Source organism: Prunus avium, chromosome 8, assembly GCF_965620075.1.
Source record: "Prunus avium chromosome 8, drPruAviu1.hap1.1, whole genome shotgun sequence".
Classification (NCBI taxonomy): Eukaryota; Viridiplantae; Streptophyta; class Magnoliopsida; order Rosales; family Rosaceae; genus Prunus; species Prunus avium.
In genome coordinates this window covers 26,684,249-26,756,337 of record NC_142291.1, presented here as the reverse complement: position 1 = coordinate 26,756,337, position 72,089 = coordinate 26,684,249, and the positions used below count along the sequence as shown (strand labels likewise).

At 39.3% G+C, this 72,089-nt stretch overlaps 3 protein-coding genes and 1 pseudogene across 3 annotated transcripts; 2 read left to right on the top strand and 2 right to left on the bottom strand.

Moving 5' to 3' along the window:
- Window positions 1–22,388: 22,388 nt before the first annotated feature.
- On the top strand, window positions 22,389–23,269 carry LOC148292425 (uncharacterized). The gene is made up of 2 exons (XM_088245814.1): window positions 22,389–22,468; window positions 22,786–23,269. The coding sequence occupies exons 1-2, from the start codon at window positions 22,389–22,391 to the stop codon at window positions 23,267–23,269; spliced, it is 564 nt and encodes a 187-aa protein (XP_088101940.1).
- Window positions 23,270–31,567: 8,298 nt separating this feature from the next.
- LOC110750320 (anthocyanidin 3-O-glucosyltransferase 5-like) lies at window positions 31,568–33,503 on the top strand. The gene is made up of 2 exons (XM_021950623.2): window positions 31,568–32,604; window positions 32,693–33,503. Exons 1-2 carry the CDS (start codon window positions 31,638–31,640, stop codon window positions 33,148–33,150), a joined length of 1,425 nt encoding a protein of 474 aa, XP_021806315.1. The 5' UTR covers window positions 31,568–31,637; the 3' UTR covers window positions 33,151–33,503.
- Window positions 33,504–38,674: 5,171 nt separating this feature from the next.
- LOC110750343 (aminopeptidase P1-like) lies at window positions 38,675–40,459 on the bottom strand. Its single transcript, XM_021950652.2, has 5 exons — window positions 40,311–40,459; window positions 40,094–40,198; window positions 39,917–39,988; window positions 39,356–39,480; window positions 38,675–39,023 (listed from the first exon to the last, which is right to left on the bottom strand). The coding sequence occupies exons 1-5, from the start codon at window positions 40,396–40,398 to the stop codon at window positions 38,862–38,864; spliced, it is 552 nt and encodes a 183-aa protein (XP_021806344.2). The 5' UTR covers window positions 40,399–40,459; the 3' UTR covers window positions 38,675–38,861.
- A 2,622-nt stretch (window positions 40,460–43,081) lies between these two features.
- On the bottom strand, window positions 43,082–43,826 carry LOC148292424 (uncharacterized; annotated as a pseudogene).
- Window positions 43,827–72,089: the final 28,263 nt, after the last annotated feature.

The window sequence follows — 72,089 nt, the reverse complement described above, 5'->3', positions numbered from 1 at the left end:
TGCAACCACAATAGCCCCAATTTCTTCCATGCCAGCAAACTGTGTAATATCTTCATGCAAGACGAAGGTAGTACGATCTTCACCAAACACCTCCTTCTCAATTGTAAAGGTCATAGTCTTCTCCTGAGGCTTTAGTGTCGTTTCCGCATAATGACAAAGGGATTGTAAAGAAGATGGCAACTCCAGCTTTGAATAATCTGGTACTTCAGTATTCTGTTTTAAGAAATAAAGCAACATAAAGTGACGTGGTAAATCAATAAAAACGACGGTTTAAATAAAAAACGTCGTTTGAAAATAAGTTACATGACGGGAAAAAAATATCGTCGTTGTTTGTACCGTATCTGACCCTCCACTCGTACAACGACACGTGGATCTTAGAAACTCGCCCAAGTACCCAAAGCCTCGGACACTCGGCATCGGCCACCGATGGCATTGTCTCAAAGCTGCGAACAGCCATTACAGGCCCAGCTCGTCTACAATCAGCATCCCTTATCGATTGTAGAGAATCAACCTCGAAGTATCCGCCCAAAATATCTAAAGACTCGTGTCGACCTCAGAGGGCCCTCCCACGAGTCCCACATCGAAAATGAGTACTAAGAGCATACAAAATGCCCTCTATAAATAGGCCCCTCCACTACAATACAGGGGTAAGACTTTTCAGCTTGACTTTTATACTTTTATATGGTCAACAGCAAGAGCTCTTAGAAACAAACTTACTTTGGCATCGGAGGGTCTTAGGCTGGTTCCACACCGGTTCCATAGACCTCACGAGTCTCAACTCTCTTCTATTCAGGATCTGCATCCAAGGACAAGAAGAATCTGCATCTACCATTCAATCGATCTGCTAGATCGTCCTCACCACTTGTAAGTTGCACTCATCTCTATCTGTTCAGTTTTAGTGCCAACAGTCGTAATGAAGAATTTATTACGTCGTATAAAAAAAACCGACGTCTAATTCAAATGCAAAATTCATAGATAATGAATTTACCTTTTCAATTTGCTTTTCTCCAACACTGGATTGCTGTTTTGATAAATAAAGAGATATATATATATAAGAAAGCTTGTACAACAATTTAAACATTCAATTAAAAACAAAACTGCCGTGGAAATTTAAAACAAACGACAGTTTAAAGAAAATATCGACGTTTGAAAATTGAAAAACAAATGAAAAAGGCAACGTTATGAGAATTTACCTTTTCATCTTGCTTTTCTACATCCCCGGATTTCTGTTTTAAGAAATAAAGAAATATATATAAGACATTGTACAAAAAGTAAAAAAAATTAAAAAGTAAAAAAAATAAATTAAACCGTCATGGTAATAAATAACATAAGACGGTATGTAAGAATTACAGACGTCTAAAATGAATTAAACGACAGTAAATAATAAATGTCGTGGTGATTTATCTATTACGATGGTAAGAAAGCTTGTACAACAATTTAAACATTCAATTAAAACCAAAACAGCCGTGGAAATCCACGTCTGAAAATTGAAAAACAAATGAAAAAGGCAAAGTTATGAGAATTTACCTGTTCATCTATCTTTTCTACTATCTTTTCTACATCCACGGATTTCTGTTTTAAGAAATAAAGAAATATATATATATGACATTGTACAAAAAGTAAAAAAAATTAAATAAACCGTCGTGGTAAAGTATAACAGAAGACGGTATGTAAGAATTACAGACGTCTAAATATCATTAAACGACGGTAAATAATAAACTGTCGTTTAAATCACATAAATTTTTTCAGAAATTCAAATTCCAGAGAGTACCGGCCTTTTTTAGCAGAAATACAGATAACAGCAATTGCAGAGAAAAAGAGAGAGAGAGAGAGAGAGAGAGAGAGATACAGAGAGTGGGATTGTGTCAGTGAAGATAGCTTGTAAAACAAGTAAACTAAATACTACAATAACTCAATCCTTTCCACCGTCGTGGTATGAAACACAAACGACCGTTTATTAAAAAAATGCGTCGTGGTATTACTTTTAAAACGGCGGTAAATGTAAACCGTCGTTGTTTTTTAATTTGAAAGATTGTGATTCACAATAACGACGTCTAATGGCTTTTTGAAAAACAGAGAATTCAAAGTTCAAAGACGTTACCATTTCTTCCTGCTTTTCCCCATTCTTGGCAGTATCCTCCTCAAACTGTAGGGCTCTAACATCAAGAGCCCCAGAGCAACTTGCTTTGTCCGACATTGGATTTTTGGGGCTTTGCCCTTGCCCTTGGATTGGACAGGGGTTAGTATTCAGTTTCAGCATGCTTGGATCAAAATCAGGGATGAGTTTGGAAAGCTGACTCAGCAAATTTTCCCTCTCAGCTTCTACCAATTGCTTGGTTCTAGCCTTCATCCTTAAAGTCTCTTCTCTTGATCTAGCCTCCATTTTCAAAGTCTCTTCTTGAAGGACAAGTCTTACACTTTCCTTCAATTGATCGGCAAACCTTACCTTCTGTTGTCTAGGTAAATGGAAGTATTGCTTAGGGGAAATCCCAGCCCCTACCCCTCTAACTCTTCCTGGATGCTCGGGACCCAAAGCCAATGTCAACACATCATTACTTCTTGATATAGTAAGAGTGACTTCAGAGACTTGTTTTTGCAATTCATCCTAACACAAAGACATAATAAAAAGTCAGCATAAGAAAACACACGACGGTTATTTATAAAAAAAAAAACGACGTATTATAACATTTCACATGACTCAATAACATAACAATCGACGTAATATAATATTTCAGACGACGGTACTTAACTACCGACGTGGTTAATTTATTAAAAAGACGTCAATAATAAACCACCGACGTCTTATGATATAATTACAAAAAACAGAGTAGTGATTCCAGATGTAGACCTTTAACGACGTTTTAAAAAAAATTTCGACATAGTAATATTTTTCACACGACGCAAAAATATAACAAAAGACGTAATAAGACTTATCACGGCAATACAGTTTAATAAAAATTTAAAACAGAGTGAGTAGGCTTACAATTAATTTTGCTTTCTCTACAACCTTTGGATCCGGGATGTTACCATGTTTGTCTTCTCTAGCTTTCTTCCATAAGGTAAATCGATCAATATCTACCCCGAGCATGGTTTCCTCCAACTGATCCTCCAAACCAGCATATCCTTTTCAAGACAATCGATGATTGTACTCAAGTTTCTCCCTCCTCTGTGATTGTTCAAAATGCACAGACACAAATTTTTCAGATAACCTTGAAGCTACAAAGGCATCCCAGTCAGCTTTCTCTATGAATTTGTATATTTCAGGGGGTTGCCTTAATTTCTCCTTCTCCTTGATGAATGGAAGGATATGATGCCTCGTTAGTGTAGACTTGAAATCCTTCCATTTCTTGGTAGCAGAAGATAACACAATTTTCTTGCCCCCTTGACCAACCACAAAAGCCATGTCAACGGCTTCCCAAATCTGCTCTTCTATATCCTTGGATATTTCAGCCCATTTCTTGTCCACAAGTGGGACTCTGGAGCATGCCAACACACCAATGTAGGACTACATCTTAGTATGTGCAAGGCTACATGCTTTCCCCCTTTTATTGTACTCAACAACAGGCTTGATTTTCTGAAATTTTCTCTTCACAACACGAGGCATTGTGCTTATACCCCGACTTGACTTTGGCTCCTTAGAAAATGTTGTTGTGCTGCCTGGTTCTGTCTCAGCAGATGAAACAGACTTCATCTTCTTCGAGGACTTGGCTTGAGGATTTACAACTTTAAGCTCCCTACATTCATTTTTTTCAAGCCAGAGTCCTTACTTTGGGATTGAGAAACCATGGTTACAGACAAATCAAACCTGCAAGTGAAAATATTTCAGTGAAATTAAGAAAAAACACGACGGTTATTTATAAAAACAGACGTATTATAATATTTCAAACGACGTAAGAACATAACAATCGACGTAATAATACATTTTCACGACGGTACTTAACCACCGACGTGATTAAATATTACAACGACGTTAATAATAAACAACCGATGTCTTGTGATATAATTGCAAAAAACAAAGGGTTGATTCCAGATTCACACCTTCATGGGAAAAAAATTTGGATTTTCATTTCCTAAAACGATGTTTTTAAAAACATTCGTCGTGGTATTTCAATTCAAACGACGTAAATAATAATATACCGTCGTCTCTACAACAGAAAAACAAAATTGGAAAAACGTAAAATATTTTCAACAGAAAAATAATTAAAAAGATTTTCAAAACAAAAACCATTGTTCAGAGAATTCCAACCTGCGATGAATATATCCTAAAAAATCAAATACAAAAAAAGACTATCATTTTAAAAAACAACGAAGAACACTTTCACACGACGCTAGGATGACTGACGAACCGTCGTGGTCTATAAATCTAACCACGTAAATAAGAAGTCACCGTCGTCTTATTTAGTTGAAGTAAAAGAAACAGAGTAGTGTTCAAACTTGGAAACTTTCCTTCTTTGTCTGCAAATTTTATCAAACTTGGAAAGAAAAAATATAAAAAGATTTAAAAAACGAAAATGATATGCACATTCAAAACAGGAACAAAAATAGTGAGAAATGCTTACCCTTTGCGTGCAATGAAAGTTTTATCCTGGAGTTTGGTGTTTCAGTTCAGAGATGAAGACGAAGAGGAGAGGAAGACGAAAAGTTTTCTCTCGGAGATACGGAAACAGCGCTTTGAGAATGAAAAATGAGAGAAGCTTGAAAGTTTTTCTCGGGTTTGGAAACAATGCAAGTGTAGGTTAGGTAGGCGAAAAGTTTAAAATATTAACATACTGTTTCATAAAACGACGCCTAGTTTTAAGGAAACGCCCTAGTATGCGACATTATACGGCGCTATAGGTTTATACCGCCCTATTATATTAGTTTCCACGATGCCTAGTTTTAAGGAAACACCGTTTTTATATCCAATTACACGATGCATTTTCTTCAAAAAGATGTATCCCGTCATTTTCAAATCTACCCAAAGACCTTATACTCAATAATAACGACGTGAAAAATTAATAGCACGTCGTTTTAATTACGCATACCGACGTGTAACTTTTTTAATTACACAATAAATTAGTTTTCCAAAAAATGACAACGTCGTTTTTTTATATAGCGTCGTTGTGAATTAATTTATACGACCTTATTTTAGGTTTAAACGACGTTTATGTTTTCATATAAACGTCAATAATTTAATATAACCGACGTGGTATATAAGATTAGTTTATAAATAAGGGTTTTTCTGTCTTTCTTTCGTCTTCATTTTTCAATTAGGGTTTCAACTTCTTCTTGCCCTTGGCTCTGTCTCACCTCTCTGGAGGCACATCACCTCTCTGTCTCACCTCGCTTTCATTTTTCAGTTTGGATGTTGATGTGTGTGTGCACGTTTGTGTATCTGAAAGACACAAACACGCACACATCATCTCAAAAATTGTCTTTCTGCTACGGTCGTCATTTTTCTGAAAGCAAATGTTTTGGATGTTGATGTGTGTGTGCCTTTGTGTATCTCAAAGACACAAAGACACACACATCATCAATTTCGAAAATATTGCCTTTGTGTGTTGGTTCGATTATGATGAGGAACAGAGTTCATTCTGGTAAGACTTCACTTTAATTTAATTGTGATGACGATTTCCTATATAAATCGTCGTGGGTTATCACAAATCTTGTCATACTGTTTATCTACCGTCGTAGGAAAAAAAATCCAATAAATAAATCTTAAAAATCAATTAAAATTAAGACGATGGTTTATAGATAATGATAGACGTATAATGGTAAAAAAATTGTACGTCGTTAATTTAACAAACCGTCGTGGTTAGTACAATTATGCGGACAGTAGAGTTATGGATACCGTCGTAGTATACTGTAATTAAAAAGTCGATAAATTTATATTTACAGTCGTGGTAACTTAATTTAAATCGGCGAATTTTTTTGTAATTAACCGTCATAGATTTCTTTGAATTTATGCGTCGCTGACTAAGAAAATTGAGTCGTTTTTATTAATGAGTTAACACGGCGTCTTATTTTTAAATCGTCGTCTTTACTTTCTACGGCGGTGATTTCATAGCTGCAGTCGTTGTTTTTAGGTTCAGATTTTAACTCGGAACAAAACCTTTGTAATAAGACGACGCTTTTTTAATTTGGTGCATCGTGGTTTAAAAATATTTATGCGTATACCGGTTTTTTAGGTGGTTAAGTTATGTTTCTACGACGGGTTTCTATTACCGTCGTCTTTTAAAAAACAACGACGGTTTTTTGATCTACCGTCGTTGTTTCCTGGTCGTCTTTTGCCCTTTTTGTAGTAGTGGTAGCTCAAGTGTTTAAGATTAGTTATTGTTAAAAAACAATTAATATGGAACTCTAAAGAATATTTGATAACATAATTTAAATACAACTTAAATTATTCCAAGAGAAGCGTAATATGAATAAAATTATAAATGAACAAGATTATACTGCAAATATAAAATAAGCAAACGAAGTAAACTGACAGATAGAGGCTTGCAAATGCAATGTCCATAGACAAAATTTCTCCCTTACACTCGCGCCTTGTAGTTCTTCAAGCGTCTGTCCCAATATACAACTATCAATTCTTTGAATTCGGGAATTGTATTCGTTTTTTCTCTATCAAATAGCAAGTGAAAAATGTTCTTACTTAATTTCAGTCTAATCGTAGCCAACCCAAGTCTAATCCATTTTAATATTAAAAAGGCACTAAAGTTTATAAAGTGTGTCAACTTCTTGTGCTAAACCAATGTAGGACTAAGGAATTAATTATGAAGTTTGTATTTAGAATTAATTATAATAATTTTAATAAATGGTTACTTTTTTAACTTTTATTTGGTGTGCTAGCCTATACTCTATTTCTATTTTGTACTCAAATGCCAAGGCTGATAAATGAAATATATATTGTTGAATTTAATTGAGTCAATCAAGAAATTGACTGATTAAAAAAAATTGATGTTGAATAGATAAAACGACAACATGAAATCTAGTAGAAATGATGCATATATCTACAATCTGCATCAGCACTTGCATAAAAATGGATAAGATATATCATTAACAGCATCAGTACTTTCAATTATATTGTTGTAACACGATAGCAAAAGCATCAATTTTTATGTTACAACTAACGCCCTTGATGCTTTTAGGCATCGTAAGCCAACGCCCATCACTTACATAGAAGCCTTATAAACATCGGTACTTTTGTCCAAACTAATGTTGTAAATGGAATACGCATTGAAGGTTCTCTATTGCCCATAAGTAGTTAAAGGCCACTATGACGAATGCCTCGGTTAGGCCACTATGTCAAAATTTGCCTTAATTTGCCTTATCCGTTGCCTAAGGCAAATTTTGGCACAATGTTAGTTTTCTATTCAAACTTCCAACAATACCCATATTGGAATAGAAAATAAGTGCACACATATAAGAGAGAAAATCAGACGAAAATGGCATCGGGAAAGGCATCTTTTGGACTTGAACCTACCCTAGTGAAAGCTTATCAGGTTTACAAGATGACGCAGTGAATATGTAATCTTAAATTGTTCACCCTAGCAATAAACCAAGACAATAAGTCTCGCACAATTCTCATCTTAACAAACACATGTTCATACGTTTGTGTTCATTTTAGTCTTGAACAAGATCCTAGATTCATAAGAGCTTTAGAGAATTTGGCTATATAATTCTCATAAATGCGACCCCACATTTACTCTCATATAGTGAGACTGATTAAGAATAGTCAGCTATATTCCTCTTGTTACCAAGATATCAGTATCATTAAACATAAGTATCGTCTACAACTTCCGCTGATAACACACTTCTTCCATCATAGAAATGAGGTATATAGTGTGTTCACATCCTTGAACCATGCCTAACCAGTTTGCCTATTGAACATAGACCATAGGATCTCCAATCAAATAGGTTAGGTTTCCGCCATGCTAGTTCATTTGTAGTATTGGCATTAGCCTTATTCCTCTCAATGTATACTTTACTTGCTCTTTTGGTAATCCTTTCGTGAAAGGATGTGCTAAATTCTCTTTTTCCCTTCATTGTTCTGCTAAACTGTCACAATGTATGCATACAGTTGTTACAGGCTTAGGCCATGATGAAATATCTTCCAAAAAGTTTCTTAGCCACTCAACCTATGCTGCAACCCTAAAGCTACGAATTCTGATTCGATAGTTGATCAGGCAATACATGTTTGTTTGGAAAATTTCCCAGATATTACAGCTCATCCTAATATGAAAACATATCCACTTGTGGTTTGTTTCAGTACTGTCGGATATCCAGTTAGCATCACTATACCCTTCTAGTACTGGAGGATATTTTGTTTAATGCAATCCATAACCTAACATGTATTTCAAAAACCTTAGTACTCTGACTAAAGCTTCCCAATGATCATGTCCTAGATTGCTTATATACCTACTTAACTTGCTTACTGAATAATCTATATCAAGTCTTGTACAATTCATTATGTACATTAAACTTCCAGTCACTTATGCATATTGACGATGTGATATAGCTTCACCAACATTTTTCTTTAATTTACCATTTGCATCAAATGGTATCACATTAGGTTTATCATCAAAATGACCAAACTTTTTAAGTGTTGCCTCCACATAATGAGACTGGATAAGAATATAACCTTTAGCATTTCTTTTAATTCTTATTCCAATAATCACATCAATAAGACCTAAGTATTTCATATCCAAATTTGAATTCAACATTTTCTTGGTTGAATTAATTATATCCTTGTTTGTCCCCATTAAGAGCATGTTATCTATATATTGGCACACTATAACGCATCCATTATTATGAGTCTTGACATAGACACATTTGTCACACTCATTTATTTTAAAATTATGTGTCAACATACTATGGTCAAATTTTTCCTATCATTACTTAGGAGCTTGTTTCAATCCATATAAGGATTTGACAAGCCTACATACCTTGTTTTCTTGACCTTTCACAACAAACCTCTCAGGTTGTTCCATGTAGATTTCCTCATATAAATCCCCATTGAGAAATACAATTTTTACATTCATTTTATATTTCCATATCATAAACTGCTACTATGACAATCAACATTCTAATAGAATTTATTGTACTCACAGGAGCATATGCATCAAAGTAATCCAATCCATCCTTTGAAAGATAAGCTTTGGCTACTAAACATGCCTTATACTTGTCAATTGTACCATCATGCTTCAATTTCTTTTTGAATATCCATTTATATCCAATTAGTTTATTTTCAGGTGACAAATCAACCAATTTCCAAGTGTTGTCTTGCATAATGGATTCAACTTCACTATTGATTGCTTCTTTCCATAACGAAGCTTTTGGACTTGACATAGCTTCTTTATATATTTGTGGTTCAACCTCTGCTATGTAAGTCATGAAATCTGGTTCATAATCCTTAGGAGCATTTGATCTCTTACTTCTCCTAGGTTTTGCCTCACTTGTAGAAGGATTAGATGAACTATCATCTTTTTCTTTCAAAAGATTATCAATAGTTCTTTTATTCGTAGAACTAAATTTTTCTTTACTATATGGAAAGATTTCCTCAAAGAATTATGCATTCACAGATTCTAATATGATGTTAACATGAATATCTGCAATTTCAAATTTAATTACTAAAAATCTATATGCTGCACTATTTTGTGCAACCAATGAAAACACAGCCAATGGTTTTAGGTCCGAGTTTAGTTCTCTTACGTAAAGGAACTTGAACTTTCGCCAGGCAACCCTACTCCTTCAATATTTTGTAAGTTGGCAGTCTTCCTTTCCAAATTTCATAAGGAGACTTATCAATCTTCTTGTGTGGAATTCTATTTAGGATTTTATTTGCAATAAGTAAGGCTTCACCCCCACAAATTGTGTGGAAATGTTTGGATGTGGTCACCAAATTCAAGCCAAGTCAAAGTGTCACCACATTCCAGCCAAGTCAAGTGTCACCACATTCCAACCAAGTCAAGTGTCTCAACTTTACAAGGTCTAGCCAAATAAAGAAAGTGTTATTTATAATGCCAATAAATAAGTGAAAGAATAAATGGTCTTGGTTTGGGATAGATAACTAGCTACGAAAATCCAAGACTTTGGGTTGTCTTACCAGCCACCTACGAGACCCAAAATACAGTTGGGTAGAAAGATGGGTTGAGACATATTGGAGCCTCCACGCAGGTTGAAACCTTCCTGCGACAATATTTGGCTTTCAAAGCAATTTCTGCAACTTGATTTTTCAAGTCTGAAGTATCGAAATCCCAATGGAGAAGGTTGTTAAAAATTATCTTGGCTGATTTGGGTCAAAGTCCCTTTGGATTGACCATGGTTTGGAGCAAAGAAGAAAGGCTGTTGTAGCTGATGATTCCTTTGGATACATACGCACTTATCGGGAGTTTCTTTGGCTTCCACAAGCCTACACCAAGTACTCTGATTGGACCCACGCTGTTTGAATAAAGAACCATCAGTTTTGGATATGAATTCATATATATATATATATATATGGGGTGCGTGTTTGACAATCCAAAGTGAGCTGGAGTGGTCAAAAAGTTGTTTTGGATTCCTTACTTGAGATAAGACGTATTAAATAGTATTCTGACAAAAAGAAGTTGTGATATTGAAATATCAAAAGTCATATTTACAACCAAATGGCTATTTGGCCAACGAGACTTGATTGCCCATAGTCTGGACATCCATGCAAATATATGTTGAATGTTGGGGAGGCATTACAGCCTGGTAGATTGGAGACATGAATGAAGGCCAACTTAGTGGCCTATGAACCCTATATATATACATATATTAATATTGAAAACTAAGGAGTCATGTAGACTTTGGCCAAGTTTCTTGGATAGATTCATTGGAATTCCAAGCCACCCAACATCGGTGGATTATGTTCAATCAAAATTAGAGACTCCGGAAGCCACATCGTCTCACCAGATGTTAAGCCCAAGTCACCAGATGTTGAGCCCGACCCACAGAAGTAGGCCCAAAACCTCCGGATGTGTTCACGCATGTGACGAGATCCATTCAAGGAAAGCAATTAAAGAGAGTGATGTCAATCTGGAACATTCCTAAGGAGGAGAGAATCAAGTGATCAGATTTGCAATCCAATGATCCCATTCGAATTAATCCCGCGAATTTAGGAAGCCACACAAGGAAGGATTTTGAACGAAGTTGACCTTTGGCCATTTAATGGCCAGCCCATGGGCTGACGAATGCCCCTATATAAACTACATCAGACAAAGAGTGAAAGACCCCGACATCAGATACAAAAACCTACTTTTGGTCTTTCAATTTTCTATCCCTAGACTAGGTTTTTATTTTCCAAGCAAGTAGACTAGATCAGTTCTTCACTTTCGTTAGTATAGGTTTAATTTCTTACATTTTCCTTTACATTGTTTTAAGATTCAAGCTTATCGTTTTATTTTTAATTGTTATCGAATTCTCTTTAAGTTTAATTTAATTTCAGATTGCTTTATTTTATTGTCTTTATCATTTATATCGTTCTTATTTCGTTCTTCGTTTAATTTACGTTTATCTATTGCTTTGATTTACTTTATTGCACTTTAATTCTTGTTTTAAGTTCAATTGCATCTTTTAATTTAATTTGCATCATTATCATTAAAATCTCAAAAAATACTAAAATACCCATACGAAACCTATCCATCCTTGACCCCGAGGAAGTGAAAGGACCTAGGCCAAGAGGAGGTTCCTTGCTTGGCCGATCAATCGGCTAGTTAGAAGTCAGAAGCGCGAACATAACAATCCAACTCTTTCCATTCAAGCCAATCAGTGGCGTGGTGGTGGCACGCCTACGCAATCCAAGAGAAGAAGGACCAAATTTCCTTCAAACGACCACCTTGGTCAAAAAGAGGGAAACATAATTTGGCACGCCCGGTGGGACCACTAGGTTTTATATGGTCGTTAACACTTGGAAGAATCCTAGAAGAGATCAAGAGTTTGAAGGGTCTAGATTTCATTCGGAATCAGAGACAAGCATGGCTGGTTCACTTCCCATGAACACTCAGCCACAAAATGTTATGAACAGACAACAAAGCCAAAATGGCATTGGCCGAGCTACGACAGTCGACCCCAACCATGTGGTGGTCGAAGATGTTACGAAAGTCGCTGGAGGACCAGTCTTAAAGCCGAATCCGGCCACTTCGCTGGAGATCCAACAACTCATCCGAGCGATGGAGACATCAAACCAACTCAACCAACAACGGATGCAAGACATGGCTTAAACCATTGTTGGCGTTCGCGAATCTCACGGCCTGGTGCTCCGGGCTGAGTGGGTCTGCGTCAACACAGGTCATCCTTCTTGGGTTTTGTGCGATTGGATGCGTGGGCGTGCCAGTACGGTTCGCCGTGCGTTTGAGGGTGATATGATTGGTTGGATATATGAGTGATGCGCCTGTTTGAGTCTAACTTTTAATCAAATGATTGTGGCCGAGAGAGGAACTAATCTCGGCCGTTAGGTTCACGGCCTGAGCTACAAGGCCGTTGATGGTGGTGCTGATGGTGGTTTTAGGTGGTGCTCCGGCGCGTCGCTGGGTGGCGACGGTCGTATGATATATGGGATGAACGAAAGAGTAACAAGGATGGTGCTCCGGCGCCTTGAAAATCAAGGGTTGTGTGATATATTGATGAATGGATTTTTTTACAAACTGCCACTACTCCTAAGAAAACAAGTAAATGTATTGAAATGGCATTACAGGAATGTAAATGACAAGAAGTAAATGACAGAAAAATGTAATATGCTCCGTGGGAGGCTTGTGTTTGGTGTTGAACCCTTTGAATGTAGTTTGAGCTTGGTATTTATAGGAGAAGCTCTGGAGAGACAATCAAGGCTGAAACTCCGCATGATGGTCTGATCAGAGCAAGTGGGTAGTCAAATCGGCATTTGGGATCGTGAAGCATGGTGGTGTAACCTCATAAATCCCAGCCGCCGCCCTGATCGTGGGTTCTGCTTTGGCCAATTTTAGCGAATGATGCCTTGACCGTGGGTAGATGTTAGGGCCGAGTTGTTGGTCCTTCGGCCAGACCCCTTCGGTCAACTTCTCAGCTGAGATTTATTAGGCACAAACAACCATAGCTACGCAAAATGCTCAGATAAATGAGAGGTTTGATCGATTGCTAGGCCAACAAAATGGCCAAAATGCTCCAAATGGAGTGCCAGCGGCAGGGCCTCAAGTGGAGGTTCAACGAAACGTCTTGGGTGCGAATCCGCCTCAAGCGAATCCACCACTTGGTGATAACCCAGCCCCAGCGGTCAATGTTCAGCCGATAGGTAATAATCCATATGTGGTGGCCAACCAATTCCAAGGATTCCCGCCATATAACCAATTTCGCCCACAAGTCCACCAAGGGGCAGGAGTCAACTTCGCTAGACCTCATATCAACCAATTCACCGGAATCGATGGATGGAATAATCTTGGCAGGAATGCGAACTTGAATAATCCACTACTAGGAAACCAAGTGATCGAACAGATGATCCAAGATATGGTACCTCATGCTAGGAGGATTGGTAGAGCAGTTTACCGGAGGCCTTATCCGGAGCATTTTGATCAAGAGGAGTTTCCACAAGGATTCCAAGTCCCGGACTTTGCACTGTTTTCAGGAGATGGACTTTAGTCGACCGTGGAGCACATTCGCCGATTCACGGCTCAATGTGCTAAAATTGGATATCGTGAGACCTTGAAATTAAGGTTATTCCCTAGTACCCTCATGAGACCTGCTTTTTCATGGTATGTCAAACTTCCTCAAAACTCCGTTCGAAATTGGCAGACCATGGAGCAAATCTTCCACGAACAATTTTATCGGCCAGAGCCAGAGGTTTCGATGGCTGACTTGGCCTAGATGCGTCAAAGATCAAGTGAGTCAGTCCAAGAATACTTGGGGAAGTTCAGAGAAGCAAGGGCTAGATGTACGGTCAACATGCCTGAACATGAGTTTGCAAAGTTGGCCCAAGGTGGATTATTGCTTGATCTCTGGAAGAAGTTTGAGGGTATTAAGTTTCGCGACATTTACGACCTCCTACTTCGGGTGGATCGATATGAAGCTCTTCTAAAGGAGGAACAACAAAAGAATCGGCCGACATCTCGGCCAACCTTTTATAGAGATCTGCCAAAACCTTCTACATCTAGAACCACAACTGTCCATGCAGTGAATGTTGAAGATATGGACTCGGAGGAAAGAGACGAGGAAGTCTTCCTAGATGAAGAAGAAGAGTCGACTGGGGTAAACTTGGTCGAAATCATGGTCAGCGGACCACATGTGTGCAAGGCTTTGTCCAAAGCCTCCAAGGATCATAGACCGACGACGGTCCAGATTTTTTAAAAGTTTAGCAGAACCTCACAAAAGGTAGTTGGAACGAAGTCTTATACCTTTGACATTTCGAAAGCCAAACTAATCTTTGACCAACTTTTAAAAGAAAAGATGATAAAATTGCCTAATGGTCATGATATTTCGTCAGCTAGTGAAGTTAGAAATAAAACTTTTTGCAAATGGCATAATGTATGGTCTCATGCGACTAATAATTGCCTTGTTTTTCGAAATTTTGTGCAGGACCTTATTAATGGAAAGACCTTGAAATTCCCAGAGAAAGCAACGATGGGTGTCGATCAGAATCCGTTTCCTAATGCTCAGGCCAACATGGTGAATGCCAACTTCCCAAGGCCAGATCAACCTCGACCAAGGTTGGACTTGGGTGGTTTTGGAAAAGCAGCGGCTGAGAGAAGAGCAAGGGAGACCCAAGTGGATCTTAAGGCGAAGGGTAAGGCCAAGATGTATCTGAAAATGACCAAGGCTCTAAATGAAAAGACTCTAGACAAGGCTGAACAAACAGCCATGAGTACCAAGATAGGTACGAGAGACCACGATATTAGCCTAAGAGAAGGAGTCAGCATATGCCACTAAGGTATGAGGATGTTGATCCATTGAACCCAAGCCAAAACCAAAATAGAAGCATGTGGGTTTTGGTGGGAGAAGGAAAGAATCGAAATGTGGCTTATGTATCAAGACCTCATCTAGCAGATGGTAGTGGCATTCCAACATTCAAGATGCCAAACACCAAGGCAGGTCAGTGGTATAGGAGCAAAGGTTCAAAGCTTCCTCTGGCACCTTTAAGCAAGACTCAAACAAGAAGGGCTCAGAGGCAATATGCTGCCTCATGTAATGCAGAGTTTGAATGGGCGGACGAGAGGCAGGCCCAACTTAACCAATTAGTTGAGCTTCGAGAAAAACTTCGGCTGGAAGAGTTGGAGTTGGCCAAAGCTGATGTCGTGGCTTTGTTGGAGGCAGTAGCGGCGGAAGAAATGAAAATCCGCCGACAATGGGCAAATGGCCAAGTCGTGGTGACAGCCTTGGATGAGCCAATCTTGGAGTTGGAGGCTCATTTGAGTGGAGCTTTTGAAGCAAACAATTCCAAGGCCGAATCTAATGGGCCAATGAAGGGGTTGAATGATGGGCCATCAAAAGTTGAGAAATCTAGGAGGGTTCAAGTGAAGGCCAAGCCTCCGGTTCTCAAGATTCAAGTAGCCACTAAGGTGGTTTCACCATCTGAGGTTGACAAGAAAAAAAAGAATGACCATGAAATGGTCGAAAATGTTAGAGGTAAGCCCCAGATAAGAGAAGATAAGCCAAAGGTGGAAGAGGACCAAGTTATGGTCAATGTTCAAACACCCGAGGCAGAAGAAAAGGCTAAGCTTATGGCTGAGGTTGAGGCCAAAGAAGCTTCAGAAAACTCGGAAGGCACTTTGGCTGACGATGAAGAGCTTTATGGGAAAGATGAAGAGTATGGTGATGACGAATATTTCGAAGAACTTACAGAAGAACTTATGGAGCAACTAACTAAGGAACGTAAGGAAGAGATGGCGAAGCTAGATAATGAGTTGAAGGTAGGAAAGACCAAGATGAAGTTTGGGGACTTCGATGAAGTTGTGGCCATGGTGGTCACACTTCAGTTATTTTTCGAAGCTCAGCCAGGTCAACCAAACTCTATGGAAGGGGATGTTTTCGATGAAGTCGAATCCATGGTTCATATGGGAGAACCAAAGGAAATCAATGTGACTCGGGAAATCCCAAAGGCGGAGGTAGTTCAGCCTCAAATTGTGGTGCCAAGTTTAGAGAAGAAAATGCAAGAGAAGGTGTTCTATGAAATGCCCACCAAGAGGATGGCTTCCCATCTTAAACCTCTGTACGTGAGCGCTCATTTTGATGGGGTTCCGATAAGCAAAGTTCTGGTTGACACAGGTGCCACGGTGAACATCCTCCCAGCCTCGGTGATGAAGAAATTGAAGAAGAGTTCAGATGAACTAATCCCAACCGAGCCAACTGTCCGTGGCTTTGTGGGAGACACCACAAGATCGAAGGGGATCATCTGTTGCTTCGATTCAGCTGCATCAAAATGGATTCAGCTGCATCCTCAACTTGTGATACTCGCAAGTGCACGAGCCGTTTGGTAGTATAGCATATGTAAGTGCGAGGTCGATTCCACGAGGATTGGTGATTGAATGATCCAATTTGTTTCCCCTACACAAAATAGAAATGAAAAAGGAAATAAATAAAACAAGAAAAAAAAAGGAAATAACTCAAGCAAATAAGTTCCCAAGTTCAATTAGATTAACGGATTGATTCTAGCTAAAGTATGATTAAGCCATGGTGTTTGGTCATAACCTTGTGTTCCTAATTCCCTAATTTGATCATTTGTTGTCTAACCTAAAACTAAGCATTAGGAACCCATTAAGCATAGAAGAACAATTTAAACAACCAAGCATGTATCTAATCCCTGTTGTCGAATGTCCATACATACTCTTCCTATTCATAGTTCAATTCGAATTAAAGCATGGTGTCTACTCTTAATTCAAACCAAGATAGCTAACATGAAAGCCTAAATGGTGATCAATCATTCAAACTAGCATATTAACTTATAAGCATAATGAATAAGAACAAAAATCATAATTGAAACTTGGAAACTAATTAAACTTGAATACTTAAGAAAGAATGTACATTACAAATAAAAGTAAAGTAGAACTTGAAAAACTTAAGTTGAATTTCAGCACAAATATTTCATTACAACAATTGAAAACTAGAAAGGAAACTAAGAGAATTTGAGGGAGAGAAGGGAAGGGAGCTCTAGAGAAGTGTTTGAGAGCTCCCCCCCCTTGGGGTGTGTTTTGAAGCTTGAAGGCTTCTCTATTTATAGGGCTAAGAGGGAGGAACACCATGATGGATTCCCACACCATCCTTCATCTTTTGCTGCACCTCAAGCTTTCATCACATGGGTTCAAAGGTGGTCAGATGTGGCTGCCCTTTGCTGCCAACCCATGTGATTGCCTTTTGCTGCCAACCCATGTGGTTGCCTTTTGGTTGCTGAAAAACGAGTTTTCTGAACCAGTCTTGGTGTAGGAAGGCCAGAGGTTTCAAAACGTATCCAATGGTGCTCAAATTTGGATATGTTATACATAGACACCCATTGGAACAACTTCTATGAAGAATGTCTCCTCATCCGAGTTGTGCAGATTGCCGAAATGAGACCTGCAAGGTGACTTACGAAACTGGACTGACAAGAAGTGTGGCCCAACTTTGGTTTTGTCTTTAAGCTCTTGCTCTTTGCCAATCAGCCCTTAACATGCATGGATTGCATCAAATGTGATCTCTTGCTATCTTAACCTACAAAACACACAAATAGAGGTAAGTGACTCAAAATAAAGAGAAACTAAGCAAAATCACTAAGTAAAGAAGGCAAGCAAGTGTATGAAATTATGGACTTATCAAAACAGAAAATGGATTAAAAGCACAAGTTTAACTCAATAACATAACCAAATCAAAAGCTAGAAGGGTACAAAATGATATACAATTATGAACCGATCATCATCCCACTCTAAGTCAGAGTAGGAGGAAAGGTCAGGATGACAACCTTCTTCGTGGTAGAAACAACGGCTGATTTTAGTGCATTGTTAGGTCGAGATTGGATCCACAGAAGTATATGTGTCCCTTCCTCACTTCATCAGACTCTACAATTTTGGCACGAGGATGGGAGTGTGGAGCTAGTTCAAGCCGACTCACGGCCCTTTATGGCTTCAGCCAACGTAGTAGAGGCAAAATTTTATGAGGATGATCTTGGTCCTTTTTATTTCATAGGGTCAGATAAGAACGGCCGACCTACGGAGTCTCGGCCCAAAAATTGATAGACTTGGGAGCACATGATGCCCAAGCAGATGGGGAGCACCCCACGATGGCTGATTTCTTCTCTCTCAATGAGTGATACAACCATCGAGGAAGAGAAAAGAGCTGCGGTGGAAGACACTTTGAGACGGCTATATGGTTTTTGGGCCAAGAGAGCGGCCGAACATGGGTCAACCGCTCATTTGGTGGAATTCCTCCACGAAGGTCCGGAAGATGATGCACTCGAACTTGAGGAAGTTGAGTTGGTGCCAATTGAGATGGATGATTCAAAGGTGGAAGTCCAAGATCCGCTATTTGAGATCAACCTAGGAACGGAAGACAACCATTGGCCAATCTACGTGAGTGGCCTAATAGAGCTAGAGCTTCGGACCAAGATGGAAGAGCTTTTGAGAGAATTCAAGCATTGCTTTGCTTGGGATTATACCGAGATGCCTGGATTGAGTCGTGACTTGGTCGAGCATCGCTTACCAACAACAGAGGATTTCAAGCCTTTCAAGTAGCCACCTAGCCGAATGTCAACGGAAGTAGAATTACAGGTTAAGGAAGAAATTATAAGGCTTGTTAAAGCCAAATTTATTAGGCCAGCTAGGTATGTAGAATGGCTTTCAAATATTGTACCTGTAAAGAAAAAGACTAGAGCAATAAGAATTTGTGTTGATTTTCGTAATCTCAACCTTGCAACTCCTAAAGATGAATATCCCATGCCTACGGCTGACCTCCTAGTTGATGGGGCAGCCAAGCATGAAATCTTATCCTTTATGGATGGACACTCCAGCTATAATCAAATTTTCTTAGCCGAGGAGGATGTCCACAAAATAGCCTTCAGATGTCCCGGTTCTATTGGAACCTTTGAGTATGTGGTGATGCCATTCGGCCTCAAAAATGCCGGTGCCACATATCAACGGGCAATGAATGCCATCTTCCACGACATGATCGGTCGAAACTTAGAAGCTTACATTGACGATGTAGTTGTGAAGTTGGAGTCAAGGCCAAGTCACTCGATTGATCTTCGGTCAGCTTTCGAGAGAATGCGAAAACATCAATTGAAGATGAATCCAAAGAAGTGTGCCTTTGGGGTTTCAGTTGAAAACTTCCTAGGATTCTTGGTGCACCAAAGGGGGATCGAGATAGACAAGAACAAAGCTAAGGCCATCATTGATGCGCTGTTGTGTAGATACAGCTGCACCAAAATGGATTCAGTTGCATCCTCAACTTGTGATACTCGCAAGTGCACGAGCCGTTCGGTAGTATAGCGTATGTAAGTGCGAGGTCGATCCCACGAGGATTGGTGATTGAATGATTCAATTCATTTTCCCTACACAAAACAGAAATGAAAAAGAAAGGAAATAAATATAACAAGAAAAAAAAGGAAATAACTCAGCAAATAAGTTCCTAAGTTCAATTTAGATTAATGGATTGATTCTAGCTAAAGTATGATTAAGCCATGGTGTGTGGTCATAACCTTGTGTTCCTAATTCCCTAATTTGATCATTTGTTGTCTAACCTAAAATTAAGCATTAGGAACCCATTAAGCATAAAAGAACATTTTAAACAACCAAGTATGTATCTAATCCCTGTTGTCGAATGTCCATACATACTCTTCCTATTCATAGTTCAATTCGAATTAAAGCATGGTGTATACTCTTAATTCAAACCAAGATAGCTAACATGCAAGCCTAAATGGTGATCAATCATTCAAACTAGCATATTAACTTATAAGCATAATGAATAAGAACATGAACCATAATTGAAACTTGGAAACTAATCAAACTTGAAACTAAAGAAAAGAATTTACATAACAAGAAAAATAAATTACAACTAAGAAAACATTAAAGAAAGCTAGAATTGAGAACTAGAAAGCAAAACTAAGAGAATTTGAGGGAGAGAAGGGAAGGGAGCTCTAGAGAAGTGTTTGAGAGCTCCCCCCCTTGGGGTGTGTTTACAAGCTTAGAGAACTTCTCTATTTATAGGCCTAGGGGAAGTGAAAATCTGAATTCAATATGACTAATGCATACAACACTTGTATTATAAAATCTGAATTGGTTGATGCACTTCACCAAAAAATCCCACCAGCAGCCCTAGCTCATCTTCATGTCACCATGACCAAGCTTCCAACCAGAAACAATAGCTCATCCTGAGGTCAGCATGACCAGCAACTTCAAGGGCTTACAAATTGGGCTAGGCTGAATCAAATGAAGACTTTAAGATGTCCATTGTGAAGTTCAGAATGTGTATGATCCAACCACACAAGTATTGGCCCAATCCAAGCTCGGAGGAGGAAGTTAAGGCCGAAACAAATTGCTAACTCGTTTTGCTCGCTGACAAAAATCCATCCTGAGCATGGTTCAGTGTTTTCTAGGTTACGGACTCCAGATTTATCCAATGGGGCCGAATTTTGGATATGTTATAGTACACACCAATTGGAACAACTTTCATGAAGAAAGCGGCCTCATCCGAGTTGTGTAGGTTGCTGAAACAAAGCTTGCAATATTACCTACGGAACTGGACTGGCAGGGGGCTGTAGCCAAAATGAGTTTGTCTTTAAGCACTTCTTCCCTTTATCCAAATCAGGCTTTAACATGCATGGATTGCATCATTTCCTATCCAAAGCCATCATTGTTACCTAAAGCTGAAAGATAAACACAAAAAGGATTAAAAGCACAAGTTTAACTCAAAAACATAACCAAATCATAAGCTAGAAGGGTACAAAATGATATACAATTATGAACCGATCATGCGCCACCCCCGAAAAATAAGAAAGAGCTGCAAAGCTTGCTAGGCCAAATAAATTTCCTTCGGAGGTTTATAGCTAATTCAGTCAAGAACGTCGAACCTTTCTCATCTTTGCTAAAACTGAAGGATGAAGAGAAATTTAGGTGGGGTGAAGTCCACCTAAAGGCTTTCGATTCTATCAAGGAATATTTGACCAAACCACCGGTGCTCATCCCACCAAAACGAGGCCGACCCATGAAGCTTTATATATCGGCCTCAGAAAATTCCATTGGAAGCCTTTTGGCCCAAGACAACGATGATAAAAAGGAGCAAGCAGTGTATTACCTTAGTCGGATTCTAACAGCCACTGAAAGGAAGTATTCACCGATTGAAAAACTTTGCTTGGCTTTATATTTCACAGCGACCAAATTGAGGCACTACATGTTGCCTTCCACGGTTCATATAATTGTCAAGACTGATATGATAAAATACATGTTTACTCAGCCAATTATTAGAGGTCGGATAGGAAAATGGACGATGGCCTTGGCTGAGTTTACTTTTCGTTACGTGCCACAATTGGCTGTCAAGGGGCAAGCATTGGCTGATTTCCTGGCCGCTCACCCTTGTGTCGAAATAGAAGACATGGACTATTTTTCGGTCAACACATTGAGTCTATTTCCATGGCATCTCTATTTCGACGGATCTCGAACTTCGAACATGGGTGGAGCAGGCATCATCATAGAATCACCCCAAAGTTTTCGAACTCTCTATTCATTCCAGTTGGACTTTGATTGTTCCAACAATCAGGCCGAGTATGAGGCTCTGATCATCGGGTTAGAAATCGAGAGAGAACTCGGAATAAACAATGTCGTAATTCTTGGGGATTCGATGTTGGTTTTGAAACAACTATCTGGGGACTACAAGGTGACCAGCCAAGCCTTGCTCGGCTATCATGCTTTGGCCAGCCAAATGATCGAGGATCTTGATGAAGTGACTCTTACTCACCTACTGAGGGAACACAATTCTCAGGCCAACGCCATGGCCCAATTAGCATCAGGAGTTCAAATCTCCGAAGGACTATCTGAAGAACTTTTCAAGGTAGAGAAACGATCTCTTTCTTCTGTTTTTGAAAGAGGGATTTCTCCGGAAGTCATGGTGCTAACCGTAACAGGCCACATAGCCAACAAGTTCGGCGAAGGGCCTGATATTACGTGATAAGGGATGAGATACTCTTCCGCATAGGCTCTGACGACTTGCTCATGAAGTGTTTGGGCAAGAAAGAACAACTTATAGCCATGACTGAAGTCCATGAAGGCATATGTGGAGCTCATCAAGCCGGCATCAAGATGAGATGGCTCTTGAGGAGACATGGCTATTATTGGCCAACTATCCTCAAAGACTGCATCTAGTATGCCAAGGGGTGCCAAGATTATCAAAGGCATGGTCCAGTTCAACATGTTCCGGCTGGACCTATGAATCCCATTGTGAAGGCTTGGCCCTTCAAAGGTTGGGCGATGGATGTGATTGGTCAAATTTACCTAGAGTCGTCCAAAGGCCACAAGTACATCTTGGTGGCCACCGACTTCTTCACAAAGTAGGTGGAGGCCGTCCCGCTAAAGAAAGTAACCCAAGCCGAGGTGTTAGAATTCATCGAGAAGACCATCATCCACCGATTCGGCTTACCTAAATCCATCATGACTGATCGAGGAACGGCTTTTATGGGGAATGCTGTCCAAGTAGCCGTAAGAAATTGGGGAGTTCGAATGGTTCAATCCACTCCGTACAATCCTCAATAGAATGGCCAAGCTGAGGCCATCAATAAAGTTATAAAAGGGGTCTTGGGAAAAAAATGATCGAGAATAATCTCAAAGAATGGCATTCCCTACTTTCTAATACTCTATGGGCATATAGGACCTCAAGAAGGTCTGGTATCAGAACGACACCATTCGCACTCACATATGACCATGATGCCGTTCTCCCCCTCGAGATATCTATGAGATCATTGAGGGTGGCTCGGCATGGCGAGTGGAGTAAGGATAAGTACAACCAAGCCATGGTGCAAAAGTTGGATGATCTTGACGAACTAAGGTTGGATGCCTTGGACAAGCTCAAGACACAAAAGGAAACGGTGGCCCGAGCATATGACAAGAGAACTAAGGCCAAAAGTTTCGGAGTTGGAGATTTGGTGTGGAAGACCATCCTCCCGATTGGATCTAAGGATCCTAGGTTTGGTAAGTGGTCTCCGGCTTGGGAAGGCCCATTCCTCATCCACCAAGTTTTAGGGAAAGGAGCCTATAAGCTAAGTGACCGAAATGGACGAGTCCATGATGCACCAATTAATGGCCGATTTCTGAAGAAATATTATCCTACGGCTTGGGAGATGATGAAGAAATAGTCTACCAGAACATTTGGGTTTGGTAAAGTTAGTTTGTTATACAGGTAAGACTTTTGAAGCAAAGTAAAATGAATAACCCAAGCAACATCGTATATATAGATATGTTAGTTAAGCTCTGTACAAAATAGGCCAAGCAATGGCCAAAGCATCCATCGAACTGAACAAAAGCTAGCTCTATCATATCTGACAACAACAAAATGTAAGTCTAGCTAAATACAAAAGGGGGCCAACTAATGGCCTAATATAGGTCTAAACATCGTGAAACAGGCTACGAAGAGCAGTCCTAAAGCTCTCACATGCGCTCTCTCCAGCGGACGAGGCAATATGATGGGTAGCTTCCTCGCCTCAAATGACTTCACCGCAATTGAGTCTTGGCGAAGCTGAGCCTCAAGAGGCCCATAGTTCCGTATATCCTCGGAGACCTCAGCGAGAATGGCAACCCTCCTGTCCTGAAGCTGTCTGATTTGCTCATCAATACTCCCAACCTCATGCCTCTTCTTACAGCCAAGCTCGACCTTCTGCCTAATAATGGCACTCGTCGAAGCAATCTGCCGCTCTAAGGCCTCACCTACCCTTAGTTCCTCTCGAAGGGAAGGATGGCAGGGAATCAGTCTGGCCACCTCCCCAAAGAGATGTATGATCGTACGTATCGTAGTCTGGTCAGGAAAAAAGCCGGAGTTTACCAATGCCTCAATAGCGGCTTTGACCTTGTCTCTCTCATCCTGGTCGGCCAAGGATATGCAATCTCGATCTCTGTAAGATCGAAGTAGGGCCTCAGCTGCAGGATCTGGAAGCACCCCAGCCACAGTCAAAGAAGTGGCATGACGAGTGGAAGCCTCCGCAGTAGTGGCAAAAGCATCCCACTGATCGAGATAAGCAAAGATGTCGCCAGGGGCCTGCCAATTAGATTATATGAATATCAGAAGTTCCAAATTATGGAAAAAGAATTGAAGGGATTGGCAAACGATGCTTACATGGTCCAAAAGCGACTTTATAAGGTCATCTTGGTCTGTCGATGGTGGTTGATCACAGCCACCCTCAACCAAAGCTCCAGCCGTACATCCCCGAATGGAAGGGGGATCGGGCATAGTAAGTTCTCCAACCTAGCATGAGATCGAATGAGTTGAGAGAATATTTAAGCATTGAAAAGCAAGATGTCAAGAAATACCTCATGACACTGATGTGTCAGAATAGGTGTGGACACATCTGATGATGGCTGAGGGATCCGTGATGCAAGCTCGTCGCTCAATATGACTGGGATGGCCAGAAGTACACCACTGGCAAGGGCCGTCTAATCGGTCGAAGTAGTCTGATGATCCACAACATCCACCAAAGTGAGAAAATATAAATTTTCGAAAGGCTTTGGAATATGTAAAAAAAATAATGAAGTATGTGGGATTACCTGAAGAGTCTGACCATCTGTGGAATGGTCGACTGGGTCGAAGGGATCTAAGGTGTGATCCGGTAAAATTTGAACCTCCCCTCTAATTGTCGTTGGGTCAACCAAGGTGGTCTCAAGACTAAGAGAAATTACCTAAAACAGTTCAAAGTTTTAATAAAGGGACCGAGGGCAAGTTTGTTGTATAAAAAAAAAATTCAATGAAGTTGAGACTCCTAGATTACCTGATGATCGGGAATGTGGGATGAATCATCAATGACTCCGCAACCTCATGACTTCCTGATGGCTGGTTGACTTGTTGAGTCTCGGCCATGATAACATTTGGGTTGGTGGAAAGGTTGGCATCGATAATCTCAGCCTCAGAAGTAGCAGTCTGTCCACCAGCTTCAGCCCCAAATATGGGAATTCAAGATTCCAACATTTAAACCGCAAGTTGAGAAAATACCAAGATTAAAGTGGAAAATGTAGTGAGAATGAAACTTTCCGAAATGGCCGAAGAAGAAACGGCTGAGTGAGTGGCCATGGTCGAGTGAGTGGGGTTGGGTTGCTCTACTATCCTACTCAAGCCTATAAGGCCAAAGTCCAATCAAAGTTATTTATAAATAAATAAAAAATTTAAAAATTTAAAAAATTTAAAAAAAAAACTGTACCTGGGGGTAATGGGTTCCTCGGATCTTTCTCGGTCGAGCAAGGATGGTGTCATCAGCTGGTGGAATCTCAACATCATAGCCGGAGGAGTTCCGATCCTCTCCAACATTTGAAGAAAACATCGGAAATGTTGGCTTCTAAAAACATCCAAGATTAAATGGGAAATGGCCAGAAGTCCAACAAAAGTTGGCTTACCTTGGGTGGAGGGAAGTGGCCTCTTCTCACCCTGACTAGGATTGGAGTCGGCACTTGCCTCTTTTGTGGTTGCAAGAGGTGAAGATGTTAGTGGACTAATAGTCAAGACTAGCATATAAAATAAAAAGAGAAGACTAAAAGTTTACCTTGCTTAAAACTATAATAAGTCAAAGAGCAAGCGCAACCCCAGAAGATCCTCTCCATATGGACCTCAGAAGGTTGGGAAAACCAAGTGGCTGATATTTCCCCCACCAAGCCTTGAAAGATTCGGTAACGCCAAATTCGGGGTCACAGGTCTGGGAGTTGAAAACTTTGACCAGCTCACGATTAAAGTTTACCACGGAATTCACCTCTTCTACTTCCTTAAAAGATACTCTCCATGAGGAAAAATGGTTGTGGGAGTCAACCATGGGAGACGGTACACCCTGAATAAAACCCATCTGACGACCAACGGCAGCGGGATAGTAAACCTCACAGCCGCAAGGGTAATGGTTCCCTTTGTTCAATGCAAGGCCATAAGGAAGATCTCGACTGATTAAGATGCTTGCCTAAAGTTCCCGTCGTTCTTCCTTGGTCTCCAGTGTGGGGATGCTGGCAAGGTCCAAAGCCAAATAACCCGGGTAACGATGATCTAAGCACATGGATAAGTCACTGGGTGACCTCTGTGAGCATCTGTAGAAAAATTTAAAGCAATCCTCAGCATGATGTTTAGGCAGGGGAAGGCTAGCAATCGATTTTCCTAGAAGCGAGTCACCCCGGAATGTAACGTTGACTGGGCCCAACTCCGAGAAGTAAACTTGGAGCCACAGCTGAAAAAGCCAAATCGGGTTTGGGCAAAATAGTATCACGAAGGCATCTGTAAAGGTAGGCAAAAAATATGGGACCCAAGGCCACTGCTTGGCCATCTACAAGAGCTTCAGCCAAAGGTTGGACTTCTTTGGTGACTTGACTAGATTTTGAGCAAGTCAAGAATTTGCATAGCCACATCTGAAGAAAGGCTACATGTTCTGTGTAAGATACACCGTTTGTTGAACCTATCGGAGCTTCAGAGGATGAGCTGGTATAGCCAAAGTGGATCTTGATCTAGTTAGTGAAATTCTTGTTGGGCTTGTCATAGTCCGACTTCAAAAGGGGTTCCGGAAGGTCGGCCGCTGAATAAACAACACCATGTGGACGAAGGCCGGCGATAGCGGCCAGATCAAGTAGAGTGGGGGTCATCATCCCAAACCGTAACCTCATGTAGTTAACAGAGGATGACCAAAAACATAGGCCTGCGATGGTAAACGAACGATCACAAGGAAAGTCCTCAGAGGTGCAAAGAGCCAAGACATCATAGATCCCACTTTTTTGCCAAGAAGTCTTCAGTTTTGGCTCCAAAGCTTTGTACCAATCGTACTAACTTTTCTTAGGATCACCGTCGGCCACTGGATTGGGTTTCTTGGCTTTGGACTTTTTCTTAGCCACACAGTCAACCTCAGAAATTTTTGCATGGCCAACCCTTGAAAGGTCGAATAGCTTCCCAAGTTGATTTCCAATCGAACTCCATGGTGAAAGGCGGAGGATCATCACTTTGTTCGGCCCAAATCCTCACCACTTCATCTGGAGGTTGAAGTGGGTACAAAGGGCCAAGAACATATCTTGGGACATCACCTTGTAATTTGATGGCGTAAGCTTCCTCAGGTTGTTGATCACTTTCAGCCATGGCCTTCTTCAACTTGGCCAAGTGAGAGATGATGGACTTCAACTCTGGATCCATCCTACAAACACAAATATTATTTGAATCAAGAAAAATATAGTGGCAAAAAAGCAAAAATTTGCCAAGAACACGAAGAACATTCAAACATTCAAAAGTTTAAAAAATGAGCTTCCAATGGCCACCATTCATCAAAATCACAACAATATCAACCGGAAAAGAGTTCAACATACTTGAAAACTCGCAAAATAACGGGTTTGATGATGATTTGAATGGTTTTTGGCCTATCAAATGGTGAATCTAGGGAGCAAAGTTTAGGTTTGATGGGAGAGAGTTTTCTAAGAGCAATGGCAATGGAGTTTTGAGTATGGAGAAATGTTTGGAGCCAAATTGGTATTTATAATACCTAGGTTTTCTAACGGTTAGGAAGTTCAAAGGTCTCTAAAAAAATTGATTAGGGTATCTCCCTAAACATCAATTTAATTCAGATACCATAAATTGCCACAGTAAAGCAGGAAGTTGGAACATCTGGAGAAAACTAAAAAGACGTGAGGATTTTGATTCACTTACCCTTCCACCAATCAAAGGCCAAGGAATCAAGGGGGCAATGTTTGGATGTGGTCACCAAATTCAAGCCAAGTTAAAGTGTCACCACATTCCAGCCAAGTCAAGTGTCACCACATTCCAACCAAGTCAAGTGTCTCAACTCTAGAAGGTCTAGCCAAATAAAGAAAGAATAAATAGTCTTGGTTTGGGATAGATAACCAGCTATGAAAATCCAAGACTTTGGGTAGCCACCATCAGTTTTGGATATGAATTCATATATATATATATATATATATATATATATATATATATATATATTCCTCTTTCACTTGTAAAACAACTTTGTCGCTTAAGAAAATAATGGTAACTGTATAAAATCCTCCATTTTAATTTAAAAGCATCTCAAAACTTAAATTCTCTCCACCTAGGCGTACCCCCATTCTTGATCCGTCAATTCCGTTATTACCGTCAATTCCATTATTATTATGTCAATTCCAAATATCCCGTCAATTCCATATATCCGTCAATTCCATCTTCGCAGGCCTCAGAAACACAAAGTTAACCGAGCCGCGTTCGTCGTAGATCTCAGGAGACCATTAGTCCGCTTGAGCCGCATTCCTCACAGGTCTCAGGAGACCATTAGTTAGCCTAAGCCGCGTTCCTCACACCACACGGTTCAGGCATTCCCGAACTCGTGGGGCATTATTTATGAATGACAACTGTTTCAAGGCAACTGGGTACTCCTGTGGTGGGTTTGAAAACAAAATCATATCCGAAACTTATCACAGACTTTCCCTTTATTCCACAAATCTATTTTCCGACCTTTATATCAACTTTCCAATAAATTGATTCTCAACTGCACTTAAAATATATATACCATATTCTGATAATAACCAAGGTCCATGATTCATCTTCTTTAAACCACTAAGCATATAGATTTATATACACATATTAAATATTAAATACACACATGTACTCATATATTTAATTAAATTATTATTCACATCGAAATCCAATTATATAATAACTCATAAACATTCAGTCATCACATAACACTCAATCAAGTACTTTTATAATAATCATACTATTACTAATAATAGGTAATTAAATAACTAAATAAGTCGATCACTTCTAGAGATCACGTCGCCTCTAATAATGCACGATCTTCGAATATTAGAAACAACATCCATCCATCATCAAACATTTCATATTCAATGCATACTAATTCAATCGGTAGCAACCAAGCATTATCAACACAAAGTTCACTCACAAAAGCATAAATTCCCTAAAGACTCTAAAATAATTCAAATAACGGTCAAGGCTCGTTTACAAGATCATTCTAATTCTTCTTGAAGGGTGAAACTGCCACGGAAGACCCACGGTCAACTGAGGGGTCAAACTACCCAATCTTGGTCAACCGGGCCCGCGGGGCCCATGACCTCAAATTATCTATTTGAGAGTTCTTATAGGTTCTGCACATTTTAATAACCATAACCTATAAGTTTAGTCCAAATCGAACGGTCGGATTAATCACGATTGCTTAATCGGACAGTTCTCATTTAATTAAACTTTGAAATATTGAATTGGAATATCCGGGACTCCGATTCACGATCCGCGAAATCTTATACAATCCTAGGAGTGCCTGGATCAAAATATATCAAATTGGAAACGATCCAACGGTTCAAACATATCGAACCCGGATAACACACAATAGGTGAAATCTGTTCAATAGTCAAACGATATCCAAATTGAAATCCGAGCACACCTACGTGCTCGTGACAACCAGGGGATCGCATCGGGACACAATGCCCCTATGCTACAGTACCCATGCGCCGCCACACGCGCTAGCAGCGTGTGGGGGGTCAAAGCAATACCACTCGCCGGAAAATCTCAAAATTAAGGGCTAAGATTCCTACCCTAGGTTTATGACATCAATTGGAGCCACTTTTGTTCTTGGACCTACCCCGAAAAATGGCCGGAAGTGGCCGGAATTTCAATCCAAAAAGGGGCCAAACTTTGGGTTACAAATCGAGTTACCTACGCTAGGAATTCATCAAATCCTACACAACCATCAGCTAGAACACGAAAAATAGGTGAGAAACCATACCTCACTCGACTGGATTGGTGGCCGGAGGAGGGAGAATGACGGCGGCGAAATTTCGAACGAAAACTGGCCTTTCCTCTCGATTTTCCGGCGGCTGGAGCTGCCGTTGGCGGCGGGGGTGGCCTGGGTTGCGACGGTGGGACCTAGCCGGTCACTTTGGGTCTAGTCCCGGCTAGAGTGGAGGTCAGTGGTGGCAGTTCTGGTGGAGGGAGGGTGCGGCGGTGAGAAAAATCGAAGGGTGGGGCTTTGTCGTAGAGAGAGAGAGAGAGAGAGAGAGAGAGAAAAATTATGATTTTTCCCCTCAACGTATTTTGATTGTATTTTCTTCAATACAACTCGGACTTGAGCCCACTACGTGTCCACGGACTCGTTTCGACGTGCTCTATGCATTGGTACAATCGGAAATCCCAAATTCCTTCCTGAACTTAAAATGACCTTTTTGTCCCTTTAATATTAATTAATATTTTAATTTTCAAAAACCTTAATTAATTCAAAACATATTCCTATTATTATTTATTTCAATTTATTTTCTCATTTAAATTTATTTCCTCTTATTTTAATTATTTAATCTTCCCCGAATAAAAAGTCAACTCTTAAATCATTTAAATATTCCCAGGGTAAAATTGTCTTTTCTTGAATAATTTAATATTTAACTATGAATTTAGGACCGGATTATTACATAGTTTTTGTGTTGTAATAAGTGCATCAACTTTTTTTGAGTTTGGTGTATGTTTGTAATTTCTACTTGTAGTATCTCCTTGTGAGAGTTTAAAGGTTACAATTGTAGGTTTGTGCATTCAGGTTGATGTTGGCTTTTCCAGACTTTTGGTGTTTATGTCAAAATTTATTTAGCCTTGTGTGGCTATAAACGGAGGTATACTAGTGTATGAGCTTGATGTTGTCGTTAGACCCCTCCATATTTGTATGCTTCGTGGTTAGTGTATTTGTATTGGCACTTCAGGCTATTGTAATTGTATTGATGTTGGCGACCTTTAGGCCTAAATTATGAACACAATCTTTCGACTTTTAAGAAAGAAAAAAATAATAATAACACACATATATAAGCTATTGTGAATAAACATGCGACAGATGTAAGCTATTAATTTGTTCCCTATTACACAGACCAATGGATTATGAGGAATGGGAGATTTTGGCTACGCAAAGCACCATGTGATCAACAAGAAGACGGCCAAGTTAAAGTCATTAAATTATATATCCTGTCCTCATAATTATTATTATTGTTTGAAAAGGCCATTTTAATTATCGTGGTGAAATGGATCTATTGCCATATTCTTTAGAGACTAGTCGCTTTCTTTGCCGTCCCCAAATTTGGCTCCAGAACGTCCTTGCCGAAAAATCTCGCCATCTGCCAAGTTCCAAGTTTTGCAATTTATTTGACACTAATCATCATCTTTGCTCCTTTTTAATAATTCACATGAATATTATATCAAGATTGCTATCAATTATCATTCTTAATTAGATTATCATCTACTTCCCCTTACCAAAAAAAAAAAAAAAATTAAAAATCATTTAGTTCTATTCATTCATCATCTTCATTACTAGCTCATCATCGTTTATTGATTTAATTTAATTACAATATCTGATATATTGCCAATTTATAAAATAAATTTAAATAAATTGATACTCGAAATTGTAAGTCCCTTCCACTACTTAAAGCCCAGCATAAGCTACACTTTCCCTCAAAAAGCAAAAGTCTAAGCCATTGCTCTATTTGTTCTTGGACACATATCTGCCTCCTCTTTCAGTGACATATACGATCACCATGATCTCAAAGCCACATGCTGCCATCCTCTGCAGCCCTGGCATGGGCCATCTCATCCCTGTCATTGAGCTCGCAAAACGACTTGTCAACCACCACAACGTCACCGTAACCATCTTCGTTGTGCAGTCGAATACTTCCAAGGTCGAATCCGAGCTCCTCAAGGCAGCCACGAGCCAGAAATTCTGTGACATCATTGAACTCCCACTGCCGGAAATTTCCGGCCTCCTTCACCCCGACGCCAGTGTCGTTACGAAACTCTCAGTCATGATGCGAGAAATACGACCTGCTTTTCGGTCGGCAATTCTGGCCAAGGACTCTCCTCGTCCCACCATCCTTATCGTGGACCTCTTTGGCACTGAATCTCTCCCCATTGGCGACGAGCTTGGGGTTCCCAAGTACGTTTACATTGCTAGCAATGCATGGTTCTTAGCATTGACTGTCTACGTGCCAATTCTTGATAAGGAAGTGGAAGGAGAGTACGTGGATCAGATTGAACCGCTGAGGATCCCGGGTTGCAGTCTGGTTCAGCCTGAAGAAGTGTGTGACCCGATGCTGAACCGGGCCGACCAACAGTATTTGGAATACGTACGGATTGGGGGTGAAATGCCAAGGAGTGATGGAATTTTGCTCAATATCTGGAAGGATTTGCAGCCCAAAATATTGGATGCATTCAAAGATGAGAGCCTCTTGGGTGGAGTGCTTAAGGTGCCGGTTTATCCTATTGGACCTTTGACGAGAGCGGTCCAATCACCCGGTCCAACCGGTTTAAGGGACGGACACTTGTTTAATTGGCTAGACAAGCAACCCAGTGAATCTGTGATATTTGTGTCATTAGGCAGTGCGGGAACTTTGTCCTACGAGCAAATGACAGAGATGGCGTGGGGTTTGGAGCTGAGCCAACAAAGATTCATTTGGGTTGTTCGACCACCCACCTCAAAATGCGCAGATGCTGCTTTTTTCACTTTAGGTCATCTCTAATTTTGTAAATATATCATCAACTATTTTATATGCTCATATTTTCATGAACATTGACACTCAATACCTTACTTCATCAGGACAAGGAGATGATGACCCATCGAGCTATTTGCCCGAAGGGTTCTTGACCCGAACCCGAGAGATTGGGTTGGTTGTTCCTATTTGGGCTCCCCAAGTGGACATCTTAAGCCATCCATCAATAGGAGGGTTTTTCTCACACTGCGGCTGGAATTCAACCCTAGAGAGCATCATCAATGGAGTGCCGATGATCGTGTGGCCTCTCTACGCAGAGCAGAGGATGAACGCCACGTTGTTGAGTGATGAGCTTGGCGTGGCCTTGAGGTCTAAAGTTCCTCCATGGAAGGGAGTGGTTGAAAGGGAGGAGATAAAGAGAATGGTGAGAAAGATAATGGTGGAGGAAGATGGTTTTGCAATAAGGGGTAAGGTCAACGAGCTAAAACTGAGTGCAGCCAAAGCTTTGAGCCAAGGTGGTTCTTCATATAATGCACTGTCTGAAGTGGCAAGTAAAACTAAATGAGCATTAATTATGCTTGTGATGGAGGATGAGATATGGGTTAATTCTAGTGGGAAATATTAAATAAATAAAGTGGCTCGAAGTTGGAAGGAAATCATGTAAGAGAGGAAAATTTCGATTAAGTATCAATTATGGTGCTAGGAAAAGAAGGAAGACGTATCATTGAAATTTTCGGATTGCTTTTGCAAGTTTGAAGCACTATGGATTGTTGCAAGATTTATATTATATTATATTTTATATTTCAAGAGTAAGTATATTTTATTATATTTTAGTTAAGTTTAAGGAATATTCTGGAACTTAGGTTTTCTATGATTTTAGTGTTTCTTTGGTTTTCTATTGAAGCCAACTCATGATGTTGTATTTATCAGTTTATTCATATTATTAATAAAATTCAGAGACTTTTCTCTATTTACTGGTGGATTATAGATCATTGATGGATTTCGGCCTTGTTATTTTGGAATTATCGTTCGATTTCCCTTTACATGTGCTTCCGTGATGCGTCACACTTGTTGTTTTTATTATCTACAGTAATATTATTTCGATGGATCCAATAATGTGTCTCTCTTGATTCTATGCAAATGGAGTGAAAAAATAATTCGTACTGCACAAGTTGATGACTGGTTTGGTTAGCGTGTTATGGTTGTCGTTAATTTATGTTCTGTACTCTTGTTTCTGGTGAGGAAGAATTGTTCTTTTCTTCAATATCAGCATTTTGTAGCTTTGTAGCAAATACAACAAAAGTCCGGGAAGAGTTTCTGGTAAGCGTGAGCATGACATGAGATGGTAAAGTCCGGGAAGAGTTTCTTGTAAGCTTGAGCAGATACACCCACTCACTCACGTAGCATATATTCCATTGCCAAAATGAATATGTAAAGAAATTTTCTTTTGTCCTATGGTTCATGGACCCGTTGTAATGTGTGCTTTTTTGCTCACCACTTTAACTATAGGTGTATCCTCACCACCATCCTCAATGCTTGACACGTGTCCATAAATATAACCATAGTTAACTTTTGCTTTGTATTTATGGAATCATGATTACACTTATGGACACGTGTCAAATATTGAGGAGAGTGATTAGGGTACACCTATAGTTAAAGTGGTGAGCAAAAATGCTCCCGCTATAATGTAGTTTTGTGAGACCCACACAGACAGACAACTGAATAAGCGATGGAGCCTGGAGGAGCCTGGAGCAATTGGATAAGTCTCTACATCTTGTAAAATTATTTATAATATCCTGTTAAGCTACTTTTCTTTGTTTCATGGGTGGGCCCTCCACAATTATAATTTGATGCAACTTAATTGCTAATATCAGTATCACTGATGCATCATTTTACTAATATTTTATTTCTCCAGAAAGTGATGTTACACTGAAATAATTAATAATTACGAAAGTGAATTTGATCTTCGAAATTTGTCTTGAGTATACCAAGTCAAGTAGGCTTTGATCATTTGGATAAACACAAACACATTCAAATTAGACAACCAGTTCATAATAGTAGTCATTAATCAGACAAATTAGGTGGTGTAGAAAAGAACGAAGAAAATATGTTCAATTTAATATGGAAAAAATCAACAACAGTCATGGTTTTAAGCACGGTCCACTTTGATGCCTTTCGTTTTACGTTTCTCCAAATTACTTAATTAATTGAGAAGGCATAATGCATTGAGAAGACATATGGGACCTGACAAGATTATTATGCCTCCTCCCTACTTTGGTCCAATTTAGGATTGTTATCACTTTCTAAAAAAAAAATTGATTATATTGTGCTTTGAAAATAACCTACTGTAAAGTAAAGCTGTTTCATATTTGGTAAATAATATTCTTAAAGTGTTGTTAGTATAAAAAACAGTGTCAAAACGGTTTGGTAAATTTTAATATAAAATTATTGTAACTATGAATAATGACTCAAATGAACATAATGTTGAAAGTGTTATGTGCTAACCATGTGGTAATGGTGATGGGTGCCGGAAAAGGAGGAGAGGGTATAGAACGGAAGGACCCAAAACCTCAATTTGACTAATAAGAAACCCTCTGACGGTCTAAAACTATAGAAGGGCTCATTACTACATATCCAGCTCGCATTTGGATTTGGACTGGATTATTACTTGATTTCTTTTGGTCGCTTTACACAAACCCTAGAATATTCCTTTGATAAAAAAGAAGAAGATAAAAACCCTAGAATATCCTTAGCTTTTTGTAGGAAACCAAAAGGCAATCTTCTTATTTCTTAATTATCTTTATTTCTTAATATCCTTATAATATTATTACCCTTATGCTTCCGTGATGCGTCACACTTGTTGTTTTTATTATCTACAGTAATATTATTTTGATGGATCCAATAATGTGTCTCTCTTGATTCTATGCAAATTAAGTGAAAAAATAATTCGTACTGCACAAGTTGATGACTGGTTTGGTTAGCGTGTTATGGTTGTTGTTAATTTATGTTCTGTACTCTTGTTACAGGTTTACCAACCCATTATTTTATATATATTTTTTCTTAAAAAACTTATCTTACTCCATACAGATGAATCAATATTTCCAATCTGAAAGCAACACCATCATATTCAAGCCGACCCAATGAATGATATGTTTCTAAAAGCTAGTGATCATACTTTATCCTTTTGTTTTAATTCAGTCCTCAAAATATAACCATTAGCTCGAACTTCTCTCTTCTTTTTTTTTTGGTTCTTTCGTGTAGGACTAGTACAGCCCAACCTTTGTCGAAATTTAAGAGTATATGATTGAATAGAAGCAAATTTTAGTGTTTAAATAGTATTTTCTCACCTACGTAATAATATGAAGAGCAAAATTTTACTCTCCCCAGCCGCAGTTCTTTAAGTGACGAGGAAAAGAAATCAAATTTTTAATTAAATGACGACGAACCTGTTGAAATTGCTCAAAGGATTATTTTTCATCTCACAAATAAATGCTACAGCTACTATGATAAATTAAAGACAAAATTAAAATTGATCATAATTCTATAAACATGTAACATCCCATCCCAAATTATAAATTTTATTTTCGAAATTTTAACATGATTTGATGGTTTTGCTCCTAGGGTTTTTAAGTGGGTTAGGGTTCACATTTTGTTTGGGACTAGTTTTGAATTTTTTTCTCTTTTCGCTCCATTGCATAGAGCTTAAGCTCTCGAGTATGTAGACACATAGTTGACCTGAATTGGAGTTAAAACGGAAGTGTAGTGGCCCAATGGGCTGGAGCACATTTTTCTTCTCTCTCCCCTCTCTCGCACAACACAGTAATCCGCCACATGTACAAGATTCGTTACGGATTCCAAAGGAGAATATGGGGTTAGTCTTGTCAAAACAAGAAGACAAAAATTTAGCATATTTTTTTGTCCTCTTTCACCTAGAGCTTCTCCCTTTCCAGAGTTAGGAAGAGGGAGTGAGTATTCTTACACACACACACACTACCAAGATAGTTCGAACTTGAGACCTCTAATTTGTAAGTCAAAGCTCTTTTCACCTAAAACTTCTCCCCTATTCACCTTTTCCGATCCTCATACAAACAATTTTATTGGCAACGGAGAAATAAAAATGGAACAAAGTTACCTTTCTTCACCATCACCATTAGTTGATTATGCCATATGATGCAAGAACAACAACAACAGACAAAGAATTTTTACCCGCTAATTTTTTAAAGTCAGCTTTATCCCTTTATACTTCTATACATTTTAGTACATAGAAACACCAAAATGATTGATTACTATGATAAGATGTTTCAATGGGTGCTACTATTGGAAACCAAGAGCTGCTGACTTTTAATTCTAGTACACTGAAAATGAAACAAGTGCCAACCACAAAAGCAAGTCCAAAAGCCAATCTATTTGGAACAATAAACTCAATGGAACATGCATATAGTAAATTTGGCTTACATCCTTCAAATTCAATTTGCCGTAACTATAACTCTTCACTTTTTGTTCCTATAAATAATACCCAATTTGTATAAGTAAAAACCCATGACTATGATCCAACTCAGCAAGTTACCTAATTAAGCATAAAATCTGATTTATTGTACTTTTCAGATTCCAAAAATACCCTCAACTAAGCCATTATTGCATTTTGTATATTAATGTAGGAATCAATATGGAAACAGTTTTTAATTGGATTGTATATAATGACAGACATTGAATTTGGAAAGATCTCCAAATGGTTGTAATGGATGTAGAAATTAATTTGGAAACATTTTTTTAAATTTAACAATAAATACAGATTTAGGTAATCGGTTTGTTTAATAAAAATGTTTATGTTATTTTCTTTTTATGAATTATACATGACTAATAATCTACTTTATAATTTTTTATGAATAATACTGTACATACTAATTATGTTGAAAAAATAATGTACCTATTACTTGTTCTATGAAAAATAACTAATAACTTTTTATTGTTTGTTTTATGAAAAATATAATTTACCTAGTATGAATAGTGTACCTATTTTTAATTTATAAAAAGTGTACATAATTATATATTCCAATATACCTACATTATACGACATCCAATATACCTACATTAATTTTAATGTACTTACGATTAGGATTTAGGTATTATATCTCATCCAATATACCTACCATTTGAATAATATACCTACTAAGAAAATATGTGTAGGTAAATTACCTACATTATACGACATCCAATATACCTACATTAATTTTAATATACCTACATTATATGTAATTATGGTTTAAAAACCTTTTCTGGAAAATTTATAAAACTATTTCTCACTCAATCCTTAAATCATGTTATCATTTCCTTTTCTACCTTCCAAGCCATTCACACTTAATCATAAACAAAATTTTATAAAAACATTTGAAATCAAACTTTATGCTTGGAAAGTAAAAGCCATAAGTAATTCATTCATGATGAATTAATAAAACTTTTACTACATAAAATTCATTTATAAAACAAAAGTCCACTAACTGGCCGTCCGAGCTAGCCTGACCCTTCGAGGGTCCTTCCTGCGGGTTCAATAAAACCCTAGTATCTATTTAAGCAATTAAAACATTTAATTAATAAAATAGCTCAATTACAAATATTTAATCAAAACCCTGATCCCCGGCCTTAAAAGTGCATGTACGTAACTTAAGAAGGTTCCTAGGCCCATTTTCAACAATTCTGACAGGTGGAATGGTATGAAAAGACCCGAAGTTAAATAAGCGATTAAATTTCTATATTGGTCATTCCAATCCCCCGTGAGGTCCACAACCTCCGATTAATAATCCGAGAGTTCCTATAGGTTCAACACAATTTACTGAACATGCCTAGCAAGTTTGGGGTGGTAGTGGTGACAACGATGATTCCAAATTCATATGTTATTGATCAGTGACACCATATGGCAATGTGGACCTTCACACCCAATAATTACTTAATCAATGGTGTGCCGCCGCACTAATGGTGTCCTGTCGTAGATTGAATAATTCATCTAGTAAATGTTCTTTTTTTTTTCTTTTCCATTTCTGCAAATAATAAACATTCAGTTTTGAATGTTCTCTCATTATATTCCAGAGAAATTCAGCAATGTAAAGTAGGAATGCATTATTGAATACTTTTATGTTAAAAAACAACGACGGTAGCAAGTTACTAATTAAATCTTGAAAATCATAAAACCCTAGTGACTGCTGATCTTGAGACTACATACAGTGTGCAATTTTTATTCATTTTCGAGTCGATATGCACATTTAGAAAGCTCACAAGCTCTCACGCACTTAAGGGTTCAGTGGCTTTCTTCAGCCATGCCTTCTCAGATTCATCCACGTATGGGGCCAGAATATCCCTGCATTTCGAATGGTAGGTGTTGAGCCATTCCAACTCTTCAGGTGCTAAAAGACTCAAGTCGATCAACTTTCTCTGATATGGTGCCTGGACAGATTATGAAACATCAAATACAGAGGGATTAGCTCAACCTTCAATCTCTCTCTGGAAAATTTGCTTAAACAATATCAAGTTGAAAAGATCAAGTGGGTCTAGGAAAAGGGTTGTTATAATCGTAAATGCCGGGCAGTGTGCGCAGCATCAAGAACACAACTAACAAATTAAGCATTAAAAACAGGGCAAGACAGATACTGTCATTGTGAACTACAAGGCCCCATTCAGAAACAACCACAATGGCAATCACTTCAAGCTAACGTAGCTATATTATGCGCTCCAATTGCAAGCTAATTTAGCTATTCGATAGAGAACAACAAGCTTACCCATGTTATGTGCTCAAATTGCAAGTAACCCTTGTCACCAAAGTTGAATTTTGTATCAGCTTCGTTGATTATAAGCACGTTCTCCAATCTTATTCCAAAATTCCCATCCTCGTAATATCCAGGTTCTGAAAAGTGCAGTTTTACAGTCAGTCACTGTAAATGGTAACTACAAGTCAAATAGTCCCATTCAAGAAGCTCCTCCTAATAATTTACAGTCATGACTACCCGAAACAATTTATAGATCAAGCATGCCCTAAAAATGCATGAGTAATAAAGTTGTTGACTCAAAGAGCTATGCATAAAGAGCAATAAGTTCAAAAACCAAGAACACTAGCACAGATTCTAAAGGAAACAAGAAAGGCAAGGTCTACCCAGTGTTTGTCTGAAAACACAATGCATGAGCTACAAGATAAGATAAAGTTTAGATAGAGTCCAAAAAACAAAAGAAAAAGGATGACCCAAATGGCTATCCTCTAGTATGAGGGATTACTGCTTTGTTGAGTTTGAAAAAGTCATTATACAAGTGTAACAAAAAAAAAATATGTACATGGTGATACTAACCATCTGTTACAGTCATGGAAGCTTGCAGTGGGACATTTCGAGCATGCGGTCTGAAACTAATTAAATGTGGTCCTGCTCAACCAGTACAAATGGAAGGAAGAAATGAAAATTCATTCATTAGCTCAGATTAAACTATACATTAGAGATGAAGGATGAGCAGTTGTAGTTCCTATATACCTTCATGAACATTTAGATAAGACCCAATCCCATGACCAGTGCCATGTCGATAATCAAGACCACTCTTCCACAAAGGAACTCGAGCAAGAATGTCAAGTGCATGACCTGTAAAAAGTAAGCAGATTTAAATGTATTTCAGTTCAGACAAATTTAGAAAACTACACATGAAACATCTCATTTAAATGTGAAAGAAATAAAAAGACAAAAGAATGAATACCATTGGTTCCATTAGGAAATCGGGCATTCCCGAGAGCTATATGACCCTTGAGAACCTGCACAAAATGCAGTACATCAAGCAACTTCATAAGACCATAACATGAGGATTGGCTTGAAGGGACTTGGGAATAACAGTCTACATATGTAGACAGTAAAGGATTCAACCATTGTGAACCTAAATTCATTCAACCATATATATATATATATATATATATATGGGGTGTGTGTTTGACAATCCAAAGTGAGCTGGAGTGGTCAAAAAGTTGTTTTGGATTCATGACTTGAGATCGGACGTATTAAATAGTATTCTTACAAAAAGAAGTGATATTGAAATATCAAAAGTCATATTTACAACCAAATGGCTATTTGGCCAACAAGACTTGATTGCCCATAGTCTGGGCATCCATGCAAATATATGTTGAATGTTGGGGAGGCATTACAGCCTGGTAGATTGGAGACATGAATGAAGGCCAACTTAGTGGCCTATGAACCCTATATATATATATGGTAATATTGACTTCTTAACGTATAATTATTTTGTCATATATATATATATATATACATATATTAATATTGAAAACTAAGGAGTCATGTAGACCTTGGCCAAGTTTCTTGGATAGATTCATTGGAATTCCAAGCCACCCAACATCGGTGGATTATGTTCAATCAAAATTAGAGACTTCGGAAGCCACATCGTCTCACCAGATGTTAAGCCCAAGCCACCAGATGTCGAGCCCGACCCACAGAAGTAGGCCCAAAACCTCCGGATGTGTTCACACACGTGACGAGATCCATTCAAGGAAACCAATCAAAGAGAGTGATGTCAACCTGGAACATTCCTAAGGAGGAGAGAATCAAGTGATCAGATTTGCAATCCAATGATCCCATTCGAATCAATCCCGTGAATTTAGGAAGCCACACAAGGAAAGATTTTGAACGAAGTTGACCTTTGGCCATTTAATGGCCAGCCCATGGGCTAACAAATGCCCCTATATAAACTACATCAGACAAAGAGCGAAAGACCCCGACATCAGACACAAAAACCTACTTTTTGTCTTTCAATTTTCTATCCCTAGACTAGGTTTTAATTTTCCAAGCAAGTAGACTAGATCAGTTTTTCACTTTCGTTAGTGTAAGTTTAATTTCTTGCATTTTCCTTTACCTTGTTTTAAGATTCAAGCTTATCGTTTTATTTTTAATTGTTATCGAATTCTCTTTAAGTTTAATTTAATTTCAGATTGCTTTATTTTATTGTCTTTATTATTTATATCGTTCTTATTTCGTTCTTCGTTTAATTTACGTTTATCTATTGCTTTGATTTACTTTATTGCACTTTAATTCATGTTTTAAGTTCAATCGCATCTTTTAATTTAATTTGCATCATTATCATTAAAATCTCAAAATATACTAAAATACCCATACAAAACCTAACCATCCTCGACCCCGAGGAAGTGAAAGGACCTAGGCCAAGAGGAGGTTCCTCGCTTGGCAAATCAATAGGCTGGTTAGAAGTCAAAAGCGCGAACATAACAATCCAACTCTTTCCATTCAAGCCAATCAGTGGCTTGGTGGTGGCACGCCTACGCAATCCAAGAGAAGAAGGACCAAAAGTTCCTTCCAACGGCCACCTTGGCCGAAAAGAAGGAAACAGGAAGCCCTGAGCTATTTAGCGTGGCATTTATCGTATTCTTGAATGTACAGTTGTTCCTCTCCACAACACTATTTTGTTGCGGCATATAAGGAGCGGTTGTTTTGTTAATAATGCCATGAAAAGCACAAAATTCAGAAAAAGTAGAATACTAATACTCTCCTCCTCTATCTGATCTTAAAATCTTTATTTTCTTGTTGAGCTGATTCTCAACCTTAGCTTTATATGTCTTAAACACATTCAAAGCTTCATCTTTGCTGTGAAGTACATACACATAGCAAAAATTACTGCAATCATCTACGAATGTCATGTAATAATTTGTATCTCCACATGTAGGAGTTGATCTAAAATCACATAAGTCGTTATGAACTAAACCAAGCACTTCATTAGACCTTCCATGTGCATATTTGAATGTTTGACTAGCAAACTTAGATTCAGTGCATATTTCACACTTAACACCAACACTTATATCACATTTAGGAATCAAACCTAAGTTAACCATTTTGGGCAATGCCCTACAATTCACATGTCCTAATCGAGCGTGCCAAATATTAGAATAATCAACAAAGTAAGCAGGAGCCTTATTTATATTATTATTGAATGAATTAGCAAGTACATTGAGTTTGAACAATCCTTCAGCAAGATATCCCTTCCCAACGAACATTCCCCCTTTGGTAAAAACAAATTTGTCTGACTCAAATACAAGTTTGAATCCTTTTTTGCTCAAGATTGGTCAAGAAACTAAGTTTTTCCTAATTTCTAGAATATGCAGCACATTAAGGAGAATTAATTCCTTCCCATAAGTAAATTTCATAACCACACTCCCCCTTCCAACTAAAGCAGACTCAGAAGCATTTTCCATGAACAATTTTTCTGCATCTTCAACCTGTTGATAAGTAGAAAACGAGTTTTTATTACCACAGATGTATCTGGTTGCTCCTGTGTCAATCCACCAGTCACTAGTATCTGAAACCACATTGGTTTCAAACACTACAGCAGCAAGCATATCTTCAGTGACATTGATCTGATTCTGGTTTCTGTTGCTAGGGTTGAAGTTTGCAGGATTCATGGTCCCTTCTATGATGACACTCATGTGCCTAGTGTCCAGCTTTACCACAGACCCATCAACTTCCTTTGATTCGTTTAAAGTCTTTGCCTTTTGCTCTATGAAAATTCTTGTTAAACTTCTTAGACTTCTGAGAGTTTCCTTTTGGGTTCAAAGAATTGCCTTCCATAATGTTTGTTTTGGCTTCCATTAAAACCACTCCAGCCTTCTCACTATTTATTTTATCTTCCTCTATTCTCAACCTTACAATTAGATCCTCCATTGTCATCTCCTTTCTCTTATGTTTGAGATAGCATTTGAAATCTTTCCAAAGAGGTGACATGAAATGACTCATTGATCTTCATGCCTTTTACAATTATATCATGTATAATTTTATGAAGATCCTCTACTTGAATGACAACGGCTTTGGAATCTACCATTTTGGAGTCCAAGAATTTACCTACAACAAATTTCTTAGAACATGCGCCTTCAGTTTTATATTTTCTTTCCAAGGATTCTCAAAGTTCTTTGGCAGTTTTAGACACTGCATACACATCATACAATGTATCATCAAGAGCTTTCAAGATATAATTTCTACATAGAAACTCGCTATGCTTCCAAGCATCTATTGCACTCAGTTTTTCTGCAGGTATTGCATCTCCTTTTAACTTAGGAGCATCTTCAGTCACAATGTGTGCCAGATTTAATGTTGTTAGATAAAATAACATTTTATGTTGCCATCGTTTGAAGTCTCTCTCTTAGAACTTTTCTAGTTTCTTGGTATTAGAGGATTTTCCAGAGTTCACATTGCTTGATTGTTCCATTAAAATTTTGTCTGTAATTGTTAGAGAACAATCAATTTAAAGAATATTTGATAACATATTTTAAATACAGCTTAAATTATTCCAAGAGAAGTGTAATACGAATCAAATTATAAATGAAAAAAATTATAATGTGCATATAAAATAAGAAAACGAAGTAAACTAACTGATAGAGGCTTGCAAATGCAATGTCCACAGACAGAATTTCGGCCTTACACCCATGCCTTGTAGTTCTTCGAGTGTCTGTCCCCACCAGAGGCGGATCCACCATGGGGTCAATGGGGTCAGACGACCCCATGGCAGATCTGGAGTTTAGTGTTAGGGACTGGTTTTTGCCCTTGGAAGCCATGGAAATGACCCCATGGAGAAGAAGAAGCTTCGGTGGCTGGGGTTCTTTTCAATTTTTTTATTTTTAAAAACTGCCTTGCAAAACGACGTCGTTTTGGGCAATGCAATTTTTTTAAAAAGATCTAGCCAAAACGACGTCGTTTTGGTCTAGGACTTTTATAAAAATAAAATAAAAACGGGCTGCAACTTCTTAATTAACAGCAAACAGACCCTCCAAACTCCAAATTTTCATATTTCTCCTCCCTAACCCCAATCTCCCCAAGACCTCTACCACCATCTCCTCCCTTGCCACCGCCACCAAGGGTGCTAGCTGCCGTTCACCACCAGCCATTCCCGTTGCCGCCACTATTTTTGTGAAAGTTTACAATTCAATTCAAGTAAGTTCTAATTTCTAAACCCTAAGCCTCAATTCAAATAAATGAAACCTCGTCGTGGACAATTGTAACTTGTAATATTATTTTTGACATTAATTATGAGTGAAAGTACTATCGTTTCATTTTCAATATTTTTTTCATCTTAAAAAATTATTTGGTAGTTTACACTATGACCCCATAAGTGGTCATTCCTGCATCCGCCACTGGTCCCCACGATACAACTATCAATAATTCAAAATCCATGCACTTGGATTTTGAACTCTGGCAAACTATATTTGTTCTTTCTATCTCAAATAGTGGGTGATAATTCAGTGCCTACTTCTATAATAGGGTTGGCTATTTAAAAACATCTAGATAAGCTGTAAAAGGATAAGTTTAATCTGATTTTCGAATTTTAAAACGAAAATTCGAATTTAATCATCTAAGCCCAAGAGCCCACACTAAGTCAAATTTCTGCCAGTTTTGTCTCGAGACCAAATATGCAGAAATGTAAGGGCTCAAATTTCTGCCAAATTTATCATGAGACAAAATATGTAGAAATATGAGGGCTTGAGTTTCTGCCCGTTTTGTCTCGAGACCAAAACTACAAAAAAATGCTCTTATTCAACATCGACCTTTCTCTCCCTCTTTGCCCCTCTCTCCCATTGCTGACCCACCCCCATATCTACTGGTTTGTCAGTTCGGTTTGTCTCCCGAAGCTAGTTTTCAAAGTCGTCGTTTCTTTGGAGAAGAACCCTACTGTTAGGGACCCGTCGGAGTAAGAATATTCATAACGACACAGGCTCTGGAGCCAGGTGCGGTTTTACATACTCGAGCTGTGTTGGGAGACGTGTGTGCATGCAGAATCGTAGCAATGGTAGGGTGAGAATGTGGAGTGCTACAATATGAATACGGGTTTTCAATATGTTCAAATATTTATTCTTCTCCATAAGGAGGTATATATATGAGTTTACAGAGTGCTTTACAAGGAATGAGATTTAATCAGGGATTAGGAAAGTATCTCCTAATTATACACAGATTTGTCAACTAAATGGAATGGGAAAGTAAATCCCTTAATTAATCAAGGAAATAAATCTCCTTGATTAATTAGGAGACTCACGTCAACACTCCTCCTCAAGTTGGTGCATATACGTCACCAATGCCCAACTTGGTAAGTGAGTCATAAAACACCCTGCTACAAACAACTTTGGTTAAGATATCAGCTAATTGATCTTCTGATTTTACGAATGGTAGGCGGATGATCTTCTTCTCAATTTTTTCTTTGATAAAATGTCTATCCACCTCAACATGTTTGGTTCGATCATGTTGAACTGGATTATGGGCAATATCAATAGCTGACTTGTTGTCACAATGCAACTCCATTGGCTTTTCTGGCTTGAAACCCAATTCTGTCAAGAGTCTTCTGATCCATAGCAATTCACAAACTCCATGAGCCATTCCTCGATACTTTGCTTCTGCACTAGACCGAGAAACCACATTTTATTTTTTACTCCGCCAAGTGACTAGATTACCTCCCACGAAGGTGAAGTAACCTGAAGTAGAGCGTCTGTCAGTAATGGATCCAGCCCAATCAGCATCTGTATATCCCACAACTTCAAGATCTCTATTCTTTGAGAACATTAATCCTTTTCCAGGGGCTAACTTTAAATACCTTAAGATTCGATCAACTGCATTCCTATGAGACACACTGGGTGAATGCATAAACTGACTAACCACACTCACAGCATATGCAATATCTGGTCTTGTGTGGGCTAAATATATTAACCTTCCAACAAGGCGTTGGTACTGTTCCTTATTGGTTGGTTCTTGATCCATACCTTCACACAATTTGTGATTCATCTCGATTGGTGCGTCAGCAGGTTTACATCCAAGCAATCCTGTTTCAGCAAGTAGATCCAATACATACTTCCTCTGTGACAGAAATATACCATTTGCGGACCTTGCTACTTCAATTCCAAGAAAGTACTTCAGATCACCTAAATCCTTCATCTCAAATTCCTGAGACAAATACTTCTGCAGTTTCAATTGCTCTCCTATGTCGTTTCCGGTCACAACTATGTCATCCACATAAACAATCAGTGCGGTAAGCTTCTTTCCATCACGCTTCAAGAAAAAAGTATGATCCGAATTACTCTGTGTATATCCAAAAAAACTTTATGGATTTAGTGAATCTACCAAACCATGCCCTGGGAGACTGCTTTAATCCATACAATGACTTTTTGAGCTTGCAAACTTGATTCCCCTTGTCACGAGTGAAGTTACATCCTGGTGGTAAATCCATATATACTTCTTCTTCCAGGTCTCCAGGTAAGAATGCATTCTTTACATCAAACTGATGTAATGGCCAATCAAGATTTGCTGCTAGAGACAGGAGGACTCTGATAGTTTTGATCTTGGCTACTGGGGCAAAGGTTTCTTGGTAGTCTATCCCATATCTCTGTGTGTATCCCTTTGCCACCAATCTAGCTTTATATCTTTCAATAGATCCATCTGCCTTGAGTTTCACAGTATAGATCCACCTGCATCCCACTGTCTTCTTAGATCCACCTGCATCCCACTATCTTCTTTCCATGAGGTAATGGCACGAGTTCCCATGTGTCATTCTTCTGGAGAGCTCGCATTTCTTCATTCATGGCTTCTTTCCATTTTGGATCTTCTAGTGCTTCAGTTACACTGTTGGGAATAGGTATGTCAGCTAATTGTTTCACAAAGTGTACCCGTGACGCAAATAATCTGGTGAGGGATACATAATTGTTGATAGGATATTTCCCTTTTGCATTAAGATCTGCTTCATAGTGAATTGGGGGTTTACACGATTGTTCCTTTTTGGAATCTGATATGTAGGCTCTGCGCCTTCTGAAATGCAATCAGTTATTTCATTAATGTTATTAGTTTCAGGTAGAGAAGTTACCTGAATGACGTCCTCAGCAGATGATTGGTGTGGTGCTGGAGCTAAAGAATTCTTCGAAGCAGGCACAAACTCTTCAATTCTCTCCTCCTGAGTGTGATGGCTGGAATCGGACTGAAGCGGAACAATTTCAGAAAAAACTGGGGGGAGCGACCGATCGTGAGGGTCAGGCGACCGGTCGGTGTCAGGCAGAGTCGTAGGCGTGCGTTGCAACGTGCGTGGGCAGAGTCGTTGGCGTGCGGGGCGACCGATAGTTAGAGACATGCGACCGGTCGCTTTCAGGTTGGCGTGCGGGGCGACCGGTCGTTAGAGACATGCGACCGGTCGCTCGCATCTGGCGACCGGTCGTTTTTGGGCAGAGTCATTTTCGACCGGTCGTTAGCACCTGGCGACCGGTCGTTTTCGTCGGGCGACCGGTCGCTAGAGGTCTGCGACCGGTCGCTAGAGGTCTGCGACTGGTCGTTCTGAGTCTGGAACGAATCTGGAAAAACTGCTGAAGTAAAAAATTCAGAAATTTGAGAAGGATCCTCATGTGCATCCGAAAAATAGCTCTCTTGTTCCCGGAACGCAACATCCATAGAAGTATACCCAATGAACACACACTTTCTGACTTGGAGGATGATAACACCAGTAACCTTTCTGATGAGGTGCATACCCAATGAACACACACTTGTCAGCACAGGGATCTAATTTGCTGCGTTGGTGATCATGTAAGTGGACAAAGACCACACAACCAAATATGCGGGGTTCCAGGTTTTGGGTGGGAGGTATTTGGCTATGGTGTTGGAGTGTTTGAAGGGGGGTTCGGAATTGGAGGATACTAGAAGGAATCCGATTGATAAGATAAGCCGCAGAGAGTACGGCCTCGCCCCAAAAAGACTGAGGCATATTTGCACCAGAGAGGGATGCACGAACTACTTCCAGTAAGTGTCTATTCTTTCATTCAGCCACACTATTCTATTGAGGAGTGGAAGGGCATGAGCGTTGATGGATGATACCGTGAGCTTGGAAGAACTCATTAAGATCATGGTTGAGAAATTCTCCACCATTGTCAGATCGAAGAACCTGAATTTGGGTATGAAATTGTGTCTCCACCATGTGATAAAACTGTTGAAACTTGGAACTAACTTCCCCTTTAGTTTTGAGAAGAGAAACCCAGGTCATGCGTGTGCAATCATCAATAAACGTGACAAACCATCTAGCTCCCCCGAGAGTGGTAATTTTATAAGGGCCCCAAACATCAGAATGAACAAGGGAAAAAGGAATTAAACTTTTATTGGAACTTAAGGGAAAGGGAACACGATGGCTCTTGGCCAGTTCACAAATGTCACACTTAAAACTAGAACTCTCTAAATTTGAAAATAATGAAGGAAATAGCTTCTATAAATATCCAAACGAAGCATGTCCAAGACGGCAATGCCATAACCGTACTTCGGAAGTTTTCTTCTCAACACTCGTCCCCCCAATTTTGTAAGCTTGACTGAGGCTGGCTTCACTGTCAGATGCCAGGTCCAAATAATATAGTTTGCCCCTCCTAGTACCACAACCAATCATCTTGCTGCTGAGAATGTCCTAAAAAACACAATGAGTAGGCCAAAAAGTTACGGTGTAATTCAAAGCCGTAGTAATTTGGGCAACAGACAAGAGATTATGATGTAAGGATGGAACAATCAACACATAATCCAAAGTGAGGGAGTCAGAGAGAGAGAGGGAACCCTCCCCAATCACTGGGGAGGGGGTACCATTGGCATTAGACACCACCGATTGAGAAGACAGTGTATGAGAGATAATTTGTCCCGGATCAAAGGTCATGTGATCAGTGGCTCCGATGTCAATGACCCATGTGTGTTTCTTTGAGGAACTATGCAAAACATAACCGTGGGTACCTGATGTGGCTACAGAGGCAGAGGTAGGAGCTGGTGCAGGTGGAGCAGCAGGACTTACAGAATCCGTGACGGAAGATGTGTGGAGGGAGTTGCTCTTATTCCTGCGAGGAGCTTTGGAGTGGTCCCACCAATCCGGGTACCCAATTAGTTCATAACAGCGAGCACGAGTATGTTTGCTCCCACCACAATGAGTGCATTTGGTCTCCGGACGAGAGCTTGTGGTCTGAGTCTGAGAAGCGTCACCGGTAGAGGGCGGAGGGCCCCTCGGGCGTTGAGTGGCCAGAACCGCAGTGTCTAGAGTACTGGCCAAGGTTAGTCGTTGTTGAGCTTCGCGACATACATATGCAAAAGTTTGGTCAAGGTATAATTTGGGGTCTTTGCGCAGGATCTCCCCCCGGACTTGATCAAACTGAGGATCGAGCCCGGCAAGGAAAAGGTGAACAAGAAGACGATCCAGTTCAGTCTGGCGCTCAGTGACGTCGGCGTCACAGTGCATGCAATTCGGAGTGCGATGATCAATCTCCTGAAAGATGGTCTACAGCTAGCTGTAGTATTTGTGGACAGGAGCACCATTCTGTTTAATGGTGAACGCCCGTTTGTTGAGATCAAACAGAAAAGTTTCATCCCCCCCCATCAAAGTAGGTTTTCTTCACGGAATCCCAGATTTCTTTGGCGGTACTAAAACAGATGAACCGACTCATCAAGTCTGGAGACATGGAGTCGATGAGTCACCCTTTGACCCTAAAGTTCTCCGTACACCATTGGCTGTAAGTGGAGGAGACCTTAGAGGGCCACGAAGTGTCGCCGGTGAGGTACCCCAATTTTTCGCGGCTAGCAATACGTAACTCCATGACCTGAGACCATAAGGCATAATTGGTCTCTGTCAAGGTGATGCCGGTAGGAAACGGAGCGTTGTCACTCTGAATAGTAACAATTTGGGGGGATGAGGAAGTGGAGTCGGTGGGTTTGGAAACAATATACATGGCAGCGGAAGGATTGAAGAATACGAGGGAAAAAAAACTGTTTAGGGATTCGGATATGTGTTTAGGGTTCGGATTCGTGTTTAGGGTTTCGGGATTCAGGATACGAGGATACGGGTTCGTGTTTCAAGGAATTCGATACGAGGGATTTGGGTTTCAAGAAATTCGATACGAGGATTTAGAGACAACATAGGATCGATTGCTCTGATACCATGCTACAATATGAATACGGGTTTTCAATATGTTAAGATATTTATTCTTCTCCATAAGGAGGTATATATATGAGTTTACAGAGTGCTTTACAAGGAATGAGATTTAATCAGGAATTAGGAAAGTATCTCATAATTATACACAGATTTGTCAACTAAATGGAATGGGAAAGTAAATCCCTTAATTAATCAAGGAAATAAATCTCCTTGATTAATTAGGAGACTCACGTCAACATGGAGGAGTGGCGGGCAAGGAAAGTCGAACCGGGGTCGTGATTCGAGCAGTTGGTGCAGGTGAGCCACACCAGACCATTGCGTGTATCTGCGACAAGAAAGAGGCTCTAGGGTGGGGTTCTGAGGAGGAGATCAACGAAGTTCTGGCCGGAGTCTGTGGAGGCGCTGGAAATGACGAGGGGTTTGATATCATGGCGGCGAGCATGGAGGATGGAGATGTGGTAGGTGTTGTAGGAGAGGGCTTGTGAAGGGGAAAAGAAGGGTTGCTTGTGGAGAAGTGGGAGCTAGAGGTAGTCTTCAGTGGTGGGTTGTTGGGAGTTGCAGAGGTTCGTGAAGGTGAAGAAGACGAAGAAGAAAGACAGTAGTGACACCATTGTTGTGGGCTCAAAGAGAGAAGAGATATGGGGTGGGTCGACTATGGGAGAGAGAGGAAGATAAGAGAGTGGGTCGGTGACAAATTGTTGATGTTGGGTTTTTCTTTTATAAAAAAAATTAATTTTATAATATTTTAACAAATATTTTATAGTTTTTTTTTACACATTATCATCAAAGTGGGTACCACACTTGCCACGTCACCAATTTAACAAACAATCTAACGGTGAAGTTGATAGAAGTCGTAATTTGGTCAAATTTAAAAACGTTGGGTATCAAATTGATGAAATTGAAACTTCATGGTGCATTTTGATATGGCACCTAAACCTCAATGAAATAAAATGTCGTTAGTCCTAAAAGCTATTCACTTTCCTACCCATTTAGCTTTGACAACTCACAAACTATTACCTAATGCACTTGAAGAAAGAGAGAACTGATCGGTTCATAATTGTATATCATTTTGTACCCTTCTAGCTTATGATTTGGTTATGTTTTTGAGTTAAACTTGTGCTTTTAATCCTTTTTGTGTTTATCTTTCAGTTCATTGAGCTTTAGGTAATAATGATGGCTTTAGAGAGCATAATTCATGCAATTCAAGCATGTTAAGGCCTAATTTGGATGAATGGATGAAGAGCTTAAAGACAAACTCATTTTGGCTACAGCCCCCTGCCGGTCCAGTTCCGTAGGTCATATTGCAAGCTTTGTTTCAACAACCTACATAGCTCGAATGAGGCCACATTCTTCATGAACGTTGTTCCAATTGGTGTGTACTATAACATATCCAAAATTCAGCCCCATTGGATAAATCTGGAGTCCGTTACCTAGCAAACACAGAACCATGCTCAGGATGGATCTTATCAGCGCGGAAAATGAGTTAGCAATTTGTTTCGGCCTTAACTTCTTCCTCCGACCTTGGATTGGCCCAAATAACATATGGCTGGACAGAAGACATTCTGAACTTCAATTTCGAGTGCTTAAAGTCCTAATTTGATTAAGAGAAGCCCAAGTTGTAAGCCCTTGAAGTTGCTGGTCATGCTGACCTCAGCATGTGCTGGTTGGATGCTTGGTCATGGTGAGCTAGGTATGAGCTATCATTTCTGGTTGGAAGCTTGGTCATGGTGACATGAAGATGAGCTAGGGCTGCTGGTGGGATCTATTGGTGAAGTGCATCAACCAATTCAAGATTTTCTAATACAAGTGCATCACCCAATTTAGATTTTCTAATACAAGTGCATCAACCATTTTAGATTTTATAAAACAAGTGTTGTATGCATTAGCCATATTGAATTCAGATTTTCACTTCCCCTAGGCCTATAAATAGGGAAGTTCTCTAAGCTTGTAAACACACCCCAAGGGGGGAGCTCTCAAACACTTCTCTAGAGCTCCCTTCCCTTCTCTCCCTCAAATTCTCTTAGTTTTCCTTTCTAGTTCTCAATTCTAGCTTTCTTTAATGTTTTCTTAGTTGTAATTTATTTTTCTTGTAATGTACATTCTTTCTTAAGTATTCAAGTTTAATTAGTTTCCAAGTTTCAATTATGGTTTTTGTTCTTATTCATTATGCTTATAAGTTAATATGCTAGTTTGAATGATTGATCACCATTTAGGCTTGCATGTTAGCTATCTTGGTTTGAATTAAGAGTATACACCATGCTTTAATTCGAATTGAACTATGAATAGGAAGAGTATGTATGGACATTCGACAACAGGGATTAGATACATGCTTGGTTGTTTAAAATGTTCTTCTATGCTTAATGGGTTCCTAATGCTTAATTTTAGGTTAGACAACAAATGATCAAATTAGGGAATTAGGAACACAAGGTTATGACCACACACCATGGCTTAATCATACTTTAGCTAGAATCAATCCATTAATCTAAATTGAACTTGGGAACTTATTTGCTTGAGTTACTTATTTCTTTCTTCCTTGTTTTATGTTCTTTGTTTTTGTTTCTATTTTGTGTAGGGAAACTAAATTGGATCATTCAATCACCAATCCCTGTGGAATCGACCTCGCACTTACATATGCTATACTACCAACGGTTCGTGCACTTGCGAGTATCAGAAGTTGAGGATGCAGCTTAATCCATTTTGGTGCAGCTGAAATCTACACAACAAGAACTTCACACCCTCTCTCTCATGCATGCAATTAATTAGACCACCATACAAATTCCACTTGCGAAACCAAAATGAGAAAAATAAAAAGAAGAGAAAATCGAGTTCTCTTGCAATTTCTCAAATAAATTTATTTGAAGGACATATGTTATGACATTTCTTACGCATTTTACCTTATTAAGAAAAGACCCGATTCGGAGCACGTGAAATTCATCATGCACGCTTGCACGAGCCACTACCACATTCCATGCCAAATAAATATGCAATCCGCCACGCTATAGCCTATAAAATGCATTGGCTCTATGAGCCCAAGCTAATTATTCAGTCAAGCATCATATCCCTTTTCAAAGACGATAAAATTAAAGCACGCCAATCAACATGCCATGCCAAGCAAGAAATCATTATTTCATACCTAACCACGCTACAAGCTTAAGTGGGCCCAAGCCACACAAATGCTTGGGGCTTGCTGAGTGGGTTGTGGCATGGATGGTAACGAACTTTCTTGAAGCCCATTGATGAGCCAAGAAACGGAAGTTTTGGGCCGCTTGGGAGCCCCGAAACTCAAGCCCGTTTCTTGAACCCAAATATATGGGTAAGCATAAAAGAGAGTGTAAAACAGGAGCTTAGCTCTTATAAAATCTATCGGGGGGGGGGGGGGGGGTTGGGGTGAAGTAGGCTTTAGGATAAAAACTCACCAATTTAAAATTATTACTTAGTGACAAATGACATTAAACACAAATACTGCTTGTGGTGATCAAGTAACCAATGTAAATGCAATAATGTAAATGACACAATATTTGTTAACCAAGAAACCCATAAGGAAAAAACTGGGGGACCAAGCCAGGAAAAGATTCAATCCACTCAATTGTAAAGTACAAGAAATGTAGGGATATTAGCTCAACTACACACAATAGGCAGCTAACTATCTAACCTTCTAGCAAAGCACCATTTCTTTACTTTACAGCAACGGATTCTTTTCTCGACCTTGCAACAGCACCAAGCATAAGTTGCTCCCGATATGATGTTATGAAGTGAGTTGTGGTTTCATAAAATTCATCTATCTCAATCATACAAATGATTGAACTAGATAAAAGAAATCGTGTACAGTTATGAATTAAAACCAAAAGATGTTTGAACTTTGAAACAAGGTTTTAATCATAAATACAATAATGAAACCAAAGCAGTCATTTAATCAAAGTGAGAATAAACTTGGAGTAAGTTTTATGTGTATGCAATCATACTCATAACTCTCAAGAATTCAAGATAACTGAAGTAGGTTTTTGAAGTTTTAAAAACTGAAATGATGATCTTTCAAAAACATGAACATGGAAGCATAGTAAAAGTTGAGATTTAAAACGTGATGCCAAATGCTTAATATGCTTACGTCTTTATCAAAACTAAGTTCAGTATTTATAGAGAACTGAGCAGCAAGTTTCAATAAAGATTTCAATATCAAAAACAGATTCAGTCAGGAACTTGGTTTAAAGAATAATATAAACTTTTAAAAAATAATAGTTTCAACCAAGTGGAACTATTATAAAACTATTAATTCCATGAGAAACAATAGTTTCAAGAAAGTCTTACTGATAAGAGAATGAAGATGCAGAGGATAATCCTTTTTTACTCATTTTCAGAAGTCAAGTGCAGAGGGATGGCAACAAGTCATTGTACAATGAATGAGCCTGGCTAGAACAGATTTTTCCTTTTTACTTTGGTTGAATGGCTCGTACAGAATTGATATATTAAGTCGTATAACATGTGATGCTTCATAATATTCTAATAACACTACTAAAGTGTATATACTTAACCAAGAAATCTCTGCGCTGCACACGCTTCCTGATGAGTCTTACTGTAGCTAGCCAAAAATGACCTCTCCATCGCCTGAAGCCAAACCCAGCATCTCCGCCGCCCCATCCTTCTTCTTCCTCCTCCCACCCACACACCAAAGTTCTACTCTATCTCTCTCCCACGGCCTCCATCACCTCTGACGGAACTCAGCCATTTCCGATTCGGCTGCAAACTTCCCCCACGGCCTTTTTCTCTCGCCTCTGTTTCTTCACATCCCTCTGTCCTTCTTCTTCCTTATGGCCTACTGATTTAATCTTTTGCTTCATTTCTTTGCTGGTGGGGGTAGTTCTCTGCGACCCAACCAGACTCTCTACGGTTTCACCCTTGGTGGTTTCTTTCCTTCCCTTTGAGTTTGGCTCGATGGACATGGACTTGGGGCTCTGCTTTGCGATTTTGTCCCTCAGCTTTTATGGCTCGAGCTTGTTAGCTTTGCTGCTGTGAGCTTCTCTTTCTCTCTATGACCATGGAGAGTGAGTTGGAAGTTGCAGATCAATTTACCATTCACCTTGAAAACAACCTGGGCTTGACAGAAGACAGGTGTGGCGTTACTCTTGCCGGCTTCCTCATCACTAAGAAAGAACCTCAGATCGGTGGAGTGAAGAATGCCCTCCAACGTGAGTGGCGAAACATCGTACGCTCGGACGATGTCAAGATTGCATGGGCCAGTCCCAATGTATATATTATTACTGCTGCATCTATTGTGGTGGCTAAAAAGCTTATTGAGAAAGGTCCCTGGCATGTCAACGACGACATTTTCTCCATCCAGCCATGGCCACAAAGCTCTACACTAGCAGAAATTCATCCAAATAAAGCAACCTACTGGATACAAGCTCATGGGATTCCCCTTGGTTTGATGACGGGGAGGAATGCTCGACTGATTGGAGAGAGAATTGGCACTGTTATTGGAGTTGAGGATCCTGCCACCAATGGAACCAGGAGCTTTTTACGGATGAGAATCGTGATTGACTCTACCAAACCACTTCAGCTTGGTTTCTGGTTACCGAGAGCAAACGAAGGGCGAACTTGGATCAACCTGAAATATGAGGGACTGAGGCGATTCTGCTTCCGTTGTGGCAGACTTGGCCATGCAAATCTCCTGGGTAAACCTTGTGTTCGTACTCTGGGCACAGTTGTTGCTCACGAAGGGATGAAGTATGATGCGGAGCTGGCGGTGAGAGCCACTCGGGGGCCCTCTCCACTTTTCCCTGTAAGTCACCTTCGCAGCCTTCCTTTTTCTCAGTTGGTAGAGAAGGAATTACCGGGGAAGTGGAGGACTGCGGAAGATGTTTGTCACCGTCCGAACCTGGTTCCATGGCAGTCAGCCGTTTCTCTCCGACCTGTTTGGATTGCACGCGCGAACAGACTCGACAATGCTGACCACTTGAATTCGGATGGGGGACAGCACGCTAGCACGGTTCCCAATGGAGTGATGGGTTTACATCCTGTCGTAAATGAACCTTTTTCAAATTCAATGGCCACTATTACGCATGCCTTTTCCCCTAGTGCTCCAGCTATAGGACGTGTAGAGGAAACTCTAGGCGTGCCAATTGAAACAAATTCTGAAGCCCTCAATACCAACCCTTTATTGGGCCCTGCAAATTCCTTGGCTTGTGTCAGAAAAGACCCTACCCATGATGGTGAGTCAGAGATTCTTCATGCAGCTGTGAAAGCTGTCGCACTCCACAAGCCAACATCCTTGATTACTGAATCTGATCCCACAAGTGAGAAGGAGCAGCCTCCACAACAGAAACGTAGTAAGAAGAAATTTAGTCTTGAAGGTGGCAACCCCTCGTCAAAAAGGAAAAAATTTCTTCCGTCACTTAGCTCAGGCTGCTCTCTAAAACTCACTAGAGGAACCGTGGGGGTTAGAGCTGGTGCTAAAGGGGGGCGTAAACGGGCACAAGGCTCCACTGGTGTGGCAAAGTCTGCAATCAATGACTCATCGTTGTGTGAGGTAGTGGTGAGTCCTTCCAAAGAGTTGGAGATCCTAGAACTGAGGGCTAAGAATGGTCATACTGACAGCGGTGGTGGCTGGCCTTTGACAGCCACAAGAAGTCCATGAATCTACCATTTTGGAATTGTCATGGTCGGGGCATTTTCCTGACAATTCCTCTTAGAGTGATGCTTTTATGCTCTTTAAGCCCCTCTACACTGTGCCTCTATCTTCTTGGAGGTGTCGGCAGCTTTGTTTTTGTACGTTTGTCATTGTTTCCTATTTTGCTTGTCCCCCTCCGATTCCTTGTGGCTTTGTCTCGATGTTGGACCTTCTCCACCGTGTTACGATCTGGAGCGTCTCTCCTCAGTAATACCATTGCTGTTGAGGATGCTTTTAAAGTGCATTCGGCACTTACCTCTCGGATTATGGTAGCGCTCTTTGTAGCTGTGATGGCGTATCCATCACCATCTTCCTCTCGGTTCTTTGGCTTCTGTGACTTCTCTGGTGGCTTTGGTCTTGCGTTGGTGCCTTGCAATGGGTTATTGGTGGTGCGGCATTTCTCAGTCTCTTGTATTACGGATTTTCTTTTGTTTCTTGGTTTTTGTTGTTTTTTTAATTTGACTGGGCAGGAAGCTTGGTTCTAGCCTTATTCTGAGGTCTAGCTGCTTCTACCTGGTTCGTGTATTTCTGGCTCAGTTTGCAATCTATCCCGTTTTGGTTTCTTTGAAACCAAACATTGACCACAAAAAAAAAAAAAAAAAAAAAGTGCAGAGAAGATATTTCTAATAAACTATTAGTTGATTTCTACAATGGATGGATTAAAACAGATATAGGATGGATTGATACAGAATGAAACAGAAAATGTTTTTTAAAGTGTGTATCAATCCATGTATATCAAACTCTGCGAATGTATGCAAAGTAACAGATGGATTAAAACAGATAGGAGAGGATTGATACATAATGAAAACATAAAACGATTTTAAAGTTGTATCAATCCTAGTGTATCAATCCATGTGAGTGTATGCATAATGTTCTTACCTATTCTTCACCATAGAGATCTTTTGGAAACCAGCAACCACTTTAATCTAACCTAGAGACTATCTCAAATATCTAAGGAGATTACAATGGTTTTGTTCCAAAAAAGAGAAGAGCCAAACAAAGCAACAATTACAATCCTTACAGAGAGGAAAAGGGAGCCCAATTACCCTAAGAAAATAGCCCAATACCTTAGTAAAAATAGTCCATCACTTTAGAACGTTGGCCCATTCCCTTAGTGAACTAGCCCATTACCTTAAAGAATGGCCCAGATGACCTATAAAATATCTGAAAGTCTCCAGCACATGGTTGGAGACAAAACAACGACAAAAGCCAAAGGTTACCTATGTATGTAGGCTGCTGGGAATCTCCAGCACATGGCCAAAGACAAATCCCAACACAAGCCATCCAAAAAACCAAAGGATACTTGAGCAAAACACTCTTTAGACCAGCGCCATTACCCACTAATTCCTCCTACCAGCTCTTGCCATGAAATAAGAGAGGAAAGAAGGAGAGATGGTAACCAAAGATAGGAGATTGTCATTGGAACAGCTGCGGGAAGGCCCTAAAGCCTCCAAAAATCTTGTCTTTGAGTGCTTGGACTAAGGAAGATTTCACAAAATAGGGATGAATCAAAGGAGAGAATAAAAATGACAGGGAAGACTTGGCAAAATTGGAGAGAACCCATTAGGGTTTCTTGGAAAGGGGGAGCTTCCAGCGGCTATAAAAAGGGTCATCTCCACCCATCAAAACAACCACATCAAAAGAGCAAGCATCATCTCTCATCCTTACAATACACGTCCAGAGAGCAAGCTTCATCTCTCATCCCTGAAACCTCTTGTTCACCCGTTTTGATTTGTTTCCTGTGATGGTAGGGTAAAGTTCCCCATTGTCCTGAAAACCATTAAATGCTTCTTTGTGGCCAATGGGTTTGCTGCATTAAACAGGCACTACTTCATTAAATGAAGCCTGGGACCCTGCTGTCACGTGATGATTTGCCTTTAATGCCTTGACCGTGATTTTGTTCGGCCTCGGCCTCGGCCTGCGCTTGAGGCCGAGATGATAATGCCTTAGCATTTCTTCTTTTATCTTTAGGAAGGCGAAGTACCCTGGTGAAACGCTGCGTTTCAGATTTTACGAACAAGTGCCAAGGCCGAGAGAAGGGGCTCCTTCGGCCAGCTTATGGCCGTGATTCATCAGGCACAAACAGATTGGGTATGCATGTGCTAAACTGAACTTTTAACAACTTCAACAGCTAGGCTTCAGCTGCAAATCGATGCCAAAGCTTGAGTTTGGCAGAGCTTTAATCTATTTCAAGCCCTGGAAGGCTTTTGGATGGGCACAACTAGGACTTTTCCAGTCTGAAAGGGGTAGAAGTGGTTGAACTTAAGCTAGAACTGTAATGTGGTACCTGTGCTGCTCAGTCAAGGCTCTCCATAAATTTATTGAGGTTTTTCGTATTCGTGAAAACTCAAACTCTGCTTGTCTTGGCTTTACTGAACCAAATTTGTAACAAGAGAAGTCTCGTTTTGCTAGTTTGTGAACTGGGATTCGAATCAGAAACAGTGTTCTAATTGTCTTTGCTGGGAAAAAGCAGTATGATTTTGCAAGCTTGTTGTGAAGCTTTTGAAATTGAAATGTTTCAGACTCTTGGTCTATTTGAATCTGTTTGAAGATTTTCTGAGATCAAGTGATCATCTTGAGTGTTTGTCTTTTGACTGAGTTTTTGGTTGTGTTGATTATGTGTGTCCTTACTCTGTTCACTCTCGTATTTATAAGAAATGCTTTTGGGAATTTTGATTCTTTTAATATTTGGGCGGCAAACAATCTCAAAAGATCTTTTAATTTAAAAAAGAAAAAGAAAAGGAGTTCTATCCATTTTCTGGCAAGTAAAACACTCAACAATCAGTTCCTGAAGTGATCATTTTCCTGTATTTTGATGGGGTGCCATACTTTTCTTCCTTTTCGACTGCTTTTGTAAGAATCTGAAGCTTGTGATGGTAAGTTCTCAGTTTTTGAACAACTCCCTGTTTTCCGCTTATTTGCTTTTCATAGAAACAGAGTCTACTTATCTTTTGAAAATGGTGCCTTCTTTTGAGCAGAAGAATATCCTTGAATAAACAAAACGGAACTTGATCTCCTGGCAGCAGAGTCTTTTCAGAGACGTTCTTCTTTATATTTGTCCCTGTTCATCCCTTATTAATTCTAGTTGAAATTGTTGACTTTTCTTAGAACAGAGGGTCACGTGGGTCTGTCTCTTTTTTCTTTTAATTTAAAACCAGTTGAGTCAAATTTTGTTTCAAACCCAATTTGAGTTCCTTCGAGGCCCAAGTCTTTTCTTGATTTTGACTGCTTCCGAGCCTCCAGTGTTTGGGCCGAGTGCATTGCTTTGGCCTGTTTATTGGATAATGGGCTGGGCGCGTCGATGGGCTGAGGGCTTCAACTTTTAGGCCCAAACAGGTGGCCTGAAAAATGATGTGGGCTTTTGCTTTTGGACTGGGCGTGCCAAATTTAGGCCCAAACACCTCTGCAATTTCGAGCCCCATTCCTCTATCTTCTCCCATTTTCTCTTCTGGTAAATCATTCAAGAGCTTGACAGAGCTTTCGTCAAGCTGCCGGAAACTACTCAACACACCCATTGTTATTCCACCATTTCTCTCTCTTCAACGACCCTTTTTAGAATCCCTTCCCCCTTGCCTTAAAACCTCTGTTTCTCATAGGAAATCGTAGCTCTTTCTCTCTCTCATGCTAAACTCATGAATGCTCAGCTCCCATGCCACAAGCTTCTCATGCCAAGCCAAGAATTTATCTGTAAGCGACTGTTGGTTTCATTGGTGAAGAAGACTGATCGGTTCATAATTGTATATTATTTCTTACCCTTCTAGCTTATGATTTGGTTATGTTTTTGAGTTAAACTTGTGCTTTTAATCCTTTTTGTGTTTATCTTTCAGTTAATTGAGCTTTAGGTAACAATGATGGCTTTGGAGAACATAATTCATGCAATTCAAGCATGTTAAGGCCTAATTTGGATGAATTGATGAAGAGCTTAAAGACAAATTCATTATGGCTACAGCCCCCTGCCAGTCCAGTTCCGTAGGTCATATTGCAAGCTTTGTTTCAGCAACCTACATAGCTCGGATGAGGCCACATTCTTCATGAAAGTTGCTCCAATTGGTGTGTACTATAACATATCCAAAATTCCGCCTCATTGGATAAATATGGAGTCTGTTACCTAGCAAACACAGAGCCATGCTCAGGATGGATTTTATCAGCGCGCAAAATGAGTTAGCAATTTGTTTTGGCCTTAACTTCCTCCTCCGACCTTGGATTGGCCCAAATGATATATGGCTGGAAAGAAGACATTCTGAACTTCAAGTTTGAGTGCTTAAAGTCCTAATTTGATTAAGAGAAGCCCAAGTTGTAAGCCCTTGAAGTTGCTGGTCATGCTGACCTCAGCATGTGCTGGTTGGATGCTTGGTCATGGTGAGCTAGGTATGAGCTATCATTTCTGGTTGGAAGCTTGGTCATGGTGACATGAAGATGAGCTAGGGCTGCTGGTGGGATTTAGTGGTGAAGTGCATCAACCAATTCAAGATTTTCTAATACAAGTGCATCACCCATTTCAGATTTTCTAATACAAGTGCATCAACCATTTCAGATTTTATAATTCAAGTGTTGTATGCATTAGTCTTATTGAATTCTGATTTTCACTTCCCCTAGGCCTATAAATAGGGAAGTTCTCTAAGCTTGTAATAACACCCCAAGGGGGGGGGAGCTCTCAAACACTTCTCTAGAGCTCCCTTCCCTTCTCTCCCTCAAATTCTCTTAGTTTCCCTTTGTAGTTCTCAATTGTTGTAATAAGATCATTCTATTAAATTTTCTTTGTACTAAATATCAAACACTTTTCCTTTCTCTTCTTCTAATTCTCTAAAGCTTTCAAACACATGTTCTTCCAAAATCCTCAAAGTTCTCAAACATCTCTCTACTTCCCTTCTCTTCCAAAAGTCTCCATGTCTCAAACACTTCACAAACACATTTCTCTTCCTTCCCTAAGTTCTCAAATTCTCCAAGTTCACAAACATCCTCCAAGTTCTCAACCACTCTCTTCCAAATTCTCAAAGTTCCTAAACACTCTCTTCCAAAATCCACAAAGCTCTCAAAACACCTCTCTACTTTCTTCTCCCTCCTCAAAGTTCTCAAACACTTCCTTTCTTCCTCAAAGTTCTCTTAGTTTCCTTAATGTTTTCTTAGTTGTAATTTATTTTTCTTTGTTATGTAAATTCTTTTCTTAAGTTTTCAAGTTGAATTAGTTTCCAAGTTTCAATTATGGTTTTTGTTCTTATTCATTATGCTTATAAGTTAATATGCTAGTTTGAATGATTGATCACCATTTAGGCTTGCATGTTAGCTATCTTGGTTTGAATTAAGAGTATACACCATGCTTTAATTCGAATTGAACTATGAATAGGAAGAGTATGTATGGACATTCGACAACAGGGATTAGATACATACTTGGTTGTTTAAAATGTTCTTCTATGCTTAATGGGTTCCTAATGCTTAATTTTAGGTTAGACAACAAATGATCAAATTAGGGAATTAGGAACACAAGGTTATGACCACACACCATGGCTTAATCATACTTTAGCTAGAATCAATCCATTAATCTAAATTGAACTTGGGAACTTATTTGCTTGAGTTACTTATTTCTTTCTTCCTTGTTTTATGTTCTTTGTTTTTGTTTCTATTTTGTGTAGGGAAACTAAATTGGATCATTCAATCACCAATCCCTGTGGAATCGACCTCGCACTTACATATGCTATACTACCAACGGTTCGTGCACTTGCGAGTATCACAAGTTGAGGATGCAGCTTAATCCATTTTGGTGGAGCTAAATCTACGCAACAAGTTTTTGGCGCCGTTGCCGGGGATTGGCAACATAGTTTGGTTCTATTTCTTTTCCCTACTTGTTTTATTTTTATTTTTCATTTTCATGTTTTTCTAGACAATTTCAAGTTTTAAAGTTAATGACGTTAATGGACAAGTTGTGTTTGTAGTCCAACAGAAAAGGACAATTGCCCAACAAGCAAGAGAACTGGGTTTAAGTCCCAGCTTACACAACCCATTGGTGCTTGTTGCTTTGAAGCATGGAATTGGATGTGTGTTGATTTTCCTTTTCATTTTAGTTTTTATTTCCTAATCCTTTTAATTCCATTTCAAGTTTGTGTGTTTGTTTTAGCAATTTATGATAGCTTAATAAAAATGGAGAGAGATGGCAACCTCAATCATAAGAATGGGAAGTGTGGAGCAATGGGAGAAGTCGCGACCTCCAAGTGCATCACATTCGACCTAATCGCTTCAAGGGGGAGCATTTCAATCCTTTCTCTTCTTCTTGAATTATGTTTATTTCTGTCATTGTTTTTACCTTTTTGGTTCGCGTTGAGTTCTTTGTTTTTCTGTGCTGAATCCAACCATATAAAGAACGTGAAATTTGGACTTACGGTTGGAAAGTTATAGCCTAAAAACTGAACACAGGTCGAAGCTGAAAAACAGAGAAACGAATCTGTCCAAATGGTGGTAAACGGGTGATAGAAAGTGCTGTTTGTGTTTTTCTTTGGTTTATTGGTTTGTTTCTTTTAGTACAACAATTTATGTTGTTTGTTTGAATTTGTTTAGAGTACTTGTTCATTTTCGTTTATGGTTTGTTGTTCCATTTTATCTTAATTTGTTTTTGTTTCTTATCTTAAAAATTTTAAAAAGATTTTTCATATGAGCTGACTTATGGTAACTCCAGTGAGCACTTCCGTCAATACAGTGTCTAGGAGTTCTATAGGCGACACCTTCGGTGTCTAAGAAGTTTGGGTTTTAAGCGGGACCATTGTGACCCCTCCAACCTTCCCGGATCCCCTGGCTGTGTTTTCTGAGGCCCTTAACTGGTCATCCGTGAGTTGCTTGTATATTCGTGTGTTTTTAAATTAAGTTTTCTTTATTTTCTTTGTTTTCTTTTCTGTTGAGTCTTTGTTTTTGTTTTGTTTCTGTTTTTATGTTAGTTTATTTATTTATTTACGTGGTATGGTCAGTTAGTTTATTTCTGAGTGTTAAAACACTTTTTTTTTTTATTTCAAACATTGCATAAAAACAAAAAAAAAAACAAAAAAACAAAAAAAAAACAAAAAAAAAAAAAACAAACCAAAAATAAAAACAATTAAAAAAACAATTTTAAAAAAAAAAAAAAACATCATCATCATCATCATCTTCATCATCATCTTCTTCATCATCTTCCTCATCTTCTTCATCTCCATCATCATCATGGCTTGCCTCTATTTTCTCGCACTTGTAGAATCTGCAGCAGCTCCACATGGTCCTCATTTTTTCTCTGCAGTGCTTCCACGTGCTGATTGGCACAGTAGAGCCGCTTCTGCAAGTCCGCCACCATAGCCTTCAAGGAAGCTATTTCCTCGCTCATCGCGGCACACTCCCTTGTCCTCGCCAGTAATCGCATGCCCAAATTGGTAGCGGAGACCGCGTGGAGCACAGTTAAATTGTGGGACTCCTCTACCGCTGCCTTATCAGACCTCTGTGCCACATGCAGATGATCTGTCGGAGTGAGCTTGCTGCTAATCATGCCTCCTAGCAGCACTGCTCTGTTCGACAGTGCCTCAGAAAAGTTCGGTATTGCCTCAGCAAAGTTTGAGGCCGTGCCGTGATGATATGAAGAGTTTGGAAAGACAGTGTTTGGAGGAGCCCTTGTCTGGGCATTCGGTGGTGCAAGTGAGAGCTCAAGGTTGAGATCATCAAGGTGAGTGCATGAGGATGCCATTTGTTTTGCTTCTGAATTTTTTGATGTTTCTTCCTTGAGTTTGCAGGAAGAAATGCTGGGTATCATCCGCTTGCAGAGGTGTGGTTTAAATAGACATACGCTGATGAGAGAGAGCCAACACCATTTCGGATTTCCCGGGCATGCTCGACCTAATCGCTTCAAGGGGGAGCACCTTTACTTTCACTTTACTTTTCTTTTTTCCGTGTTTTCTGGTGTTTTATGTTTTTGCCCGTTACTTTCATTTTCTAGAGCTTTGTGTTTTTGCTTTTTCCTTTCGGCTGTCATCTTTATTTTATTTTAGTTAGGGAACTGTGCTTTCTTTTCCGTTTGTCGTCTTTGTTTGATTTAAGTTTCGAAAGTGTGCTTTCTTTTCCGTTTTCTTTTAACTTCTGCAACTTTACTTCCGAAACAAAATAAAAAAAATCACAAAAACAACAAAATAAAATAAAAACAACAATAATGCAGTAGGAAATCATTTCTTCTCAGTGCTTGGTGTCTCGACCATTGGAGCTTTGAGTTTGGCCCTCTGGCTGTCCTCTTCCGGGGCTTCACGCACAGCTTCTTGGGGCTCATCACTTGAGCTCCCAAAGATCGCAATCTTAGCTTGAGCGTAACTACTCTCGCGATCTGCTTGTTTGCGTTTACCCGGTCGGTCTAGGTCTTCCAGCTGTTTTCGCATGTCGCGAGAGTACAACTCTACCATCTTTGATAGGTTTCTATTCTCGTCCCGCAATACTTCTAGCTGGTGTCGATTCACCTCCACTATCCTTGACCTCTCCCTTTTCAAGCTTTTTATAGCACTCTGACAATCTTCAACCATACTTCGCTCCGCCGCCAACTGAGCTTTGAGCACGTCCACCTCATGGGACTTCGCAAGTAGGCGATGACCCAAACTTGCGACACATGCTGTACTCTGCACGCTCAGTGCCAGGGCATCACTCGTGACCCGGTTGTCATCCCTTGTCCCGAACACACGTATATCTTTGGGAGTCACTAAATTTTTGCCAACTCCAATAGCAACATCGTTGTCTAGGAGTATTGAGTCATTGACAGTCACAGGCCCCCGTGCGGAGGCAAAGTAGGGCATCCATACTGGTGCTACTGCTTGGCCTCGTGTCTGAGTCGGTGGAGCTAGGTTGAGATCTAACGAAAAGGGGTAGGAAGAAGCCATTTGATTTCTCACTTTTTTTTTCTTTTTCTTGCTTCTTTTCTCTTTTGTGTTTATGAGTTTGTGTGTTTTTTGTTTTTTGTTTTTTTCCCTTCTTTTTCCTTCTTATAGATGTAGTCTTTGACAAACAAACCCTAGCCGTTGCAGCGTCTAAGCGTTTTCTGAATATCCAGCGTTCCTCGAGTCCCACAACCTTCTCACTTTCCAACCGTTTCCAACACATTTGTCACGACTTGCTTTGTCTGAACGGACGCGTTCAGCAAAGTTGTCGCGCCTTTCCATGAGCCCGTAATTTTCGCTTGTGGATCTGCGGCGCCTCTATGCGTCGACACGTGGCTCCTGCTTTCTGCCCGTGACTATCCATGAAACGACATCAGGGACCACATTCCATCTTTTTAGAAATCCCGCTTTGCGCTCATAATTCACGTTTTATCTTTTTAAGAAAAAAATTAAATTTAAACGTGTGGGCTTCAGATTTCATGTTGGGTCGGGTTTTACCGTTGTTGGGTTAATTTCATTTTGGGTTGGGCTTTCAATTGTTTGGGTTTCAGTTTGTGTAAGACTATATGTTAGGGCTTACTGTTTTGAGTGTTTTACTGTTTCGTGTTTTTTATTTATTTATTTTATTTTATTTTATTTGATTGTTTGTTTTGTAATTTTTATTTTGTAATTGTTTTATTTTATTTTTGTATGTTTTGTGATTTTTATTTGCTTTAATACCCTTCATTTGTTGTTATGACATTGGTTGTGGCTAATTTTTAAACATTGAGGACAATGTTCATTTCTAGGTTTGGGGGTATTGGAGTTTAGCAAGTAAATTTGGTTTTTCTTAAAATTTAAAAAAATAATAATTGAAAAAAAAAAAAAATATTTATTTTTTTGCTTGTTTTTATTTTAAGTATTGTTTTGTTTTGTTTTTGTTTTGAGTCACTTTCCGAACACTTATGATGAGATAGTGATAAATGTTTGCATGACTTAAATAAAAATTGGATTTCATTTTATTTTAGTGTTTTTTTTTCTTTATTAAAAAATAAAAAAAAAATTTGGCATTGTTCTAGCATGATATGCTTGAAACCTTCTTTAAACTTGCCATTTGTTTCATAATTTTCCAATTAAAGGATTTGCATGATCTAAAGAATTGTATGAAGCATAAATTAGACTTATATAACCAACCATATAAAGTGAGCTTTTGAGCCTTGTACTTCAATTCATGAGTGTTATATACATACTCTTATTTTCTTGTCATCAAAGTTGTTGTTTGATCTCATTATTCATTGATTTGGTTGAACACTTAAAAGTCATTCATTCTTATGCAATTTGATTTCATGACATTTAAGAAGTGATATTAAGGCCCTCTTTGGATCGTTTGTGCCTTTCAAGCTAACCTTATGCATGCTTAAAGCATGATTTTCCATTGTTAACCATTTTGAGCCTACATGTAAACTTTTTCTTTCATTTACCAATTTTATTTCCTCGCCTTAGCCCGAAAAACAAATATTTACCTTTCTAAGGAACTCATGAGCTTTAATTGGGATGTGTTTTTCATACTAAGTTTGGGAATGGGTGTTACATTTCGAAGAAAAAAAAAATCACACAATTGGTGAAAGAAAAGAGAAAATTTAAGTGGTGGTTGATTGAAATTTCATTTTTGGGCCTTCAAAATAAATTGGTGTTTGTTCAATTAAAGGAAAGGAGTATCAATCAATGTAAATGAAGGTATAAGGAGTTTTGATCATGTAAAAGAAAAAAATCTAATCGTGATGATTCGAAGTCTTGTAAACAATTATTTTATGATCTTGCATTGCGAGTTCCTTGGACTTTGTATTATCCATATCCTTCATTTCTTACTCACCTTACACCCTTGGCCCCATTACAACCCATGTTAAAGACCTAAATTGATCTTAAATGTCATGTGGTTGAATTGCATTCATTTTTCTACTTTTAAGTGTTTGACATCCTTCTTGAGATCATATTAATGCAAGTTCTTCATATTTCTATTGCGAGTTAAGTCCCTTATGGTTTAACTCTATTCTCATGTTTATAACTGAGTGTGCATTATAGCCCTCTTCTGAGTGATTCATTTGTGAGATGACAACTTTGGTGAGATTTGAAGTTGAACTTATGCTTTGTATGATTTTTGAAATTGTGTGAAAACTAAGATTGGGGAATTTGTTGCATTTGGCTATCACACTACTACACTTTGAGCATATTGTGTTTAGAACTTTGCCGCTTTGTAAATAATGTCTAAAAATTGAGCTTTTATTGTTAAAACGTTTAAGTCATGTGCATGAGTCATTTCTCTTCAGAAAATGTTCGGAAAAATTGTTTTAAGTTCTTTGTGTTTTTGTGTTTGTTTTTGTTTTTGGTTTTGCTTAAGGACTAACAATCTTTAAGTTTTCTAATTACTTTGTTTTACAGAGTCAGTAAAACGTTTGTGGGTATCGTATCTGTTAAACCCTCAGGAGACACAACTCCTCCTACTAGGGATGCCTAGAGGTTTAAAGGCTTGTTGCATATGCTAAATGCAATCGAGTTACCTACGAAAGTGGTTTAGTTAACTTCTAGTTTTGTTTTTAACTTTGTTTTGTGTTGTTTTGCTCGAGGACTAGCAAAATCTAGGTTTGGGGGTATTTGATCGGTTCATAATTGTATATTATTTCTTACCCTTCTAGCTTATGATTTGGTTATGTTTTTGAGTTAAACTTGTGCTTTTAATCCTTTTTGTGTTTATCTTTCAGTTAATTGAGCTTTAGGTAACAATGATGGCTTTGGAGAACATAATTCATGCAATTCAAGCATGTTAAGGCCTAATTTGGATGAATTGATGAAGAGCTTAAAGACAAATTCATTATGGCTACAGCCCCCTGCCAGTCCAGTTCCGTAGGTCATATTGCAAGCTTTGTTTCAGCAACCTACATAGCTCGGATGAGGCCACATTCTTCATGAAAGTTGCTCCAATTGGTGTGTACTATAACATATCCAAAATTCCGCCTCATTGGATAAATATGGAGTCTGTTACCTAGCAAACACAGAGCCATGCTCAGGATGGATTTTATCAGCGCGCAAAATGAGTTAGCAATTTGTTTTGGCCTTAACTTCCTCCTCCGACCTTGGATTGGCCCAAATGATATATGGCTGGAAAGAAGACATTCTGAACTTCAAGTTTGAGTGCTTAAAGTCCTAATTTGATTAAGAGAAGCCCAAGTTGTAAGCCCTTGAAGTTGCTGGTCATGCTGACCTCAGCATGTGCTGGTTGGATGCTTGGTCATGGTGAGCTAGGTATGAGCTATCATTTCTGGTTGGAAGCTTGGTCATGGTGACATGAAGATGAGCTAGGGCTGCTGGTGGGATTTAGTGGTGAAGTGCATCAACCAATTCAAGATTTTCTAATACAAGTGCATCACCCATTTCAGATTTTCTAATACAAGTGCATCAACCATTTCAGATTTTATAATTCAAGTGTTGTATGCATTAGTCTTATTGAATTCTGATTTTCACTTCCCCTAGGCCTATAAATAGGGAAGTTCTCTAAGCTTGTAATAACACCCCAAGGGGGGGGGAGCTCTCAAACACTTCTCTAGAGCTCCCTTCCCTTCTCTCCCTCAAATTCTCTTAGTTTCCCTTTGTAGTTCTCAATTGTTGTAATAAGATCATTCTATTAAATTTTCTTTGTACTAAATATCAAACACTTTTCCTTTCTCTTCTTCTAATTCTCTAAAGCTTTCAAACACATGTTCTTCCAAAATCCTCAAAGTTCTCAAACATCTCTCTACTTCCCTTCTCTTCCAAAAGTCTCCATGTCTCAAACACTTCACAAACACATTTCTCTTCCTTCCCTAAGTTCTCAAATTCTCCAAGTTCACAAACATCCTCCAAGTTCTCAACCACTCTCTTCCAAATTCTCAAAGTTCCTAAACACTCTCTTCCAAAATCCACAAAGCTCTCAAAACACCTCTCTACTTTCTTCTCCCTCCTCAAAGTTCTCAAACACTTCCTTTCTTCCTCAAAGTTCTCTTAGTTTCCTTAATGTTTTCTTAGTTGTAATTTATTTTTCTTTGTTATGTAAATTCTTTTCTTAAGTTTTCAAGTTGAATTAGTTTCCAAGTTTCAATTATGGTTTTTGTTCTTATTCATTATGCTTATAAGTTAATATGCTAGTTTGAATGATTGATCACCATTTAGGCTTGCATGTTAGCTATCTTGGTTTGAATTAAGAGTATACACCATGCTTTAATTCGAATTGAACTATGAATAGGAAGAGTATGTATGGACATTCGACAACAGGGATTAGATACATACTTGGTTGTTTAAAATGTTCTTCTATGCTTAATGGGTTCCTAATGCTTAATTTTAGGTTAGACAACAAATGATCAAATTAGGGAATTAGGAACACAAGGTTATGACCACACACCATGGCTTAATCATACTTTAGCTAGAATCAATCCATTAATCTAAATTGAACTTGGGAACTTATTTGCTTGAGTTACTTATTTCTTTCTTCCTTGTTTTATGTTCTTTGTTTTTGTTTCTATTTTGTGTAGGGAAACTAAATTGGATCATTCAATCACCAATCCCTGTGGAATCGACCTCGCACTTACATATGCTATACTACCAACGGTTCGTGCACTTGCGAGTATCACAAGTTGAGGATGCAGCTTAATCCATTTTGGTGGAGCTAAATCTACGCAACAAAGACCAAGGTGTTTCCTAAGGCTCAGCTACCCTTTCGAAACACTCTTGAGGTCTGATCCTTGAACTTAGACTTAGGGGGAAATTTCATACATTTGGCTCTTTACAGCAGTCCAGGCCCGCAGTAGCTGCCAGAACGAAAAAGTCCCCACATAAATTGGCGACTCTACTGGGGATTAGGGTATTATCTTCACTGATGCCTCCAGAGAAGAAGCAGACCAGAAGTAATAGCATGGCTTCTCTAGACGGGCCAGACCATGGTGACTCAGAATCAAGGCAAAATGCCTCTCATAGAGAAGAAGAACATGCAAGTGAAGGAGCTTTCACCCTCATAGACCTCGTTGCAGCCATCCATGCTATGGAAGAAACCCAGAGGGAGATTGTGGACACGATCAAAGAGCTAAAAAGCTCAGTTTCCAAACCAAGCAAAGAAAATGAAAGACCACACCAAGAGGAGTCTACCGCTGCTGAAAGGGGTTCTGAACAAAAGAGGCCATCTTTTGTAACCCACGAAGATGTCATCGCCATGCTAGAGAAAAAACTAAGCCAAAGCCAGGAGGATTGGAAGTATGTCCCTCAGCCGCCATATCCATCAAGCCTACTCCAGCAGTCATACCCCAAAGGCTATGAAGCACCAAGCTTTTGCCTTTTCGACTGAAGGAAAAGAAGCCCGAAGGAGCATGTCAACCGTTTCATTGATGCTTTGGGACCACATGTTGGAGATCATAATCTCCTTCTCCGAGAGTTTTCAAAAAGCCTTATCATCATGCTTATACGTGGTACACGACATTGGCACCAGGCTTCATTCGCTCTTGGGAAGATTTGGCTGGCAGGTTCTGTAAAAAAAAATACTTCCAGCATGAGGAAAGAGTTACTACCACTCAACTCAACAACACTCGCCAAAAACATTGGGAAGATCCCGTGGACTTCGTGCGCAGGTTCTAGGACATGGCTCTAGACTGCTATGATGAGAAGGATGAAGAAGTGCTTGTCGAAATTTGCATCAACAACATCGTGGCAGATTACAGAGTCTATCTGGAAAATATTGGCATCAGCCAATTTTCTCGGCTGCTGGAAGCAGTAAGAAAAAGAATGTGAGTCAAACTAACTGGGCAAGAAGCACACCAAACATTAGATGAGGGTGACAAATCATCTAGAGACTACAATTCATGCAAAAGAAAAGACAGAGAGACGTACCTACCATTGCCATGCAAAGATGAAGAATTCCATGCCATTCTTGATACAATGTTCGTTCATAGTGCAATCAAACCCCTCAGGCCCTACAAAGTCCCTACCAGAGATGAAAAGGGTGATCCTTGGTACTGCCGTTATCATTAGTTTGTGGGTCAT

What these genes read in the sequence shown, in the direction of transcription:
- LOC148292425 (XM_088245814.1), top strand. Translation starts at nt 22,389, where the DNA reads ATGGATGTGATTGGTCAAATTTACCTAGAGTCGTCCAAAGGCCACAAG. An exon ending in GCCACCGACTTCTTCACAAA is followed by an intron (nt 22,469 to 22,785) that starts GTAGGTGGAGGC and finishes ATGGGCATATAG; the next exon opens with GACCTCAAGAAGGTCTGGTA.
- LOC110750320 (XM_021950623.2), top strand. Translation starts at nt 31,638, where the DNA reads ATGATCTCAAAGCCACATGCTGCCATCCTCTGCAGCCCTGGCATGGGC. An exon ending in TGCTGCTTTTTTCACTTTAG is followed by an intron (nt 32,605 to 32,692) that starts GTCATCTCTAAT and finishes TTACTTCATCAG; the next exon opens with GACAAGGAGATGATGACCCA.
- LOC110750343 (XM_021950652.2), bottom strand. Translation starts at nt 40,398, where the DNA reads ATGAAGTTGCTTGATGTACTGCATTTTGTGCAGGTTCTCAAGGGTCAT. An exon ending in TTATCTAAATGTTCATGAAG is followed by an intron (nt 39,989 to 40,093) that starts GTATATAGGAAC and finishes CTGGTTGAGCAG; the next exon opens with GACCACATTTAATTAGTTTC. An exon ending in TTCCATGACTGTAACAGATG is followed by an intron (nt 39,481 to 39,916) that starts GTTAGTATCACC and finishes TGCACTTTTCAG; the next exon opens with AACCTGGATATTACGAGGAT.